The sequence below is a fragment of the Oncorhynchus kisutch genome, linkage group LG16 (genome assembly GCF_002021735.2).
Source record: "Oncorhynchus kisutch isolate 150728-3 linkage group LG16, Okis_V2, whole genome shotgun sequence".
NCBI lineage: Eukaryota > Metazoa > Chordata > Actinopteri > Salmoniformes > Salmonidae > Oncorhynchus > Oncorhynchus kisutch.
Window position 1 is genome coordinate 39,613,513 of NC_034189.2, and position 59,683 is coordinate 39,673,195.

Sequence of the window (59,683 nt, forward strand, 5' to 3'; positions counted from 1 at the left end):
GTTCTCTCTGATTGAGAACCACACTTAGGTAGCCTTTCCCACCTGAGTTTTGTGGGTAGTTTTCTGTTTAGGGTTTGTATCGCCTTTCAGAACTGTTTCGGTTATTCCTTTTGTTACTTTGTATTTAGTGTTCAGTTCTATGTAATAAATATGAACACGTACCACGCTGCATCTTGGTCCTCACCTTCTTCCTCTGAATGCCTTCTTCCTCTGAACACCGGGAAGGTCTTTGCCTTCCCGGTGTACTTGGACACGGTGGAGCTGCCCATCCGCTAGGCTGGAGACTTTGGGCGTAAAGATCTCTGCTCTCTCCTCTCTGTTCAGACGGTACCAGATCTGCAGACTCCCTACAAAAGTTAAGAAAGTCAGAAAAAGGCTTCTAATCGTACAATGTTGTTAAGAGATGAAGACGGAGAGAATCATGGATGGAGATAGCAAAAGATAGCTACCGTTGTTAGCCAGGATGATAGCCAGGTACTGTTGATGGTAGGTGCTGACACAGAGTAACATGGCAGGGGTGTGAGTCGTCAGATAGCTGAAGGCAACGTTTTCTCTGGACTCGCCGTCGTGGGCATAGATGGCTGAGGACTGGCTGACTGCTAGAGGACTGGCTATTGATTGGCTGACGGCTAGACGACTGGCTACCTCGGTCTCTGTTGTGCATGACTGGGAAAGGCATCTGGAAGGTAAGGGTCACAGAGGAGCCACTCTCGAAGGACATTGACACTTCTGTTACAGGGATACAAACACGGATGTTGTTATTAGTGTTGAAGGTTCCTTATTCAGTAGTGCCGTATTGTGCTGTTGATCTCAGACACTGATTTCGACAGCATTTGCAAGAACCGGCTTATCTGAATGTTGAATGTGTCAGAACAAAAGGGATGCTTGAAAGAGTAAAACTCAAAGAAACATGGCTAGATCATCAATGGATCAAACAGAAGTCACACATTCTCTGAGGTACCAAGTGCCCCCTCCCCTAAAGCACGACCCTGTCCAGAAACATCATTCAAAATGCTGTGAATAGGTGATATCTGAAGTGATAAAACCTGCTTTGATGCCAGTGGATTAATACAGGATTCATCCATAATGGGTGGCGTCGTCTCAGCAGGAGTCCTGTTGTGTGTCAGCCAGGCCAGCATGAACACAGCTTTTGAATGGAAATCAGTTTTAGAATAAAACTAACGTAACAAAATGTGGGGAAAAAGTCAAGGGGTCTGAATACCTTCCAAATGCACTGTTGGCTTTTTTGTTGTTGTATAGAGTCAATTTGAAAGATATACAATTACAGTAGAAATATACATTCTATAGTACACTCACTTTACTGAAGTGGAAACAATAATGTGGCGATAATGTGTAAAAACATAAAGCACTTAACTATAGTTTAGTTTTCCCACATGCGTTACAGCCTGAATATAAAATTGATTCAATTGAGAATTTGTGTCACTGGCTTACACGCAATACTCCATAATGGCAAAGTGGAATTATGTTTTTAGAAATGTGTACAAATGAAAAGCTGAAGTGTCTTGAGTCAATAAGCATTCAACCACTTTGTTTTGGCACGCCTAAATAAGCTCCGGAGTAAATCTGTGCTTAACAAGTCGCATAATAACTTGCATGGACTCAATCTGTGTGCAATAATAGTGTTAAACATTAATTTTGAATGACTACCTCATGTCTGTACCCCACACATACAATTATCTGTAAGGTCCTTCAGTCTAGTAGTGAATATCAAACACAGATTCAATCACAAAGACCAGGGAGGTTTACCAATACCTCGCAAAGAAGGGCAACCTATTGGTAGATGGGTTAAAAAAACAATGACATTGAATATCCCTTTTGAGCATGGTGCAGTTATTAATTACACTTTGGATGGTGTATCAATACACCCAGTCACTACAAAGATACAGATGTCCTTCCTAACTTAGTTGCCGGAGAGGAAGGAAACCGCTTAGGGATTTCATCATGAGGCCAATGGTGATTTTAAAACAGAGTTTAATGGCTGTCATAGGAGAAAACTGAGGATGGATCAACAACATTGTAGTTACTCCACTATACTAATCTAAACGACAGTCAAAAGAAGGAAGCCCATACAGAATAAAAAATATTCTAAAACATGCATAAATATGGCAAATAAATGTAATTAACTTTATGGCCTGAATACAAAGTGTTATGTTTGGGGCAAATCCAACACAACACATCACTGAGTACCGCTGTTCATATTTTTTTGTATGGTGGTGACTGCATCGTGTTATTTTGGACCGTGAGTTATGTCAGTGTTAGCTCCATGGCTACTGAGTAAATAAGGGTAGCTCACAATATTTGAACCATAAGATAAAGTTCCTTGTGTTGTTACCATAATTTTTGTAAATCTTCAAAGGAAAATTGGATGGTGTATAGTGTTGTTGGGTCAAGGTCATTCAGAAAATCATGGCTGAATTTCACTTATAAAGTGTTTTACTATATTACTCTTCGGTGCCTCTTGTGGCGACGCCCATGGCCTCAACAACCGTGCCCATGACCACCATCGCTATCACTTTTCCATACCACTACCATGACCGTGATGGTCTCTACGACCAGGGCTACCGTGATTAACGCCACGATCTCCATGGCAACCGTGGTGATCACCATGGTGACCATCACCTCTGCCACCAGGGCTGTGTCTGCCACCAGGGCTGTGTCTGCCTCCATGGTCATCACTGCCTCTGCGGTCTGGAGGGGTAGCGACCCTCTGGAGGACCATGGTCTCGTCCCCCCAGAGTGGTGGTCCTTATCCCCAGGAGGACAGTCCCCCTGGGCCACCATGAGGCTGTTTCTGCTGATCTAAGTCATACCCTGAAGGGTGACGACCCCCTAGATGAGACAAGCAGTCAAAAAGAAAATGATCATTAAAACACGGCTAGGCAAAATATGTTCATAAAATGTTTTATGTCGAGCAGACAAAACATTGAGGGTATTTTACCTGAGCTGCTGTCAAACATTTCCAGCGATTAAATATGTTACTTTGATAAGAAAATTGCAACAAAGGATTACGTTTTTTTAACCACTGTTTTATCATATTAATATAAGGCTATAAAACACGCCTGTAACTGGTATGTATAAGCAGCTCTCAATTCTGTCCTTTGTCTTGTGTGAAGGATGTTCTCTTACTTAAAGGAACTGGATAAACTACACCCTTTAATTCCCATCATGTCGTCCTGCCTGTTGTACTACACAGGTGGAGCTGAGGTATGGGCGGGGTTCATGTCCCGAGACACACCTTGCATCACTTTGTCATTCAGAAGCAAATAATACTACTCTATCATCATAGCTTCATGTGGAAGAGAGAAGAAGAAAAATTGTGGTACTATTGTATTTAATGTGATTTAGAACACTTTGACTGTGATATCTTGGCTTGGTGTAGGCTGCTGCTATACAGTACATTACGCAAGTGTTTCTTGAATTCCTAACAAAGCAAAGGATTACGATTGAGGAGTAGTTGATCAAGCATTTATTTGAGTGAACCCAGTTTATTTTGTAAAGTGTTATGAGAATTGATGGTTTTGAAAGCCTGGTTTGAGGCTTAGGCAGGCAGTGGGTGGTGCTTTAGTAATGTGGTAACTTCTTCAATTTTTTCTCTCTGCAGCATCCAGGACTGCATTAGCACTCTCCCTGGCCTCAGTAAGCAGAGCTGACGCTCTCTGTTGAGTCTGCAAAACACAAAACATGAGTGTATAAGTGTAACTATGAAATAACTGCATAACAATGTAATAATCCACTGGCTCTCACCAAAAGAGAGCCTTTTTTGTTGTTTTGATTCATTTTCCAGTATTGATAGATTACCTACGATGTAACCTAGGCTACATCATTTTGGAGCGAGAAAGACCTATAGGCTACATTGTAACTTACAGCCACTTTGAAGGACTCATCTGCGATATCCTTGAGGTTAATCGCAACGTTGTAGTAGGCTCCAAACACTGCTGTTTCCAGGGCTTTAGCTGCTACCTGCAACACCACAAATAATAACCATATAAGGAAGATGTTTTGTAGGCTGTCTACAGTACAATGCATGTCATAGCTCTGGGGCATCTGTCAGGAAAACGTTTGCAACCAGACTAAATAGAGACACTTATGGGTGTCCTGGTGTTTTGAGATGCTGTTTTACTGTATGCCAGTAAGATGGTACAGTGCCTTGCGAAAGTATTCGGCCCCCTTGAACTTTGCGACCTTTTGCCACATTTCAGGCTTCAAACATAAAGATATAAAACTTCAACAACAAGTGGGACACAATCATGAAGTGGAACGACATTTATTGGATATTTCAAACTTTTTTAACAAATCAAAAACTGAAAAATTGGGCGTGCAAAATTATTCAGCCCCTTTACTTTCAGTGCAGCAAACTCTCTCCAGAAGTTCAGTGAGGATCTCTGAATGATCCAATGTTGACCTAAATGACTAATGATGATAAATACAATCCACCTGTGTGTAATCAAGTCTCCGTATAAATGCACCTGCACTGTGATAGTCTCAGAGGTCCGTTAAAAGCGCAGGGAGCATCATGAAGAACAAGGCACACACCAGGCAGGTCCGAGATACTGTAGTGAAGAAGTTTAAAGCCGGATTTGGATACAAAAAGATTTACCAAGCTTTAAACATCCCAAGGAGCACTGTGCAAGCGATAATATGGAAGGAGTATCAGACCACTGCAAATCTACCAAGACCTGGCCGTCCCTCTAAACATTCAGCTCATACAAGGAGAAGACTGATCAGAGATGCAGCCAAGAGGCCCATGATCACTCTGGATAAACTGCAGAGATCTACAGCTGAGGTGGGAGACTCTGTCCATAGGACAACAATCAGTCGTATATTGCACAAATCTGGCCTTTATGGAAGAGTGGCAAGAAGAAAGCCATTTCTTAAAGATATCCATAAAAAGTGTCGTTTAAAGTTTGCCACAAGCCACCTGGGAGACACACCAAACATGTGGAAGAAGGTGCTCTGGTCAGATGAAACCAAAATTGAACTTTTTGGCAACAATGCAAAACGTTATGTTTGGCGTAAAAGCAACACAGCTCATCACCCTGAACACACCATCCCCACTGTCAAACATGGTGGCGGCAGCATCATGGTTTGGGCCTGCTTTTCTTCAGCAGGGACAGGGAAGATGGTTCAAATTGATGGGAAGATGGATGGAGCCAAATATAGGACCATTCTGGAAGAAAACCTGATGGAGTCTGCAAAAGACCTGAGACTGGGACGGAGATTTGTCTTCCAACAAGACAATGATCCAAAAGTCCAGACCTGAATCCAATCGAGAATCTGTGGAAAGAACTGAAAACTGCTGTTCACAAATGCTCTCCATCCAACCTCACTGAGCTCGAGCTGTTTTGCAAGGAGGAATGGGAAAAAATTTCAGTCTCTCGATGTGCAAAACTGATAGAGACATACCCCAAGCGACTTACAGCTGTAATTGCAGCAAAAGGTGGCGCTACAAAGTATTAAGTTAAGGGGGCTGAATAATTTTGCACGCCCAATTTTTCAGTTTTTGATTTGTTTAAAAAGTTTGAAATATCCAATAAATGTCGTTCCACTTCATGATTGTGTCCTACTTGTTGTTGATTCTTCACAAAAAAATACAGTTTTATATCTTTATGTTTGAAGCCTGAAATGTGGCAAAAGGTCACAAAGTTCAAGGGGGCCGAATACTTTCGCAAGGCACTGTATGTGTAGATAAGCAGTTGGCAGGAATCAGAATGTTCCACAGTTATGTCATTAAAGCATGTCGGTGTCTGCCCTCAAGCAAATAAACAACTGCACAGAAGCCACTCAGGTGTGCTTGCAAAGCTGCAATGCAAAGTCCATATGCAAGACAGGGACTCTGTTCACGGTTTCAGTCACGATACCTGGAGGTCAGACTTGCAGGCCACGTTTCCGTAGAGCACCATTTCCTTTAGACAAGGCCACAGCAGGTTGACTCGTTCAGCCAGAGACAGTGGGACCGCCACGGCTTGCTTCAGACCCTCCTGCATGGCATCTTCCCTCCTGGGGCAGGAACAGGGATAGGGGTAATGGTAAGGCAGGATTAGGTAGGGATAGGGGAAGAGGCAGGTCAAAAGCAAGACCAGGGTTGGGGTAGAAGCAGGATTATGGGTGGGGATAAGGTATAGGAAAGAGGAAGAGTAGAGAAATTAGATAGATTTGGAGCATGACAAGACGACTACAAGACTACACCAATACATACTATTAGATAAGGTGAGCTGACAGTAAATGAACTACAGTTAACCAGTCGTCTTTGGGAAAGCCTGCTTTACATGGTTACAGGGATAGGCCAGGTTGCTTGCCAGGTAAAATGAGGTGAGGGCGGGATACAGGAGATGGTACAGTAATGAGTTTCCATAGATGTCCATCTCAAGTAAAAATGGTTTGAAACAGTTCCAACATGCTGTGCTGTTTAAAGGTGTGTTTGTGTGTGCTTAATTACACATCTACTTTAATGACATGCTTCTCTGACATCTTGGATTCGACAGAACCGCCATATGTTGGTAGCATGGCAATCACCTTTTGACTTCATCTGATGTGTTTTTTGGCATCTTCAATGCAGCCTGAAAAGGAGAAAGTTCAACGTTATAAAACAGGAGTAAAAGATGTCATTCCACTACATTTTCATAGCAAAGCCACAAGACAGCAAACATCAAGATCTTACTTTGGGTCTAACCTTCAAAGTAAGCATTTACAAGGAACAAAAACATAGTTTTTCACTCGCTCTTCACCTGAACATTTTTTATCTGAAATATTCATCATATTTTGTACGACTCTCTGCTTCGCTAAAAGGCAGGGCAGGGTCGGGTCGCATCGAGCGGCAGGTAGCCCAGCGGTTAGCTCATTGGAGCAGTATCCGAAAGGTCGCTGGTTTGAATGCCCGAGCCGACAAGGTGAAAAATCTGTCTGTGCCCTTGAGCAAGGGCACTTAAACCTAATTTGTTCCAGAGGCTCCGTACTACTATGGCTGACCCTGTAAAACAACACATTTCACTGCACCTATCCGGTGTACGTGACAATAAAACTTTTTTTTTTTTCAAGGCATAAGTTTAGCTAAGTCTTTTTTTTCTCAGCTTGGAATCCAATCTGAATATGTTCTGAAACAGAATAAAGTGAAACAATAGTTAGGATTTCAGTCTAACTGAATATTTTTTTCTTTTTCCTGTATAGTTCCTGCTTTCACTAGCCCGGTTAACCCAGACTGAAGGTTTCCATGATATGTTTTCCTCTCACCATGTAGCGACTGAATGCCTTGGAGTCTGCGTCCACCATGACCAGCAGTTCATTCATGGCCTGATGAAAGGGAGGGATGAGTCTCCGCATGATGCTGTCCAGGCTGTCAAACTGCCTCTTCCCATAGGTCATCTGACCCACCATGGCTCCCAGAGCAGCCCCCTGAAACGCACACACACACACACACACCTTTGACTCCTTGTATTGTACATACTTTATATTGGTTTATTCCTGCTGGGAATAAACCAATATATGTGCTGGGCAAGGTCATAAGGGGAATATAGTCATCTACATGATATTAAAGTTGGTTGTACCATTGCAGCGACGGCAGCAGAGACTGACCCTCCTCCTGGAGCAGCGGTTCTGGCCCCCACGCTGCGGACAAACTGCTGCAGAGACAGAGACACCAGACGCTTGTCCTCCTCAGTCCTCTCCACCATGTACCTAGAGTCACAACCATAGAAATAGATTTGAATGACTAGAATGGGAAAAAGTCCCTTAGACCATGGAAACAGTGCACTCATTGGTACTTACTCTATGATTCTCTCTTTGGGGTCGAAAGGCCCAAGTGAATCGAGCCCAAGTTTACTGATGACCAGACGGACTTTGTGCTCCTCCTCCACAATGAAGAGCCTGTCTCTCTGGATGTAGAAGTCGGCACAGTCCAGCACGGCTCTCAGAGGCATGATGCCTACAATCTGAGAGCCCACCACTGGCAGGTTCAGGTCCTGGGGGGAAGAAGGAAGGAAGGAGAGGTGTCAAACTGGCTGAACGTTTTGACATTATTAGTCACTGGTTCAAACCACCAGATCAGTGCGAGGGTTTTGTACAATAATGCTGTACTGTTTTCAGCTGTGGTTGTTGTTGTGTTGTTGTACCTTGGCAGCGCTGCAGATCTCTTCATAAACAGTGTGGACGGGCGTCAGCTCAAAGTCCAGGATGTTGGTGGACACCTGGGCTATGTTCGCCTCTTCCAGGTACCAGCCCATTCCCTGCACCTTCTTCAGCAGACCCGGCTACAATACAAATCAATCATGTTGCTCTCTTTGGAAGCAGACAAGGCATATGACTCAAAAATAGGCCTTTATTATTTCAGCATCAGTTATAAAGATGAGGAAAACAATGATGTCTCAGAAGAAAGAGTGGAATCTCTTCCGAAGCCAAAGTAGCTGTGTGTCATTCATCTCTGACATTGGGCGATCAAGATGTACAGTAGCGAGCCTACCCTACCTGGTCTTTGCTTCTGCCCTGTTCCCGGATATCTAGTGCAATCCGATGGGCTTGTTCCTTGGTGCTGAGTAGGTTTATGTTGTAGGCAACCAGGAATTTGCGAGCGCCTGCTACTGTAGCTCCCCAGGAGGGCACGAAGGCGGCAGGTCCATAGTCAGGAGCCCACTCTGTCCTCTTCAACTGAGGACAATAGACACATCGGTATAATTTAGTGCTTCCAACCCCTCTTAAACATTGTGTGTTTGAGCTACAGACTTTGTTTTTTTTACATTGGATTTGTCTATTTCTTCTGCATCAGCCGATGCCAACAATTAGCCTGGGAGTTGAACTAGAGCAGTGTTAGTGAGACAAGGGCGGATCCAGAAAATGGTTCTTCTCACAAAAAAACGTCTAAAGTAAAGTACCGCTTTTCATTTTTAGCTTGTTTTTCACAGATTTATGCTCTTTTACAACGAGGGAAATGTTGCCCATAGGGTACGAACACAATGAAGTTAGGTCAAACTCACTTTCTCAGACAAGGCCTCATACTCCCCTGCCCGGACAGAGGGAAGAGATCTCCTGTTCTCCTTCCTCGCTGCTTCTCCATAAAGATACACTGTGGAAGAAACGACAATGTGTCTTATTCACCTTTATGTGGCTTTCTGAGCACAATACCATTATTTTACCAGGTAAGTTAACTGAGAACACATTCTCATTTACAGCAGCGACCTGGGGAATAGTTACGGGAGAGGAGGGGGATGAATGAGCCAATTGTAAGCCAGGGAATGATTACCATATGAGAAAGAATACACAGAGTCAAGGTGCACTGCAATGAAACTGACCCTATGGCTTTGTCCACAGCAAAGTAAATGGTCAATATGTTAACTATAGGTCAGAGAGGAAAACCTACCAGGTACATGCAGCACATCTGTTAAGTGCTGGGAAAATATGTTGGCACAGTTGACACAGTCCTCCATAGTGACATTCTGGACAGGGATGAAGGGACACACGTCCATGGCGCCCATCCGTGGATGCTCCCCTACAACAAGCGTACATATTATTCCAATAAACACACTAAACAACTTATCAACAGTACTTAGCCACCCTTTATTTTTAACTTAAAAGTGAGGTGGGGCAGCAGGTAGCCTAGTGGTTAGAGTGTTGGACTTGTAACCGCAAGGTTGCAAGATCAAATCCCCGAGCTGAAAAGGTGAAAATATATTTTTCTGCCCTTGAGCAAGGCGGATAACCCACTGTTCCTAGGATGTCATTGAAAATAAGAATGTGTTCTTAACTGACTTGTTTAGTTAAATAAAGGTCAAATAAATTAAATAAAAGCTGGAGAGGAGTCGTGTGGGATCTTTGAACATAACTGTTTGACTAAGTCATGTGAGAGTCTCTCTTTTTAGCCCTCTCTCTCTCTCTCTCTCTCTCGATATATATATATATATATCTCCTACCTGAGTGTTTGGTCATATCAATGAGTGGGAAGGCAGTGCGTGCAGCGTTCAGTGCACCCTCCACCACAGCCTGTGGCGAGCCTACAAAGGTGTAGACTGTACGGTTGGTGGAGGATCCAGGGTCCACGTCGAGCAGACTGCATCCCTCCGTGCTGGAGATGGCCTCTGCTATGGCATCAATCACCTGGAATTGGAGCAAGTCACATTGACTCTTTTAACTTGTTTCCGTCCACATACAGTTATTCATTTTGTTGGTATCTCGAGATCATATTCAGGATTGAGATTAGAAAAGTGTTTGTTTGCTTAGGTATTCACAGTCTCCTTGAGCCCCTCTTGATTCCAGACACACTGATCTCGTCAAATATAGAAAAAATGTCAAATAAAAATGATGTCATTGGTAATCAAGATCGATGTTTCCGACAGAAAGTCTTCTTACGTGACCAATATAAAGCTATCATGTGTGTTGTGTTAATCACACCACAGACTATTACTAACAGCTTCCTTCTGCTGTGCAGGTAACCCACTTTCTGGATCTCCCACGCCCACTCACCTTTTTGTTCCGGCCCTCTGAGAAGTTGGGCACACACTCCACCAGCTTAGCCATGATGCGTAATAGTCACAGAGTTGGGTCGTCCAAGACAAGGACTCAGACCAATTTAAGGCAGAAGTTTATTCCCCCTTTCTCTCTGCTCCACGAGCACACACCAACCCATCCAGTCTGTCTCTTCATCCCCCAAAACAGGACATTTAAGCAGTCTGTCCCTCTGTAACACTGGTTGAATCATTAACTTGCTCCACTGTCCTCTTATCCAGGTCAGCTGGCATTGATTCCCAGGCTGCTCTAGTCTAATATTTACCAGGACCTGGCGTGGATGGTGCCAGCCTCACATGAAACATTCGCAGACACTAATCCCTGATTCTCCGTAGGTTAGACTTAAATACTGGAGCACCGGATGCGAATGGTGAAGGAATTAATCCAGTATGATCAAAGGAGGTATCCAGGCTGACAGACAGATAGCTGGTGAACTCTCCACTCTAGCTGTTACCTCTGCTTTCTCACCACAGCCATAGTAAACACTTGGCTAAGTCCTATTCAGAGATGAGAATGAGAATTCCAATAATTATGAGTGAAATGTGAAGTAGTGCACAGATCTAGACCCCCCGCTGCATTATCATATAGCATTCATTGTGTATTCATGTCTTGTGTTTAAGGTACGCAGAGTTTCTGAACATTTTGGTACCAGTAACACCATTTCCTAAGTAGTACACATAATATGCACTATCACCAATAGGATTTCTTAAATCTGAATCAAAGAGCTTCATGTTGGTTATTATTAGCTATGGCAGTAGTGGCTCTGTTATAGCCTCTCTGTTATAGCCCTTTGTCCCAAAGGGTTGAACAGTCTCGAAAGGTCAAACGTCCTCAGAAATCAGCATTGAGCTAGGTGATCAAAGCATTACTCAGCTAAGTAGCAATCAAGTTGGCCGATTCTTATTATGTTTTATTTTTTTTATTTTATTGAACCTTTATTTAACTAGGCAAGTCAGTTAAGAACAAATTCTTATTTACAATGACGGCCTGCCAATTGACAGATCCACATTGACATATCGACCAGTTTATATTTATACAAAGATGTAGCCGACTTCTTTGGTCTTGATACACTGAAGATGCAACCACTGAGGCTGTAGGCTGTGCTATCTAGCCCAGTGTTTCTGAAACTTTTTCTGGCCAAGGGACTGTGTTCTAGCCAACTGTTGAAGGATTAACTAACATCAATTAATGAACACCCATCTATGGTTGCATCACATCATCCCCCCCAAAACAAAACAAACACAGTCGGCTGGGCTGGTTAATGAGTAATGCTACAGAGGAGATCTGGATGGCCTGAGATGCATTTATAGAACTGGGCACTAACAGACAAATCTTTTAGCGCTTATTGGTGCAGTGGAATAATCCTTGTGCTACCTGGTCCTATTGGCATACATTGGTACTATACATGGCGTTAACTTCAATGCCTATGAATAAAAACAGATAATCGTTTAAATAAAATGAAAAAGTCTAACTCCTTGTTTCACTCTGTGCTCAACCCAATATTTAGTTGCTCTGTGTGTGGGATGCAGATCATCAGAAAAGGGTGTTCATGTTATGTACACACATCACAAATGTGAGTATAATAAAATGGACTATTATCAAAGATTACCACTCTGACATTATTGTTATTATTTTGGGGCTCCCAAGTGGCTCAGTGGTCTAAGACACTGTATCTCAGTGCTAGAGGTGTCACTACAGACAACCAGGTTTGAATCCAGACTGTATCACAACCGGCTGTGATTGGAAGTCCATAAGGCAGGGCGCACAATTACCCCAGCGTCGTCTGAGTTTGGCCGGTGTAGGTTGTAATTGCAAATAAGGATTTGTTCTTAACTGACTTGCCTAGATAAATAAGTGTTACATTTAAAAAATATTTTTGTAGCTAAGGTTTATATTGTAACGACCATGGGTTTATATGCACGAAAATCGACTATGCCACACGAGCGTGCTTTTGCGGCACAGTCGATATAGCGCGCCGGACCAAGGGGTAGAAGGTCGAAGGTTCGAGATCTGCTCCCTGCCTGTTTCATTACAATATTTAGGCATGTCGTAATGGGATATTATAGCTCAATTGAGAGCATGTGGATCAACACCCTCGTTTTTTTATGGACCCCAAACTCAAAATTCGCAAAAACGAATGCCTTCATGAAATAAACCAGTAGATGTAAATTAATCCACAAATACCTATATAATTATACATATATAGCATATATCGTTTTTTCATGAACTGGTGATGTTGGCCGTGTTGGAGAGCATCAAATCCATGTCGCATTGTAGATAAATGGTGACTGACTGAATTATCTACAAATAATAATGAGTAGTTATTTATGGTGCTAAATTATTTGTATATCTGTTAGTCGGTCGGCTGCAATGTGCATAATATTGAAGTGGTCATTATGGAAGTTTCCTTTAAAATTATTCATAAATATGAAGAAGTTTAAGGAAAACATCAACTCAAATTGCTCCTTTTGTAATGACCACCCAGAAACAGTTTTGCATCTTTTTTGGCATTGTATGCATGTAAGAAAACTGTGGCAAGACATAAGTAGGTTTATAATTGAACACATTTATGAAGATTTTACACTATTGTGGAGAGATGTACTGTTTGGATTCTTTACATACAATAGAAATAAGCGGAAACATTTTTATGTAATTAATTTCATTATTCTTTTGGCCAAATTTCATATACACAAATGTAAATTTACAAACAGAAAACCAAATTTTCGTACCCTACAAAAAGAAATTGAACTTTATTTTAAGACGGTTAAATGCTCTACTAACAAAAAAGCTGTTAGAATTGTAAGTATATGCATGTCCCTTAAGGTCCTTGTGTAATTGTAATGTGATATTGTACCCCCTAGCTCGATTGTCTATTGTTTGTCATCTATGTATGCTTGTGTTCCCTCATGTGCTTTATGTATTGATTTGTTGTTAATAAATAAAAAAAATTTAAAAATAAAAACAAAATATTGAAGTGGTCAAAAACTGAAAAATACGGAAATAGTCACGTCACTTTCCCGGCATGTCACACGAGGCAGGTCTGAGTTCAAAGGTGGAACGCAGTTGCGCTCTCGCGAGCTTCGTTCTCTGTTTTCACAACATAACACATTTTTAGATTTTACTAGACGTTTTTCGAGAATATCCAAGCACTGCATAGAATGCTGGCTACAGGAGCAGTAAGTACACGAAATCGTTGCTAGCTAGGTTAACAATAGCTAGTAGCTTTTGTTTTTGCTAGCACAAGGCCAATCCCTGGCCTGTATTTGGCCAGCAGTACAGTTGCTAGCTAACTGTAATGCTGAACTTGTTACAGAGCTGTTTTGAACCCCTCATGTGGCAAACTGTTTGGATAATATTCACATTTAAATGAGCCAGCTACTAGCTATGGTAGCTAACTACTATTTGTGAGAAAGTTACCGTATCCATGAAAGTAACGTTAATTTACATATTGTTGTTGACCGTTAGCTACCGTTTCGGTAGCCAGCTAGCACTAGCTACCTAGCTAACTCATTCATTAAGGTGGCAAGAAACACGTTGTTAACCCTTTTGTAAACGGAATAATTCCAACACAATGTCAGTTTAGCTCACGGTGTCCACCTCTCCTGTAAAACAGGCTGTAACCACGGCTCTGGCCCAAGTGGATAGGGAAAAGATATACCAGTGGATCAACGAGCTGTCCAGCCCAGAGACCCGCGAGAATGCCCTGCTTGAGCTCAGTAAAAAACGGGAGTCCGTGCCAGATTTGGCTCCAATGCTATGGCACTCCTGTGGAACTATAGCTGCTCTCCTGCAGGTAAGATTGTGGATATCACTCACTGGCTAGTCTCTAGCCGGATGTAGTATGGTTTTCCTCTCTGTGAGTGTGGCTGTAAACTTGACGATGACCCTCTTCTTATTCTTTCACAAATAGGAAATTGTCAACATCTACCCCTCAATAAACCCCCCAACCCTCACCGCTCACCAGTCCAACAGAGTATGCAACGCATTAGCACTTCTGCAGTGTGTAGCCTCTCATCCAGAGACAAGGTGGGTCACTTGATCTTCAATCATCATGATTGAATTGTGCAGTGAAATTAACAAAACAGTCTGTTTTCTTCTATATGATACGAAATGTCTAACTTATTTACTGTTGTCTTTCACAGATCGGCATTTCTGGCAGCACACATTCCTCTATTCCTGTACCCCTTCTTACACACTGTCAGCAAAACACGACCATTTGAGTACCTCCGACTCACCAGCCTAGGAGTCATTGGTAAATATCCTTTATATAATTTGTGGTTCTATTGTTATGATGCCTTCTCTGTATTTTCTTCTCTCTCTCTCACTCTCTGATGTTGACATTGCCTAAGTAATGAAATGACCCAATTACTTTGACTATACAATATGTCATGTATGTTTCTCTATAACTTGATCCTGTTTGATTGGCAGGTGCCTTGGTCAAAACAGATGAGCAGGAAGTGATCAACTTCCTGTTGACAACAGAAATCATTCCCCTGTGCCTTCGCATAATGGAGTCTGGCAGTGAGCTTTCCAAAACGGTACATATCTCTCGCTCTCTGCATCTCTCTCGCTCTCTGCATCTCTCTCTCGCTCTCTGCATCTCTCTCTCGCTCTCTGCATCTCGCTCTCTGCATCTCGCTCCCTGAAACTCGCTCTCTCGCTCTCTGCATCTCGCTCTTTGCATCTCGCTCTCTCGCTCTTTGCATCTCTCTCTCGCTCTCTGCATCTCGCTCTCTGCATCTCTCTCTCGCTCTCTGAATCTCTCTCTCGCTCTCTGCATCTCGCTCTCTGCATCTCGCTCTCTGCATCTCGCTCTCTCGCTCTTTGCATCTCTCTCTCGCTCTCTGCATCGCTCTCTGCATCTCGCTCTCTGCATCTCGCTCTCTGCATCTCGCTCTCTGCCTCTCGCTCTCTGCCTCTCGCTCTCTGCCTCTCGCTCTCTGCCTCTCGCTCTCTGCCTCTCGCTCTCTGCCTCTCGCTCTCTGCCTCTCGCTCTGTCTCTCTAAAGATACATGTATTTCAACCCTCATTTTTTGTTCCACAGGTAGCAACTTTTATACTACAGAAAATCCTCCTTGATGACACAGGGCTGGCATACATTTGCCAAACGTATGAACGCTTCTCCCATGTGGCCATGATACTTGTAAGATCAAGGTTAACCAATATTCAAAATATTATACTTTTCTAGACATTGGTTGCCCCCTAAATTATTTTTTATACAAACGGTCTTTTTCAGGGCAAAATGGTTCTTCAGCTCTCCAAAGAGCCCTCTGCTCGTCTTTTGAAACATGTTGTCCGCTGTTACCTACGCCTGTCAGACAACTCCAGGTATTGAAATCAACTCTTCGACCTGCTGTTGCTAGTCTGTGTTAAATCCTTCAGTGTTTTGAAGCAATTTTTCAGGAATTACTAAACAAAAACATATTGGGGAAGTGATGTTGGGAACTCTGAAAACAGTGAATGTGGTCATGGTCTTATCTTGATAGATAATTGATTCTGCTGAAAGTGGCTTACTCACTATCATAACTAACATGACTTTGTTTTTCTCACCTCTGCCCCCACACCAGAGCCCGAGAGGCCCTCCGTCAGTGTCTACCAGACCAGCTTAAAGACACCACGTTTGCCCAAGTCCTGAAGGACGATACCACCACCAAACGCTGGTTGGCACAGCTGGTGAAGAACCTACAGGAAGGCCAAGTCACAGACCCCAGAGGCATCCCTCTGCCCACACAGTAGCTCCCCTTACCTTTTCAGCAGGGTTGTACAATTATGGTAACTTTCCCATGATTCCCACGTTTACCTAGACTTTCCTGGGAATTTTCCAAATTAGATTTATTTAAAACCTGGGAATTTTGCCAAAGTTACTGGAATTTTGCAACCCTACGTACCATGCAGCTGCACTGAGTGACACCCACCAGCAAAGACCCAGCTTCCAGAAACAGGAAAAAGCCACCAGTTTGAATGACGAACGGACTCATAAAGGGGCACTTATTTTGTGAAGAAAGACTGTATTGAATGAAAGCTCTTTACTCAGCCGTTTTCTTACAGTATCTTTCATTCAGATCAAACTGCCTGCCCGATCTCCAGAAGTGTATGAATGCGTTTTCACTTGGTCTCAAACTATTAGTTATATATTTTTTTTTTCTCAAGGGCATTTGGAGTCTTCACTTCACTAAGTGTTCTGAAATTGAAGTAGACGGCACAATAAAATGTTACACCTTGACATATGTGATATGTGGCATACTTTCTCTTGTGTAATAATTAATTGTAATAACATATTACAAAGTAACTGCTTTCAAGTTACATGGATGTGTTATTGATATACACATCTCAAATAGGCTAGTGTATGGAAATCAAGCTGCTTCTGTATTGTGTACATTAGAGGTTCCAAGTAAACGTGTTGGTGTGCTTCAGTGTTGACAGATTAAGGGACCCCCCCCCCCCCCCCCCCCATTTGAGCCTTGTCCCTGTCTATGTGAAACCTGAGCTGCTGCAGTGCATTATTGATGCTCTGGATCCTGAGTGGCGATTCGGTCAGAAAGATAAGTTCATGTTCTCAGTGCTCAACTGTAGAGGTAACTCCGGCCTCAATACAACCTTGTTCTCTGTCAGTGGCAAAGCATGTGAACTTGGGGTGGCAGGTAGCCTCGTGGTTAGAGCGTTGGGCCAGTAACCAAAAGGTTGCTGGAACGAATCCCCGAGCTGACATGGTAAAAATCTGTCGTTCTGCCCCTGAACAGTTCCCGGTAGGTCGTCGTTGTAAATAAGATTTTGTTCTTAACTGACTTGCCAAGTTAAATAAAGTTTAAAAAAAACATTGAGTAATGTGTCTTTGTTCTTTCAACTCTCCTCTGACCCATTGGTTTATGCATTGTTCTAAAAACACTGACCTGATGTATGAGCATCTTTGAGGATGTACTTGGCCCCTCTGTAGGCTTGAAGCTTCTTCGTGTGGGTTCACTTGGGCTCATTGCAGCAGGTTTAGTTGTCTTTGTCTTGAACAAATCTCCAATCATTTCAAAGCGTTAACATGGTTAAGTTCTGTTTTAAAAGTCTTTAATCAGTGTGTATACAAAATGTATACTGTAATGGTATACTGTAATGTTGGTAACATGGGGTTAGTCATTTATGGAAAAGTATGACCCCAGTTTGGGGCACCTACATAAACTTTCACCTCATTTCTGAATGAATAGTGCCTTAATTTATCAAAAGAAGACCTAAAATGTGTAGCCGAAGCTTAAAGTAATAACATCTTGGCTGTTGGCTCAGGTACTTGATCTTTGTACATCTCATTACATTTCAAACTGACTGGCCATTTAACACTAAAGAGGACCCTTTGAATGGGGAAGATGAGGTTGGATGAATGGAGGGAGGGAGGGATAGAGGGTGTGTCAATGTTGTTGGCGACTGTGTTGACTCAGTAAGGATTAGCTATCCCTGCCTGCCTCTCTCTCAGCGCTCTACAGCGGCATGCAGAGTCAGAGCTGGCCCAGCCAGACAGACAGGGCCAACTCCCCTCCCTGTCTGAAGCTCCAGAACCACAACAGGCACAACACCCACCTGGACCCAGGTGAGATGCCCCTCCATCGGGCGAGTCAGTAGCTATCCTTGCTCTACCTGCTGTCCCTTCATTTTATGTCTGTAAATACATTCATTCCTCCATGTTTGCTAGCCTACTTACTGTTGTATGTACTTGACTGTAATATAAGCCTCAATTTGTAACATGATTTAAATGTGTTGCGGGGTTCTTGGTGAGGATGATTTCAATTATTTGTGAAAAATTGTTTCGTTTTAGTTTTTCTGAACCCAGTGAAATGATGTGGTCAGACGGTTTGACAGAGAGATTTAGAAGATGAAGAAGAAATGGAATCAGTGGAGAGGATAGTTTGGACTACAAAATGTATGTGTGTGTGTGTGTGTGTGTATACTGTACATTGAATTTGAAAAATGTCATCTAATTTCAACCAGCTTTGTAAACATAGAAATTAGGCTAAAACTTAAACTGAAATACACCTACTTAACCTGACTAACACATTTCATAATCATCAGAACTATGTATATGTTGAAATTGGGTTGAAAATTCCACATAGAAACACCAATTTTTTTTTTTGATTTTATATTCAATTGGGTGATTGAAATTCTGTTGAATTTTAGATTTGATTAGTCATATTTTATTTCACCTTGTTTCAATGTTGTAGTAAAATGGAATGTTTGAATCAACGTCATTGTTTCAACCTAAATGAACAGGTATATTGAAATAACATGTGAAGACGAAGTCCAACGATTTCTGCCTGAACTGGTATGTGAGGGGTAATGCATTTCAGTGAGAACAAGTCCACCATCCAGATGACCTATGTACCCTGTTTAGCTTTGGAAACAGGCTGTGTTCGTTTTAGCTGAGCTTTCATCTCAACACATTTTGACATTGATCAACTTTCATACTCATTTGTGTTGACTACCTAAACAACGTTAAATAGTTTTTAAAGTAACTCCTCTAACTTTTCTAACACGAGCTGTATGTGAAAGTCAATTCGGAGTGAGGCTGAGTTTATGTAGGCAACATTGACACCTGATTTGCCCAACAAAGGACACTTTGGCTGCATTTACACAGGCAGACCAATTCTGATATTTTATTCTCACTAATTGGTCTTTTTACCAATTAGATTAGCTCTGAAAAAGAGCTGATGTGATTGGTAAAAATACCAGTTAGTGGAAACAATATCAGAATTGGGCTGCCTGTGTAAATGCAGCCCAAAATGTCAACATGTAGCTAGGTATACTATCATTCATCCACGGTTGATTGGATCTTTGGAAGTAGTTACCATTAGCCCTATAAATAGGATGCCAAATTCATTATATTGATAATACATTTTTACCTTTGGATATTGTCTTTTATATGAAGGATGGTTGATGGATTTCTAATTTATCTACAAATTATTAATATGTTGAATTAATGTCGCCATCTCAACCAAACATCTAAGTTGAAGAATAGGACCAAATCAAACTTGACGTGAAGTTCATTTAAAGTTTGATTTGATGTAGTGCTATTCTTCAACTTAGATTTTTGGTTGAGATGGAGACGTGAATCCAACATATCAATTGCGTTCACAATTCAACATCCAATTTCTCTACAAATGAATGACTGAGATGTTAGGGCCAGGGTTATGTAGATAGTCTACGTAAACGAGTATGGAAGCTGATCAGTGTCAATCTGTGTTGACATAATAGCTCAGCTGAAACGAACACTGCTTGTTTCCTAAGCTAAGTACAGCACATAAACACAGCAACAAAAAAAACGTCCTCTCACTGTCAACTGCGTTTATTTTCAGCAAACTTAACATGCTTAAATATTTGTATGAACATAACAAGATTCAACAACTGAGACATAAACTGAACAAGATCCACAGACATGTGACTAACAGAAACGGAATAATGTGGCCCTGAACAAAGGGGGGCTCAAAATCAAAAGTAACAGTCAGGCGTGGCCACCAGCTGCATTAAGTACTGCAGTGCATCTCCTCCTCATGGACTGCACCAGATTTGCCCGTTTTTGCTGTGAGATGTTACCTCACTCTTCCACCAAGGCACCTGCAAGTTCCCGGACATTTCTGGGGGAATGGCCCTAGCCCTCACCCTCCAATCCAACAGGTCCCAGACGTGCTCAATGAGATTGAGATCTGGGCTCTTCGCTGGCCATGGCAGAACACTGACATTCCTGTCTTACAGGAAATCACGCACAGAACGAGCAGTGTGGCTGGTGGCATTGTCATGCTGGAGGGTCATGTCAGGATGAGCCTGTAGGAAGGGTACCACATGAGGGAGGAGGATGTCTTCCCTGTAACGCACAGCGTTGAGATTGCCTGCAATGACAACAAGCTGAGTCCAATGATGCTGTGACACACCGCACCAGACCATGACGGACCCTCCACCTCCAAATCAATCCCGCTCCAGAGTACAGGCCTCGGTGTATCGCTCATTCCTTTGACGATAAACGCGAATCCGACCATCACCTCTGGTGAGACAAAACTGCGACTTGTCAGAGAAGAGCACTTTTTGCCTGTCCTGTCTGGTCCAGCAACGGGGGGTTTGTGCCCATAGGCGACGTTGTTGCAGGTGAGGTCTGGTGAGGACCTGCCTTACAACAGGCCAACAAGCCCTCAGTCCAGCCTCTCTCAGCCTATTGCGGACAGTCTGAGCACTGATGGAGGGATTGTGCGTTCCTGGTGTAACTCGGGCAGTTGTTGTTGCCATCCTGTACCTATCCCGCAGGTGTGATGTTTGGATGTACTGATCCTGTGCAGGTGTTGTTTCACGTGGTCTGCCACTGCGAGGACGATCAGCTGTCTCCCTGTAGCGCTGTCTTAGGCGTCTCACAATACGGACATTTCAATTTATTGCCCTGGCCACATCTGCAGTCCTCATGCCTCCTTGCAGCATCCTAAGGCATGTTCATGCAGATGAGCAGAGACCCTGGGCATCTTTCTTTTTGTGTTTTTCAGGGTCAGTAGAAAGGCCTCTTTAGTGTCCTATGTTTTCAGAACTGTGACCTTAATTGCCTACCATATGTAAGCTGTTAGTGTCTTAACGCCCGTCCAACAGTTGCATGTTCGTTCATTGTATATGGTTCATTGAACAAGCATGGGAAACAGTGGGAAACTTACAAACCCTTTACAATGAAGATCTATGAAGTTATTTGGATTTTTACAAATTATCTTTGAAAGACAGGGTCCTGAAAAAGGGACATTTCTTTTTTTGCTGAGTTTAGATGTAGCCATCTGGATTGTTGACTTGTTCTCACTGGAGTGTGTTTCCCCCTCATATACCAGTAGGAGTCACTGTTTAGGAAGGAATTGTTGGACTGTGCCTTCACATTTTATTTCGATATACCTCGTTATTTAGGTTGATGGCATGATGCTGAAAAGATTGAGGTTGATTCAAAAATACAAGTTTACTATCAACATTGAAACAAGGTCAAATAATATACCGTCTATCAAATATGAAATTCAACATAATTTCAACCACCCCAATATACAGTATATTGAATATAGGATGAAAATTATTTTGTAATGTTTCTACGTTTTCCACGTTGATTCCACATCACAATATGTTGACAAATGACATTCCAACAACGTTGATTGAACCAGTGTATGCCCGGTGGGCCGTGTGTATGAATCTCTGGGTCTGTGTGAGACTGAGATGGATGTCCCGTTCACTTAGACTGATCCCAGATCTGTACGAGTTGACAAGACGGCACAAACAGATCTGGGACCAGGCTACTGTTGACTGATATTGAGCGGTTGCCATAATGTATGTCAGGACAGGACAGTTATCTGGGCCTTGACTCCTACTCGACTTCCGCCCCTGACTCCTACTTTCCCTAATGTGTCTGATCAGGTATCCAGGGCGATGACAACCTCCAGTCCATGATCGTTGGCACGGTGATGAGGAAGATTAAGTCTCGCACATGGAAGAAGCAGCGCTTCTTCAAGCTGCAGAAGGACTGCATGACCATCTGGTACAAGTCCAAGAAGGCCGGGAACACCCACTCCACATGTGAGTAGTGACATTTACAGTACATGCTTAGACCATGTTTAGACAACATTTAGACAACGTTTAGACGTTATCACCTACTGACAGACGCACATTTTCTTACATTTGATACATATTATATCATTGTCCACATCAAGATTATGTTCGGCAGCAGGCTATATACTGACTGTACAAAACATTAGGAACACCTTCCTTATGTTGAGTTGCACCCTTTTGCCCTCAGAACAGCCTCAATTCGTCGGAGCATGGACTCTACAAGGCGTCAAAATCGTTCCACAGGGATGCTGCCCTATGCTGACTCCAGTGCTTCCCACAGTTGTGTCACGTTGGCTGGATGTCCTTTGGTTCGTGGACCATTCTTGATACACACAGGAAACTGTTGAGCGTGAAAAACCCAGCAATGTTGCAGTTCTTGACACACTCAAGCCAGTTCATTCACCCTCTGAATGGCACACACACAATCCATGTCTCAATTATCTCAAGGCTTAAAAATCCTTCTTTAACCTGTCTCGACCCTTCATCTCTACTGATTGAAGTGGATTTAACAAGTGATACCTGGTCAGTGACACCTGGATTCACCTGGTCAGTCTATGTCATGGAAAGAGCATGTGTTCCTAATGTTTTGTACACTGCTTTGAGTAATTTTGTCGTTGCAGTGCTCTAGTTCTATCATCACTGAAGTGAGTGATGATATTGGGCTATAGGGTTCACCGTGTACCTAAAGACTTGACTTATTCCCTTTAGCCACGAGTGGAGCAAAGGGCCTAAAGAAAACCTAAGGAGATCGCTGAATACCTAAAGAGATACCTAAGTAGATAGTATTCAGCTTCTCTTCTCCCTTTCAACAGTCTTTGTGAGTGACGTGGAGACGGTGCATGAGGGCCACCAGTCAGAGGTTCTGCTAAGCATCGCAGACGAGTTTCCCTCAGGCCGCTGCTTCACCCTGGTGTTCCGTGGTCGCCGTGGCAACCTGGACCTGGTGGCAGGCTCAGCGGATGAGGCCCAGTCCTGGATCAAAGGTATGAGGAAGCTGATAGAGAACCTGGAGAACATGGGCGAGAGTGAGAAGCTTGACCAGTATCCTTTCTGACAAGCTAAACCAATCAATCAAATGTATTTACAAAGCCCTGATGAATTTGTTCTGTTCCATAAGATGCTGACCCAGAGAGAGGACTTTCTCAGGGTGTTCCAGGACTACTCTGGCGACGTACAGAAGCTGTCTCTGCGGGACCTGGAGGAGTTCCTGAGAGATGAACAACTGGAGGAGGTGGACGGGGTTCAGCAGCTGGCCATGGAGCTCATCGAGCGCTACGAACCCTCTGACACAGGTAGTACTGACCTCTGACCCTGGCATAATTTGTGGCTATAGCTGAACAATCACACCCTACGAATTATCAGGTCAATAACCATGTCATCAGGTCAACATCATGGTCAAGCAGTTCTTGTTATTTCAACCAAGAACAAGTAAATTTGAATGAATATCATGATGGATGTAATGAAAAATAAAAATATATGGTTTGAAATGATTGCAGTTTTAGTTTTTTGGGTTTTTGTGTTCCATAGCCAAGACCCTGAAGGCTATGTCTATCGACAGTTTCCTGATGTACCTGGCATCGGCTGAGGGCTCCATCTTCCACCCCAGACAATAGAGCTTGTGCCAGGACATGACCCAGCCCCTCAACGACTACTTCATCTCCTCTTCACACAACACATACCTGATGGAGGACCAGCTTCGAGGACACAGCAGTGTCGAGGGATACATATGTACTCTACACCAGTGGTGGCTGATGGGAAGGCTTAGTAGGCCGTTCTTGAGAGACGATCTTGATCTCTGTCTTGAGGTGAATTACGACACAACTTTTGGAAGACATAATCTGAGGGATTGATCGTTGTCCATTCAAATTAATATACTCTGGGTCAAAGTCCAAAAATGCTAACTTGTTTCTTCCTTGTTAGGGCTTTGAAGCGAGGCTGTCGGTGTGTAGAAGTAGACTGCTGGGACAGTCCCAATGGAGAGCCTATCGTCTATCACCTCCAAGATCCTCTTCAAAGATGTTGTGAACGCACTGAGAAACTATGCCTTCAGGGTATTTATTTAATACGAAGAAATTGTAATGACAAGATTAAACCTCTTTGCATGGTATGCTTCACAGGTATTCTCTGCACTATCATGACATAATGTTTACATATCAGTACAGAATACAGGGGTGTTTTTAGCATTTTCATGGTCCATTTACCAGTGCAGTACTTTACACACAGGAATCCAAGAACACTCCTCACTCAACACCTCATTATATGTGTATGAATCAGGAGGGGGATCATTCCGTCATGATATCCCAAAGCCACGGCCCTTCCAGAAAGCAGAGCTCTCACACAGTAAACCAGCACATGACCGGCCTGTCAAAGACTTATCCTGTTCTATGCCAAAACGGTCCTCCGTGCCGCCAGGTTCATGTTGTGGGTCAGGGTTTCAGGGCCCTGGTCAAAAGTAGTGCACTGCATAGGGAATAAGGTGCCATTTGGGATGCAGACACTCATACAGGACAGCCCAGAATGTAGTGGATGGACTACATAGAGGGTGCCGTTTGGGACACACTCTCTGTCTGTCTGCAACTTGATGGTGGCCTGGGCTGCTCCATGCGACCCCTGTCCTGTCTGCCTGAGTGGAGAAGCTGCTGGTGTATAGAGACTGGTAGCAGGTACAGCCTTTCTCCTCACACTGAGAATGCTGCAGTCCAGTGTTGAATTATTCACTCCCCCCTTCCTCCCAGGTATCAGAATACCCGGTCATCCTGTCCACCGAGAACCACTGCGGTGTTGAAAAGCAGCAAGTCAGGACCGAGTTTGGGAACCCTGCTGTAGAGTGAGTAGAGACTGTCTTGCTACCTACCTTTCTGTCAGTACTGCCCGGGCCATATGATCTGTGCTGTAAGGTGCAACACTGGCACCGTGAACTATTAAAAAGCCACAGTGTTGTTCCCTCAGCACCGAATAGAATACGATTGATTGTTCTCTCAGCCTGGTCTTTCGACATTGTATTGGGCGTGACCTGCAGGTCCATGTAGGACAATGAATGCAAAGACATTATATGCCCTGTATCTCAATGTAAAGACTATGAACTGTCTGTGCATGGTGTATATTTGTTCTGCCTCAGTGATTGTAGAATACTGTGCCCACAATCACCAAGTATGCAGGTGACTCTAAATATCTATTATGTTCCATTATCAATATCCAATAGAGAGATGGGTTGAGAGAGAGGTGCAGTCGAGAGGCTTTCTGAAGCATGCCCTGGTACAGAAGCATGATATCTATTCCCTGGTGATGAAACGATCTAGGTCCATTGTTCTGACTAACAGGAGCTGAAGGGGAAGATTCTTCTCAAGGGGAAGCGACGAGGACGACGCGGCTGACATCGATGAGGACAGCCTCCATAGCAACAGCCCCGACGCATGGCCAAAGTAGGCTACTGGTGTGTCTGTGTGGGTGGGTGGGTGTGTGTGTGTGTGTGTGTGTGTGTGTGTGTGTGTGTGTGTGTGTGTGTGTGTGTGTGTGTGTGTGTGTGTCATCTGCTGATGTGTTGACTTAACCAAGTTATAACACTGTTATAGGACTGATATTGTCCAAGAGTTGCATTCAACTCTGACATCGCTCATGAAAGATATAGGGCTAAAGCCAGCGACTAGACCAAGTGAGCCTCCTAATGGTGCCATACGAACACCAGAGATAGCCATAGACAGAGAGAGGACGAGAGAGCCGACGGCACCAACACTCTTTCAAGACTGTACTACTGTCTTGAGAGAGAAGACTGACTGACTGACTGACTGACTGACTGACTGACTGGCTGACTGACTGTTTGTTTGTTGGGTGGGTGGAAGGTTGAGGTAGAGGTAGAGAGCCCTCTAAAATGAGACACTTAAATTGAAGTCAGGGATCACCTATGTAGGTAAACACTGAAGCACCTCTGACTTTATTCTTGGTTCTTTCATGATATCGGTCAATAACAAGTAGTGCCCATTAACAGATTAGATGGGTGTCCATGGGTCTAAGACATCATTTAACATTGGCACTCTATGTTTAATGAACGGCATAAATTAGAATGGGGATGACATGGTTTGATCAATATGGCAATCAGGGTTAAAGCCAATAGTCTACAGGAGCAGTGAGCTCTGGGAGGACCTTGACTCTGATGATGGCTGTCCTGTCCTAAACACAGACTGTAGCTCAGAGTCTCTGTTTGTGTTCGGCCCCGGATCTGCTTTCATACAGAGGCAGCCCAGGTGTGCACTAGGACTGGGACACCTGGTTGCATTGCTAATTAGTCTGGCCGTGTGCCCGCCTGCATACCTCAACCTTACGGTCATCGAAGCCTGATTGGCACTGGCAGACCTACTGTGGTTGGCTTCATAGTGAAGTATCACTTATTCCATATTGGGGTTGTCCCGGGTCCACTTGCAGCTTTCACCCATGGCTAGCTGCACTCCACTCCTTCTCTCAAACTTTACGAGTGCCACGTTGCTCTTATCGCACAGCCTTGTCTATTGTCAAAACTAGGGTTTTACTGTATATATCCAATCCTCCTAGTGCAGTTGCCCCAAGCCATTGCTCAATTTATATGTAGTTGAATTGAAGGTAGCTTAGTAAGGTCAACACTCCAATTTCCCCGCTGTGGATCAAACAAGCTTATTCAATTCAACTCTCCTTCTTTTCTTCAGAAAAAATGAAGCAGCGTCTGTCAAGGGAGCTGTCGGACTGCGTAGTTTACTGCAAGAGTGTCCACTTCAGCAGCTTCAAGCACTCCTGCATTCACTCCAAGTTCTACGAGATATACTCCTTCACAGAGTCCAAAGCCCGCAAACACTTGAGAGAGGCAAGTGGGGCTTGAATCCCTACAGTAACTCATGACATTCATCATTCAGGGTCAACCAGTCACTAACTCACTCAGGACAGTTTGTGTCGTTCTGTTTGGACCCCAAAACAGAAGCCAAAAGTTGTTGATTTACTAAAAGGAAATGTTGTCTGATTCGTGAGATTTAGTCAGTTATTCATTCAGTGGCACGGGCCGAAACAGAGGCAGAACGACTAGAAGACACAGTGCTTTGTCTGTGTACTGTTCAATTGCATGGTTCCCCAAGCTCATCTCATGTATGATTAACTGCCTGTCTCTCCCAGGGGAAGAGTTTGTGCATCACAATGCCAGGCAGCTGACCAGGGTTTATCCCAGTGGCTTCAGAACAGACTCCTCCAACTTAAACCCACAGGTGATGTGGAACACAGGGACTCAAATAGGTAGGTGAGGGCCATTTTAGATTGTTCTAAGGCACGACACAATGATTAAACAAAATATAAATGTCCAATTTCCCAACATGACTTTGTGAATCTAGTTAAGCTCATATTTCTGTTCATTCGGATCAGTTGGTTAATTTCTCTGTTTTCCTTGCTACCTCAGTTGCGTTGAATTTCCAGACGGCAGGGGTTGAGATGAACCTCAACGATGGACTGTTCAGTCAAAATGGCCGCTGTGGCTATGTCCTCAAACCTGACTTCATGAGGATGTCAGAGAGGAGGTTCGATCCTGAGGTTCCACAGAACCGGGAAGGCTACCAACCCAGCAGTCTCTGCTTTCAGGTACAAATAAAAAACGGAGACCTACCTAAGACACAACCTGAGCTACAACAGAAAAACGACAGCAACCAAGTGGAATGCTAACCTACCCATCTGACCTCAAGCTCTCTCATTGTGTGTATGTTTTTAAGGTGATCAGTGCACAGCAGCTTCCCAAAGTGAATATCAAGGAGAGCTCCGTTGTGGACCCGTTTGTGAGAGTGGAGATCCATGGACTTCCTCTAGACCAGGCCAAGCAGGAGACCAGATACATAGACAACAATGGTAATATATACACCCATTAAATCCCAACCACATAAATGGTTATAATGTAATTTTTCACAGATATGCTGAAACAAAAAGCAGTATATTACAGTATTATATTCTATTATTTGATATATTAATGAATTGTGTTTGCTCAGGGTTCAATCCAGTGTGGTATGACACTTTGCGGTTCACCATCCATGTGCCTGAACTGGCCCTGGTACGCTTTGTCGTGGAGGACTACGACAAGGCGTCAAGGAATGATTTTGTCGGACAGTATACCTTGCCTTTATCATGTATTCAGCAAGGTAAGACTCATCCATGTATTTAAGCGTTTTGTACAAACTCAAAATATAACCTCCTAATATGACAGTCATACACTACCGTTCAAAAGTTTGGGGTCACTGAGAAATGTCCTTGTTTTTGAAAGAAAAGTTGTTGTTTTTTGTCCATTAAAATATAATCAAATTAGTCAGAAATACAGTGTAGACATTGTTAATGTTGTAAATGACTATTGTAGCTGGAAATTGCAGATTTTTTTATGGAATATCTACATAGGATTACAGAGGCCCATTATCAGCAACCAACACTCCTGTGTTCCAATGGCACGGTGTGTTAGTTAATCCAAGTTTATCATTTAACAGTTGTATATTTTTGTACACACACTGTGTGTGTTTGTGATGTATAGCAGGGGTCTCCAACCCTGTTCCTGGAGAGCTACCCTACTGTAGATTTGATCTCCAATCCCAGTTGTAACTAACAACCAGCTTTATCAACCAGCTAATTATTAGAATTTGGTGTGCTCGATTAGGGTTGGAGTGAAAACCTACAGGACGGTAGCTCTCCAGGAAAAGGGTTGGAGAGCCTTGATGTATAGCCAATTGTATTGTGTTATAGCATATCTATTAAATCTTTTTTGTACTATTGTCCAGTTCAGACTTCATAGACCTGTATTATTTGTATATGCATTTAGCTATGTATGCATGTACTACAGTAGTTAGTTATTTGCCATGTTATTTGCCATATCCATTTGCAAATAAAGATGATTTTCATTTATCTAAGGAGTGCAGAGGCTGGTGAGATTAGATCATGGATCTATATTACAAAGATAAAGTACATATGACATTTTATCTTAATAATTTAGATATACGGTCTTGATTTACTTCACCCATTTTGTTTTCTTGTAGGCCTATTTTTTGGGGGTCACTCCATCAGTCACTGCGGGATTTTGTGAGGATGAGGCAGAACTATAGTTTGAACAAAATTGTTTCCCCCGGTCACATATCAGAGGGACGCACATTTTGTTGTTGTCAAAATATTTTCCACGTTGTTAGCTAGCTAGAGCATGAGTGTGGTTTCGGAGACAGATTGTATCTTTATTTAACTCAGTAACTAAAAGGCAGTATGGTTGGAAAGATAAAGCGGGTCCGTGAAAAGCTTCATCAGGCTGCGGTTAAACTTGACAGTCCTCCGTCCGGTGGCGCAAGATCCACAGATTTAGAAAAGGCACCGATTCCTGTGATCACAAGTGGTTCATTCATCTTCGATGTAAACAAGACAAACAATGCACAGCTGCACATAAAGAAGGATGAAAACGCGAAGGTATTTTATCAACACATAATTGAACGTTCGCTTGCCAACTCCGTCTCTTTTAGATGGTTTAGCTAACGATATAGCTAAAGCTGTTAGAACAGTTAACGTTAGCTAGCTAACAGTTAGCTATTTCACTAGCTAGCTAACGTTAGTTGTCAGCTAGTTAGGATCATAATGTATACATTTAGCTGGCTATAGAGAAATTAGTATGAAGCGTGTATTTTTTTGCATTATATTTATGTTGGGTGTCAATGTGGATGTTCTCTTCCAACAGAAACCACTGAGTTCCTTTCCAAGTGGAATCTTTGCTGGCACACAAATCAGCCCTGAAGCCCTCGTGCAAACTCTGAAGTGTGAAGAACCATCCAATGACACTGGTACACCTGCACAGAAAGGTAAATACACTTTGATTGTCAACCAAATATTTAGCTCGTTAATCCGTGGAAATCTGCACGAGAGTACTTGTCTGTGTGTCTCAATAACGAATCATATTCTACCTTCAAGTACCTGCATTTAATTTTCGTGACGTTTTAGCTCCCCAAAACGCCCTGGAGACAATGTTTATTTCCAGCCAAATCAACCAGGCACATAGTATTTTTCTGTACACATTATGTCATTCTCTCCTACCACAAGAGGGCAGAAAATACAAAGGGATCACTCGACAGAAAGTGACTTGTGATGTGAGGATGGCAACAGCTCAAGTCTATGCAGTATATTGCTTACCATTGGTATAAAAGGTGTAATGAAGAAATCTAAGTATGATGGTAAACTATAGATAAGAAACTAACCATCCAAATGATCGCTTATATGGAGGCATATTAGAACCCTATTTCGTTTAGTCAATCTTATTCAATCGGACATGTTTTTAACAGTGTATATTTTTCCGTTGATGTTTCCATGCTACATGCACCTGCCAACCTCTCCCCGCTTGAATCCTAGGCTCTTTCGAGTAAGTTTAAGCCCAATGTTAGTCAGTCAGAGTGGCTACTCCAGCTGCAGTGGCAGAGCTACAGCAAAGAAGCCCATCTTCCTTATTCGACAACAGAGGACCGGTTCTATTTATAGCCTCTCTGCAGCATAAATAGTTCATGCATGAAATCAAGGTTCAGTTCAGCCGCCAAGCTCCCCTGAATCAGTGTTTCTCCCTGACTAGATGAGTCGTGGCACCGCTGACGCACAGAGGAGGCTGGTGCTGCAGGGTGTAGTTCTCTTGGTACGGTACCTCGCTGCGGCCCCATGGGAAAGCATCAGGTGGTCCTGTCCCTTGTGAATTACAGTGTAACAGTGATGATGTTGCTCCAATGTCTTGTTGTCTCTTGCTTGTTTAGGCTTTTGTCTGTAGTGCATGGTGGGAGAGGTGTTCAGGGGTGCCCGGTCCCTGGCTCGCTCACTCAACCTCTGCAGATGGTGTCTGGCTGTTCCCTGTAGCTAGTGAGCAAGTATTTAAATAGCTTCAGTTTCTGCATTCTGCTGTTTCTTTCCTCTTCTTTCTCTCGTCCTCGCTTGCAGGCGCACACACACTGCTAATGAGTCCTCACTCTTCAGCCTTTTCTTGCATTGAAGCTAAAAGCGTGTTTAATACGTTGGATGTGTGTGATCTATTAACGACGGGTATATTTAGCTGTGTCTATTGATTAGGCTAACTAATTAAAGCAAGTGCTTTCCTGGCTGCTGACAAATTTATGAAATAAAAAAAGGACAGGGCAATGAGATGCAGTATTCCATCTGTTGCCATGGTGAAATGCTTGTCAGTGTGCTCTTGTTTTCCCAAAACAGTGTCTGTAGACAATTATATTGACCTCTTTGTGAAATGGTTGGTAGGTTCTGGAGAGCAAAATCTAATTTGACAGTACGTTAGTGGGAAAATAAAATTGAAGCGATATAAGTAAGGGTTTAATAAGAAGGCTGTTTTTAAATCCTGTCCACGGAAATGGTATGAATTGGATTTTTACCATCTCATCTAAGCAGACAGACATTGAGAACTGTAGGCTCTTCTAGCTGTGAAAGCTGCTGTGATTAAAGCACTGCCTCCTTCTACACATTAACAATAGAGAGCAGTTATTTTAGCCTACAGCTTATCATTTCAGCTAAATGCTGTCAATTTGTCGTGTTAATAGGGGTATTTCACCTGAATTATCCCAAATTCACTTTCACTGATTCTACTACATTAATATTACATTTCTTTTGGTTCATCTTCGCGAGCACCCCGTCCTTGGCGCTGTCTTGTCTCTGCCCACAGGGATTAAAGCCCTCTGGTTTCTGTTCAGGCATCTATTCAGCTAGCCACTCTACTATGCTGTTAATTATAAAATACTCTGTTCTCTCAGCCAGAGCAGAAAGAAGCAAGCAAATGCTGTGAGTGTGTCATGTCTTTTCATCCATTGACTCTTGTATAAGGCCCCCCTGGGGGCTTGTATCCGAGCAGATATAAACTCTTATCTGCCACTTTTAATTCGATTGATTTAAATTACTATTATTATGCACACTTACTGTTGGTGCTTGGTATGTTCATTGGCAGCAAATGCACACTTTGTGTGTGCATGTTTGTGCTTGCCTTTTGCCTAGTTAAATCAAAATAAATCATTCCCCATCCCGCTGACTGAATATCAGTCTCTGCAGTTGATTTTTTTTATTAGGCCTATTCAATTGCCTTAGTTCATAGTCTTCACCATGGCTCTACGCTGACCTTTAAAAAAAAAATGTTTACAAGGAGCCCGTGTGCACCTAAGTTAAACAATTTAGGAGCACAATTAAAAATATTTAAAGCAACAAGCTGTTTTCTTTGTAGTAGTGGTGCAAGCACTCAGTGTATTCTCCAAAGCTGCGGTACAGTGAAGTAATCATTGGTGGTGCGCCTAAATTAAAATTCCAGGTCGCACAGCAAAATATTTAAGCTCATTATGCGAGAAAAACGGTCGCGCTGCAGAGCCCTGTTCACTTCCACGTGTTCTGTGCTACATTAGTCTTGACCAGAAAACTCTGTTTCAAAGAGCATAACTCCTTGCTGCCATTCCACGGCGTGATGTTCAAAGTGATGTCTGCGGCAATCGATCATTCAGTGACCACCTCTGTTTTGACAAAGAGCCCTCTCTGCATTTTTTAAATAGGGGATATCCGTATCTGAGCTGGGACCCTGTGAAACCACCTCTTCATCTTTTTGTCAGCTCCTCCGCCTACCAGAGAGCTGCCTGCCAATTATGCCGGAGAAAAGGGGAAAGCGGAGAGGCTAAGCGGGGGCAAACCCAAGCAGGAAAGGAAATATGGAACTTTCCCAACCACTCATAATAAAGCCTAATCAAGTTTCACGTTTTTGTCACGTGCACTAGTACAGTGAAATGCCTTTCTTGCGATCTAATCGGTGCTATCTATTTCACTGTGTGCGGAGAACCCGATCCTCTCTGGGGTACAGGGAGGACCAGGGAGGTGGTAAGTAAGGCTCTCTCCCCACCACAAACAGCCCCAGGCCGGGTTGGGTTTCACCCATCAGCAGTCCAGGACCAGGGCTGTCAGGCACGGGGATGCAGCAGGAGTAGAGATGCCTATCTGGCCCCTGTACCTCTGCTGCTACAGCAGGACAACCCATGTTGTTGACACCGCGGTGGCAGATTAAAGATTGGACCTGGCAGGGAGGAACTAACTGCCCTGTGATGAAAGTTGGTGTGTGTGTTGCTGCTGGAAGAGCTGTATCTGAGCCTGGGCTGAAGATGCACGTAGAAATTAAAAGAGAGCGAGGAAAATACTTTCGCTTGGTTTGATAGTTAATTTTATGCCACCATGTTTTGGCTTGAGATAAACACTGTGATATTGAAGCCGTTTCCGATATAGGGTTAGAGATGACACATTTTCTGCAAGGATTTATTAGTTGCCGTGATACACCCCAGGGGTTAAGAATGACCCTGATTTGTGATGTGGTGGCGGGGTCTTGTCCTGGCCCGTCTATCGCCATGGCAGCAGCAACAGCAGTGTGGGTGGCTGGGAATTGGTGAGGTCATCCTGTCAGTGAGAAGCGAGTCAGTAACATCAGTAGATCTAGGTTGCGGTTCGGTGTGGCTCAGTTGGTAGAGCGTGGTGCTTGGACCGCCAATTATCGTTGGTTCCATTCCCGCTGGGGGCCGCCCAAATGGAAAATATATGCGAACATGACTGTAAGTCATGGGATAAAAGCATCTGCTAAATGGCATATATACAGTATATGAGGTTAGTTGGAGTCAGTGTCACACTTTGTCTTCCGAAGTAGTAGTGATGGGGGGAAAAATCTATACAGTTACATATCACATGTGTATATTATTTTGGATGATATTGAATCAATACTTTGACTCGGAATTTTCGATTTATGAAAACAGCTACTTTGCTACGTAGAGTTACCCACATGAAAAAATACTATAGTATAAATACTGTAGTGTTACTACATTTATATACTGTAGTATTTACTATTGTGTTTTTTTTTTATCTTTGAAAGAGCCACCACTTCTTTCTCACTGACGAAACCTACGAGACAAATACTAAACGAGCACATTTTTCAGAACCTATAAGTAGGTAGGACTGGAGTCTGTATGGATAGTTCAGCGCTTCTGCTCTTCTATAACCTGTACTTATAACATACTTGGCATGTAGGTTTCTCAATCATGGGTGCCACAAATTGGGGGAGGGGAATAGGTGGGGTATATGCAAATTAAATCCTGTTTTAGTATTACTGTAGTTAGTGTAGTGTTTTACTGTCGTATTTACTACGGTGTTTTTTTGTGTGGATAATACTGTAATAGTTACTATAGTATTCTATAGTGTACTACACAATTCTATAGTAAGCATTACAGATTTGACGGATACTACAGTGTATAGTATACTACAAAATAATATAGTAAGTACTACACATGATCAAGGGATACTACAGTGTGGAATATAGGGTGGCAGGTAGCCTAGCGGTTAAGAGCGTTGGCCCGTTAACCAAAATGTTGCTGGTTCGAATTCCCGAGCCGACTAGGTGAAAAATATGCCGGTGTGCCCTTGAGCAAGGCACTTAACCCTAATCCAGAGCGATTTACAGGAGCAATAAGAGCTTTTGTGTGAAAAGTGCTTTGGTGTACTTATGAATGCACGAGTCCCCTTTCCCCCCACTCCTATCGATTTTTAACCTCACAATTTCTATAAAGTCATACGAAGGTTTTACTATGCGTGAAGTTTCGAATTCATCCTCGATTTACTAAACGTGTCATGTATTTGAAAATGAAATGTAAAAAATTTACACACAAGAACATTAGATTAATAAAATATTTAATCAGTCTTTTTAAAAAAAATTTATTTTATTTTATTTAACTAGGCAAGTCAGTTTAAGAACAAATTCTTATTTTCAATGACTGAATTGTTCAGGGGCAGAACGACAGATGTTTACCTTGTCAGCTCAGGGATTCGATCTTGCAACCTTTCGGTTACTAGTCCATCGCTCTAACCACTAGGCTACCTACCGCCCCAGTCTTATGATTGAAAGGGAAAAGGGGATACCTAGTCAGTTGTACAACTGAAGTGTGTCTTTCACATTTAACCTACCCCTCTGAATCAGAGAGGTGTGGGGGGCTGCCTTAATCGACCTCCACGGATTGAAGGGACAATGATGATGCATTCTTTGCAAGAGGGAATCTAATTTCATTGGTCCTCAACTCACGGCTCAAACACTTAATTCAGGGTAAGTGGAGTTAGCCTGCCCCACAACAGGTTAGTTCTGAAGGAGGCTGAAGAAATACGGCTTGTCACCAAAAAGACTCACAAACTTTTACAGATGCACAATCGAGAGCATTCTGTCGGGCTGTATCACCGCCTGGTACGGCAACTGCTCCGCCCACAACCATAAGGCTCTCCAGAGGGTAGTGAGGTCTGCACAACGCATCACCGGGGGCAAACTACCTGCCCTCTAGGACACCTACATTACCCGATGTCACAGGAAGGCCATAAAGATCATCAAGGACAACAACCACCCGAGCCACTGCCTGTTCACCCCGCTATCATCGAGAAGGCGAGATTAGTACAGGTGCATCAAAGCTGGGACCGAGAGACTGAAAAACAGCTTCTATCTCAAGGCCATCACTGTTAAACAGCCACCACTAACATTGAGTGGCTACTGCCAACATACTGACTCAACTCCAGCCACTTTAATAATGTAAGAATTACTCATCTCATATGTATATACTGTACTCGATACCATCAACTGCATCTTACCTATGGCGTTCTGTACCATCACTCATTCATGTTTTTTTATGTACATATTCTTCATCCATTTACACTTGTGTGTATAAGGAACAGTGGGGCAAAAAAGTATTTAGTCAGCCACCAATTGTGCAAGTTCTCCCACTTAAAAAGACGAGAGAGGCCTGTAATTTTCATCATAGGTACACTTCAACTATGACAGACAAAATGAGGGAAAGAAATCCAGAAAATCACATTGTAGGATTTTTAATGAATTTCTTTGCAAATTATGGTAGAAAATAAGTATTTGGTCACCTACACACAAGCGAGATTTATGGCTCTCACAGACCTGTAACTTCTTCTTTAAGAGGCTCCTCTGTCCTCTACTCGTTACCTGTATTAATGGCACCTGTTTGAACTTGTTATCAGTATAAAAGACACCTGTCCACAACCTCAAACAGTCACACTCCAAACTCCACTATGGCCAAGACCAAAGAGCTGTCAAAGGACACCAGAAACAAAATTGTAGACCTGCACCAGGCTGGGAAGACTGAATCTGCAATAGGTAAGCAGCTTGGTTTGAAGAAATCAACTGTGGGATCAATTATTAGGAAATGGAAGACTGCTACCCCTGCTTAAGCCAGTACATGTCCAGGCCCGTCTGAAGTTTGCTAGAGAGCATTTGGATGATCCAGAAGAAGATTGGGAGAATGTTGTATGGTCAGATGAAACCAAAATATAACTTTTTGGTAAAAACTCAACTCGTCGTGTTTGGAGGACAAAGAATGCTGAGTTGCATCCAAAGAACACCATACCTACTGTGAAGCATGGGGGTGGAAACATCATGCTTTGGGGCTGTTTTTCTGCAAAGGGACCAGGAAGACTGATCCGTGTAAAGGAAAGAATGAATGGGGCCATGTATCATGAGATTTTGAGTGAAAACCTCCTTCCATCAGCAAGGGCATTGAAGATGAAACGTGGCTGGGTCTTTCAGCATGACAATGTTCCCAAACACACCGCCCGGGCAACGAAGGAGTGGCTTCGTAAGAAGCATTTCAAGGTCCTGGAGTGGCCTAGCCAGTCTCCAGATCTCAACCCCGTAGAAAATCTTTGGAGGAAGTTGAAAGTCCGTGTTGCCCAGCAACAGCCCCAAAACATCACTGTTCTAGAGGAGATCTGCATGCAGCATTGGGCCAAAATACCAGCAACAGTGTGTGAAAACCTTGTGAAGACTTACAGAAAACGTTTGACCTCTGTCATTGCCAACAAAGGGAATATAACAAGTATTGAGAAACTTTTGTTATTGACCAAATACTTATTTTCCACCATAATTTGCAAATAAATTCATAAAAAATCCTACAATATGATTTTCTGGATTTTTTTCTTTCTCATTTTGTCTGACATAGTTGAAGTGTACCTATGATGAAAATTACAGGCCTCTCTCATATTTTTAAGTGGGAGAACTTGCACAATTGGTGGCTGACTAAATACTTTTTTGCCCCACTGTAGTTGTTGAGAAATTATTAGGTTAGATTACTCGTTGGTTATTACTGCATTGTCGGAACTAGAAGCACAAGCATATCGCTACACTCGCATTAACATCTGCTAACCATGTGTATGTGACAAATAAAATTTGATTTGGATTCGCTGCCATAGAAATTTACCTGGCTAAAAGGTGACCCACTTTCATGTCTCCAGCTAGGCTATCACGAGTTGAACTCGAGAGTGGGCCAAAGTTAGTTCACTATCTAGATTTGTAGTACACAACTCTGATCTCTTTGTGAACCAGTTGCTGCTGTTATCCTAAGGATGAGCTTTGGTCGGGATCCGTCTAGTATTTGCTTCCCGGGTAAAGAAGCAATGAGAGCACAATTGTCACTCTACCGATCAATACCTTACATAACTGCTGCTTGCCAGGCCCAATGGTTTTATCCACATTGCTCATCAACCGTGGTCATTGAAATGACTGTAATTCTATTTGTTGGCAGACTGTTGTTTAACCTTTCAACCTTGTGGCTGGGACAGCAGGAGATCAATAAGGGACAAAGTAGAAAGGAGGCCAATGCAGCAGCGCACTCACCCACCATGAGCACTTTTAACCATGTTAGCTAAAGCATGACTCGGATATGGAGGACATTACCTCAATGTAGATTATTCGTCAAAGTGAATCATTCCCCTGGGCATAATTTACATTTTAAATACTATTGTGAAAGGTATTATTGGACAGTCTATACCAGTGTTTGGGTCCATTCCAATTCAGGAAGTACTCTGACACCGCAATTCCAAATAAATTCCAGTGCGTTTCAATGAATAAAATGTGTAATCTGAATTTGCTTTACCTTCTAAATTGATTGGAATTTAAATGAAATTGACCCCAACCCTAGTCCATACCATAATGTTTGTTTGCATAAAGAGAGAAGCTGTAGGGTGTTTTTAATAGCAGTGAATAGGCGAGGAGGTGGCAGGGGAATGACAAACACTATGAATTCCCTCACGTGTGACTGACTCCCACTGTCCCACACTGACAGTTTCATTGCCGCAGAATGATATTAGCTACCACCACACAACCCGGACATCCCTGCCAGCTCTCCCTGCCAACCACGCTGCCCACTCCTCTCCTTTTAGTTTTTTCCTTCCTGCTATTATTAAAGGAGAGTCATTCCCCCCCCAAAAATCCTTTACAGTGTGGACACTGTATTGTATTATAACTAGATCTTTCCTCCTTCACTTTTCTTGATAAGCCATATCCGTTTTTAACACGTTACGGTACCTATTCAAATACACTCTACAAGGCAGCTAGACTCAGAGATGGACAGGCACAGTACAGATTATTAGTAATAATTAGGTGGGTTCTTATAAATGTCCTATTTCACGCATGTGTGAATTGGACATTTAAAAAAAAAAATGTATATCCGAACTTACGCTGAGGCACCATCTGAGAGTGGGGTCATGGCCAGTAACGTAGTAGCTACACTCAACCAAGTACAGTGATTAGGACCCCAAGGCCAATTCCAGCACACATGCACATTCCCGTGTGTTTCTAATGTCTGTCCTGTTGTGCCAAATGTCTGTTTTCAGAAATGCAACGCGAGGACTGTGTTTTCAAAGCTTACATTTCAACTGGAAGTACCTTTTTTTAAAGCCAGAATCCTCAGTTGCTACATCCATTTTTGGACTTAATATAATGAATGCTGTACCCATTGAAGAATAGAACTTATGAGCTTAGTTCAACTATCATACCCCATCAGAACCCAAAATATAAGCTTGTTTACTCCAATGTTTGTAAAGAATGTAAATATGAACAAACACTGGATTGCCTTGAAACATGGTTAAAACAAACTAAGAAAAATGATAATGAATGGTCAGCCCTTGCATCCCTAGCTCTGTTTATGCGTTTAAGAGTGGTTACATTTCTCCAAGGCCCATCCCTCAGTGTTTTACCAAAACAGAGGCGGGGTGCAGCTTTGTTATTTTTATTCTAGCTTTAACAGAATACTTTGCTGATGCACCCCATGTCAATGCCTCGTACCACCTGTCTGTCGGCCTCCATATAGGCTTTATCCAACATCCGTGTTCTATCCTGCTGCCTGCTCATCTAACCCAAGCTCATCTGCGTCTTTAAATGAGATGCTATTGATCGGGGAGGTGAAGGGAGTGGTGCCCCATTAAACAACATCTCTAGGCTCTCTGTCTCTGCACTGCACAATGCTGTAATCTCAAGTTGCCATTCAATGATTGGAAGTTTCTAATTGAACACTAATGATACAGTTGAAGTCGGAAGTTTACATACACTAAGGGTGGAGTCATTAAAACTCATTTTTTCCACCACTCCACAAATTTCTTGTTAACAAAGTATAGTTTTGGCAAGTTGGTTAGGACATCTACTTTGTGCATGACAAGTAATTTTTCCAACAATTGTTTTCAGACAGATTATTTCACTTATAATTCACTGTATCACAATTCCAGTGGGCCAGAAGTTTACATACACTAAGTTGACTGTGCCTTTAAACAGCTTGGAAAATTCCAGAAAATTATGTCATGGCTTTAGAAGCTTCTGATAGTCTAATTGACATCATTTGAGTCAATTGGAAGTGTACCTGTGGATGTATTTCAAGGCCTTATTTCAAACTCAGTGCCTCTTTGCTTGACATCATGGGAAAATCCAAATAAATCAGTCAAGACCTCAGGAAAACAATTGTAGACCTCCACAAGTTTGGTTCATCCTTGGGAGCAATTTCCAAACGCCTGAAGGTACCACGTTCATTTGTACAAACAATAGTACGCAAGTGTAAACACTATGGGACCACGCAGCCGTCATACCGGCTACAAAAGTATCTATATCTCCAGTAAAACAAGTCCTATATCAACATAACCTGAATGGCCGCTCAGCAAGGAAGAAGCCACTGCTCCAAAACCGCCGTAAAAAATCCAGACTACGGTTTGCAACTGCACACGGGGGCAAAAATCATACTTTTTGGAGAAATGTCCTCTGGTCTGATGAGACAAAAATAGAACTGTTTGGCCATAATGACCATTGTTATGTTTGGAGGAAAAGGGGGGAAGCTTGCAAGCCAAAGATCACCATCCCAACCGTGAAGCACAGGGGTGGCAGCATCATGTTGTGGGGGTGCTATGCTGCAGGAGGGACTGGTGCATGTCACAAAATAGATGGCATCATGAGGAGAAAAATTTTGTGGATATATCGAAGCAACATCTCAAGACATCAGTCAGGAAGTTCAAGCTTGGTCGCAAATGGGTCTTCCAAATAGACAATGACCCCAAGCATTCTTCCACAGTTGTGGCAAATTGGCTTAAGGACAACAAAGTCAAGGTATTGGAGTGGCCATCACAAAGCCCTGACCTCAATCCTGTAGAAAGTTTGTGGGCCGAACTCAGTTACACCAGCTCTGTCAGGAGGAATGGGCCAAAACTCACCCAACTTATTGTGGGAAGCTTGTAGAAGGCAACCCAAAACATTTGACCCAAGTTAAACAATTTACAGGCAATGCTACCAAATACTAATTGAGTGTATGTAAACTTCTGACCCACTGGGAATGTGATGAAATAAATAAATTCTGAAATAAATCATTCTCTCTACTATTATTCTGACATTTCACATTCTTAAAATAAGGTGGTGATCCTAACTGACCTAAGACAGGGAATTGTTACTATGATTAAATGTAAGGAATTGCGAAACTGAGTTTAAATGTATTTGGCTAAGGTGTATGTAAACTTCTGACTTCAACTGTAGATACTACATCTAATGATGATGTAATGTGTTTTATCTTAAAGAGCCTGGATGAATTGGCCTAGTTATTGATCCATCATCATGGTTATTGTCATTTACAGACTAAAACAACATCTATCAAACTAAACACATCCCCTTGTTTAGTTTGACAGGAATAATATATTATCACTGAATAGGCAACCACAAAGTGCTGTAGGATCCTCAGAAAATGTTGTCCCAGGTTACAATGTAGCCTATTCAGAGAAAATCCGTTGTGGCACTGTGTGTTGACATAAGGAACATGAGAGTAAGAAAAGTCCCTACTAGAGATGCTGTAGCGTTTGGTTCCCATTCAGTTCGACTTTATCCTCCTCTCAGACATGCCAGTCAAGGACTGCTGCATTGCTAATTACAAAGCCAATTCCGTCAGTAGGCTCTGCTAGCTATATATAGGGCCAGGCTGCAACACTGACACTTCATTTTCCCAAAGTCATGGAGCAGCGCATCGATCCTGTTTCTCTCAATTTCGTCAACAGAGAGTAAAATCACAGTGGGGGGATTAAAAAATAATTTAAATTAAAAAACGCAATGCAAAATACTGTCACCTGCCCTTTCAGATATCAAGGTTGTGTTTTGTGTTCAAAGCAATTCAACCGTTGTACTGTAGTTTTAAATGAGTGATTTGCTTTTCAATTACCAACTCCATCTCATTTTCGCTCTCTAAAATGTATACATTTTCCACTAGACACTCCAGTGATATGGTCGACAGTGATAATACGCATACTGTCCAGCATCTGTTATTGTCATTGTCCTACAGGAAGCAACGGTCTGTGTGATAACCTCTGCTCTTATCGCCCATTGTCAGTGACAACTCTTTCTTTTTGTCAGGAAGAGATGGGAACAAATGCTCACACACACACACACACACACACACACACACACACACACACACACATCACAAACACACACACACAGACACACCACTGGGGCTACCCTATGCACAGGGGGCCTCAACGTGGTTGTCCCAATCGCTGAAAACATTCCATCCCAGGACAGGATGTTTTTCTAAAGAGGGAGAACTAGATATAGTGGGTAGTGTTTTCTGTTCTCAACCCCCTCCCTCTGTGTCTCTCCCCTTTCTCCATGCCTTTGAACCAGGAAAGACAAGCCACGTGTCCTGATCTTAGCCATATCTTCTTCTGAGGCGCTCACAACACTACTGTGATTACTTTCTCCCTTTGAGCGTAAAGTTTTTATCCATGGTTTGTTTTAAAGATAACACGTTACAGGAAGTCAAGCTCTCGCTGGGAAATTTCCATATATATATTTTTTTACACCCCAAACTCAAATCTATTATTATAATTCTATTCAACTGTGAATTATTTATTTGGCAATCGGAAACATTTTACTGGTTACGATTATCTTCTGGTAAAAGATCTGGCACATTTCAATTTCCAAAACATTATAAACAGTCGTCACTCTTCCTTTATCGTTAATGAATTGAATTGCTTTGAATGTCGATGAATTGAATTGCTTTGAATGTCGATGAATTGAATTGCTTTGAATGTTATTTTCTATTGTTGAGGATGACCTCTTCACATACCCACGAGGAGAAGCCGCAATGCATGTTTTCTCTACTGAATGTGTGAAGTACCAGTGCAACATTGTGGATGCACATCCATCCACTCACTCTCTTGTCTGTCTGTTCCCAGTCCCTGAGGAGAAGAAGCAGCAGACGAAGAAAGAGAAGATGAAGGAGAGGCGAGACAGGTGGCTAAACAGTGAGTATTACCACAACTTAACATAGATCTGACTCGTACTGTTTCTATGAGGGAGACCCTCCTAATTGTCAGCAGGAATAAGGCACCCTCGCAGAGAGTTACACATAATCAGGAACTTTATTTGCAGGAACATATGTGACTAATTTGGTTCTGTACAAAGAGAGATGATGAATGAATATACTGTACATAATAAACACATGATAATGAATGGCTAAGCAGATACACCATCACACATGTCCACTTGGAGAGAGACTGAGGAGGCTCTGAGCAGGCCAGGGGACTGAGTCCGGTTCCATAACAACCACCAGACCCTAGCAACCGATCAGTGGCCTAGTCACAGAGGTCAATAGGAGAGATTGGGGAGCCAGTTCATGACCCCCTGATCTCTGGAACTGTTTGGGGATTGGTGGAGTGAGCTTCATTAAGTGATAGGACTCGCAGGCGGGGGAAATCAATTTTTATTTGTCACATGCTTCGTAAACATCCGGTGTAGACGAACAGTGAAATGCCTACTTAGAAAGAGCGTAAGAAATTGAAATAAAATAATAATTCAAGTAATAAATACACAATGAGTAACAATAACTTGGCTATATACACAGGGTAACAGTACCGAGTCAATGTGCAAGGGTACAAGGTAGATATGTATAAATAGGTAGGGATAAAGTGACGAGGTAACAGGATAGATAATAAACAGTAACAGCAGCGCATGTGATGAGTCAGAAGAGTTTGTGCAAAAAGGGTCAATGCAGATATTCAGGGTAGCTATTGGTTAATTATTTAACTAACTATTTAGCAGTCTTATAGCTTGGGGGGTAGAAGCTGTTCAGGGTCCTGTTGGTTCCAGACTTGGTGCATCGGTTCCGCTTGCCATGCGCTAGCAGAGAGAACAGTCTATAAATTGGGTAGCTGAAGTCTTTTAACAATTTCAACCTTCATGTTTTTGCCTTTCGACACTCCCTAATCCCGACATTGGTGCTCTCTCCCAAAAGCGTTTGAATTGATAAAATGTAGGATTATGCCTATTGTGTTAAAAAATGTTTGAAAGGCAAGACATGGATGCCTTCGGGACATAACAGCATTAGGTTGGTGCAATGAGGAGCTCCATCCCCACTGATCTCTACTGAGAAGCTGAGGTTTCTGCGCTGTGCCAGTCCAGCCCGGGACAGAGCTAGCTGTGTCTATGTAATTAAAACCCCTTTTTAAAGCTACAGTCTGGCATTTGTTATCCAGCAAAACCAGCAGCCCTCTGAAATGACCATTGAACAGATTCTCAGATCCCTTATTGCGCTTTTAACACCACCACCTACTCTTCTAGAATTGTGATCACTTAGTAACCCAATCTGCTGATCCAATCAATTCTCTGTGTAACACAAGATGTCTCCTCTATGCATATCATTAGGCGCTAATGGTCCTTTTGACTCCATCTGAAATTAGAGACAGGCTGTGAGCCTCAGACCTCTGCAGTTTTCGGAAATTAACAAGGAGGAAGAAAGAAAAAAAATCGGATAATTGCTTTTCTGTCGTAGACCAACTGTATTCCAGGAAGAGGCAGGGCTGTCTGTATCTGCAGCGTGGCGTCCTCTGGATCTCTACTGATGAAGATGTGCAAAATATGTGTTGACGGATAAGGGTTATTATTCAGACTGTATATTTTAGAGGTGATATTAATGCCCAATGTGTTCCTTCATTTAGCCCAAATAAGAGACAGAGGTGGCAATTCAATCAAAGCCACATTGCACGAGTATCTATTCTACAGTTCTGCACAATCTGGAAATAGCCTAAGGATTAGCCTAAATGACATGAACAGTGAATAATTTTTCAGCAGACATATATATATTTAAATTTGACCCCCTTTTTTGCCCCAATTTCGTAGTATCCAATTGTTTTTAGTAGTTACTAAAAACTAACTAGAGAGACGGGAGAGACGAAGGTCGAGAGTCATGCGTCCTACGAAACACAACCCAACCAAGCCGCACTGCTTCTTAACACAGCGCGCATCCAACCGGGAAGCCAGCCGCACCAATGTGTCAGAGGAAACACCGTGCCCCTAGCAACCTGGTCAGCGTGCACTGCGCCCGGCCCGTCACAGGCCCGCTAGTGCGCGATGAGACAAGGATATCCCTACCTGCCAAACCCTCCCTAACCCGGACGACGCTAGGCCAATTGTGCGTCGCCCCATGGACCTCCCGGTCGCGGCCGGCTACGACAGAGCCTGGGCTCGAACCCAGAGTCTCTGGTGGCACAGCTAGCACTGCGATGCAGTGCCTTAGACCTTTCAGCAGACATTTTAATACCTTCAACACATCCTGTTTATGATCTGATCGTATCCACTAAAGTCCGAATTTATACTTAAAGCCATAAAGTTTAATGACCCTCAATTTTCAACTGTTCACGAACTGTACGTCTGTACCGATGATATCTGGTTTGAATATTCCTCCCTGGCTCTGATCACAGTATTTATTCAAGTCTGTGGTGATGTAGGGTTTAGTGTTTTGCTGCTGATACTCCAGTTGATACTGTCAATTACATGGGCAAGTCTGCACATAAGAAACCATATGGCTCATAGTCATCATAACTCATGGCTGAAATGGATAGGATCAACACCACTCTATGATGAAAGCCAGGAGGCCCAAACCACCATTGCTTTTAACCATATTCAAGAAAGAGAGATTCTCCTCATACACTATATACTGTATACAAAGTATGTGGACACCCCTTCAAATTAGTGGATTCGAACATTTCTGCCACACCTGTTGCTGACAGGTGTATAAAAATCGAGCACACCGCCATGCAATCTCCATAGACAAACGTTGGCAGTAGAATGGCTTTACTGAAGAGCTCAGTGACTTTCAACGTGGCACCGTCATCGGATGCCACCTTTCCAACAAGTCAGTTCATCAAATTTCTGCCCTGCTAGAACTGCCCTGGTCAACTGTAAATGCTGTTATTGTGAAGTGGCAACGCCTTGGAGCAACAATGGCTAATCCATGACATGGTGGGCCACACAAGCTCACAGAACGGGACCGCCGAGTGCTGTTGCAAGTTCCAAACTGCCTCTGGATCAACGTCCGCTCAATAACTGTTCGTCGGGACCTTCGTGAAGTGGGTTTCCATCTGAGCCTAAGATCACCATGCGCAATGCCAAGCATCGGCTGGAGTGGTGTAACGCTCTCCGCCATTGGACTCTGGAGCAGTATAAAAGCGTTCTCTGTAGTGGTGAATCACGCTTCACCATCTGCCAGTCCGACGGACAAATCTAGGTTTGGCGGAAAACGCTACCTCCGACTACGAGCCAGGCCTAATTGTCCAACCTCAGTGCCCGACCTCACTAATGCCCTTGTGATAAATGGAAGCAAGTCCCTGCAGCAATGTTCCAACACCTAGTGGAAAGCCTTCCCAGAAGAGTAGAGGCTCCATATTAATGCCCAAAGATTTTGGAATGAGATGTTCGTGTTGGTGTCTACATATTTTGCTCATGTAGTGTATCAATGCCATTCTACAAAGGGTTTTAGGTAATCTTGGTAAGGCTACTTATTGTTGTGGAGGCACATCGTTGACATACATTAAGTCTCTGCTGCTTGTGCCATGGTGGAAACATAGTAACCTCCCTGAACCATCAGACAAGCAAAGCGTCAATACAGGATTAAAATTGAATCCTACTACACCTGCTCTGACGCTCGTCAGATGTGTCAGGGCTTGAAAACTTTTACGGACTACAAAGGGTAACCATGGCGCGAGCTTCCCAGTGACACGAGCTGACCAGGTGAGCAAAATGCCTTTTATGCTTGCTTCGAGGAAAGCAACGCTGAAGCATGCACGGGAGCACCAGCTGTTCTGGATGACTGTGTGATAACGCTTTCGGTAACCGATGTGAGCAAAACCTTTAAACAGGTCTGCAATCACAAAGCTGCGGGGCCAGATGGATACCAGGACTTTTGCTCAAAGCATGCGCGGACCAACTAGCAAGTGTCTTCACTATTTTCAAACTCTCCCTGACTGAGTTTGTAATACCTACATGTTTCAGCATGTTTCAGAAGACCACCGTAGTCCTTGTCTCCGAGGAAGCGAAGGTAACCTGCCTAAATGATTACCGCCCCGTAGCACTCACGTCGGTAGCCATGAAGTGCTTTGAAAGGCTGACATCAACAGCATCCTACCGGATACCCTAGACCCACTCCAATTCGCATACCGCCCCAACAGATCCACAGGTTGCACAATTTTAATCACACTCCACACTGCCTTTTCCCACCTGGACAAAAGGAACACCTATGGGAGAATGCTGTTCATTGGCTACAGCTCAGCGTCCAACACCATAGTGCCCACTAAGCTAAGAACCCTGGGACTTAACACCTCCCTCTGCAATTGGACTTCTGGCAGGCCGCCCCAAGGTGGTAAGGGTAGGTAACAACACGTAGGGCACGCTGATCCTCGACATTGGGGCCCCTCAGGGGTGTGTACTTACTCCACTCCTGTACTCTCTGTTCACCCACAACTGCGTGGCCAAACACGACTCCAACACCATTATTGAGTTTGCAGACGACACAACAGGGGTAGGCCTGATCACCGACAGTGATAAGACAGCCTATAGGGAGGAGGTTAGTGAACTGGGGTGCCAGGACAACAACCTCTCCGTCAATGTGAGCAAGACAAAGGAGCTGGTCGTGGACTTCAGGAAAAGGTGGGCCGAGCAGGCCCCCATTAACATCAACGGGGCTGTAGTGGAGCGTGTTGAGAGTTTCAAGTTCCTTGGTGTCCACATCACCAACGAACTATCATGGTCCAAACACACCAAGACAGTCATGAAGAGGGCACGACAAAACATTTTCCTCCTCAGGAGACTGAAAAGATTTGGCATGGGTCCCCAGATCCTCTAAAAGTTCTACAGCTGCACCATCGAGAGCATCCTGACCTGTTGCATCACCGCCTGGTATGCTCGGCATCTGACCATAAGGGGCTACAGAGGGTAGTGCGTACGGCCAAGTACATCACTGGGGCCAAGCTTCCTGCCATCCAGGACCTACAGTTGAAGTCGGAAGTTTACATACACTAAGGGTGGAGTCATTAAAACTCATTTTTCAACCACTCCACAAATTTCTTGTTAACAAAGTATAGTTTTGGCAAGTTGATTTGGACATCTACTTTGTGCATGACACAAGTAATTGTTTACAGACAGATTATTATTTCACTTAAAATTCACTGTTTCACAATTCCAATGGGTCAGAAGTTTACATACACTAAGTTCACTGTGCCTTTAAACCGCTTGGAAAATTCCAGAAAATGATGTCATGTCTTTAGAAGCTTCTGATAGGCTAAATTACATCATTTGAGTCCATTGGAGGTGTACATGTGGATGTATTTCAAGGCCTACTTTTAAACTCTTTGCTCTTGCTTGACAACATGGGAAAATCAAAAGAAATCAGTCAAGACCTCAGATTTTCTTTTGACCTCCAAGTCTGGTTCATCCTTGGGAGCAATTTCCAACCACCTGAAGGTGCCACGTTCATCTGTACAAACAATAGTACGCAAGTATAAACACCATGGGACCACGCAGCTGTTATACCGCTCAGGGAGGAGATGCATTCTGTCTCCTAGAGATGAACGTACTTTGGTGTAAAAAGTGCAAATCAATCCCAGAACAACAGCAAAGGACCTTGTGAAGATGCTGGAGGAAACCGGTACAAAAGTATCTATATCCATGTAAAACGAGTCCTATATCGACGTTCTGACCCACTGGGAATGTGATGAAAGAAATAATAGCTGAAACAAATCATTCTCTCTACTATTATTCTGACATTTCACATTCTTAAAATAAAGTGGTGATCCTGACTGACCTAAGACAGTTAATTGGCGTTGTCAGAGGAAAGCCCATAAAATTGTCAGTCTCCAGTCACCCAAGTCATAGACTCTTTTCTCTGCTACCGCACAGCAAGTGGTACCGGAGTGCCAAGTCTAGGACCAAAATGCTTCGTAATAGCTTCTACCCTCAAGCCATAAAACTGCTGAACAATTAATCAAATGGCCACCTGACTATTACATTGACCCCCCCCACCTCTCCATTTGTTTTGTACACTGCTGCTACTCGCTGTTTATTATCTATGCATAGTCACTTCACCCCTACCGACATGTACAAATGACCTCAACTAACCTGTATCCCCGCACACTGAGTCGGTACCCCCTGTTTATAGCCTCGTTACTGTGTAACTTTCATTTTTTTAAAACTTTAGTTCATTTGGTAAATATTTTGTTAACTCTTCTTGAACTGCACTGTTGATTAAGGGCTTGTAAGTAAGCATTTCACGGTAAGGTCTACACTTGTTGTATTCCGCACATGTGACAATTAGTTCTATTTGATTTATATGCATTTTTTTGTGTGATATTTAGAGATCAGCTCCATCAAGCTGGCCAAGGAGCAACAAGTGGCCCAGGCTAAGAGGGCGGCCATGCCTGTTGTGGGTGACATGAGGCCGCTGGCAGACGCCCTGCCAGAACTCTGCCAGCTCATCCCCGCCACCACCAGGACCTCCAGAAAGGCCTCCAGAAAGAATAGGGTGTAAGTACACATCCCTGTGGAACACCCCAACAATACTATGATTTCACACCATCCTCTTTCTCCTCACACCCACTGACTCTTCTTACAGCTGTTGGTTGTCTAGCAGGCCTTGTTTCATCCATGAAATGGGTCATCGTTTTCTTTAACGTCATAGTTTACGTTTTTGGCACTCTGTCGTCTCCTCACACTGTCCAACCCTTCCTCTGCCTTTGTCAAGTTGAGTTTATCCAAGTGAATTTCAATCCTCTGTTTTTAGGTCTTTCTTAGCATTTTTTTGTCAGAGGAATACGTGAGCTCATAATGTCCCAGTGGTTGGTCTCAGGGGCCCCTGGTAGAAGGGGCCAGCACAGCAGCAGTGCTTCAAGGCGCTGTCACTGGGGTTAATGAGCCATGTTACAGGACAGACCTGGATGTAAATTCCCATATATTTTCCACACAGTACATTATGACAGAATCAGAGTGCCACAGCACACAATACTACCCTACCTCTACAGTATGGCCTTCAGCACAAAATTATTCAGACGTTAGTAAGTCGTTTTGAGGTGTAGAGGACAGATTTAGCTTCTGTGGCAGGGTTGCACATATTAAGGAAGCAATTGACTTCCATTCAAAACAGGAAGAAGGAAGAGAATTGGGGTGTATTCATTAGTTGGATTCCATTGCAAAACATTTGGTCAAAACATTTTGCAACAGAAACCGTTTACTCGAAACGGAAAATGTTTTGCAACAAAAAACTTTCTATTAGACAAATGCAGGTAGGTCCCTCCCTGTTTCATTCCATTTGGTTCCTAGCGTAAACGGTAAACACACCAAACATTTTGCAATGGAATTCGACCAATGAATACACCAATGGGTTAGATTATGCCGTAAAATGCACAAAATAAGAGGGCAATCCTGCAAGTAAATGAAGTCTGGTATTGTTCTGAGGACATTTCAATTGTGCATTAGAACATTCCTCTTTGGTTTCTGGATGCTTCCAGGGTTATTTATTGCAGTCAAATTCAGCTCAGGAAAGCCTCAGTGGAGCTTGTTTATTGTGATGGGCAGTTTTTCACTCAGTCATAAATGTCTGTATGACTTAATGCCTTGCTTTTGTTTTTTAATGCGCTACTGAAGCTCTCTTTCTTTCTCGTCTGTCTGTCTGTCTGTCTGTCTGTCTGTCTGTCTGTCTGTCTGTCTGTCTGTCTGTCTGTCTGTCTGTCTGTCTGTCTGTCTGTCTGTCTGTCTGTCTGTCTGTCTGTCTGTCTGTCTGTCTGTCTGTCTGTCTGTCTGTCTGTCTGTCTGTCTGTCTGTCTGTCTGTCTGTCTGTCTCTCTCTCTCTCTCTCTCTCTGTCTCTCTCTGTCTCTCTCTGTCTCTCTCTGTCTCTCTCTCTCTCTCTCTCTCTCTCTCTCTCTCTGTCTCTCTCTCTCTCTCTCTCTCTCTCTGTCTCTCTCTGTCTCTCTCTGTCTCTCTGTCTCTCTCTGTCTCTCTCTGTTTCTCTCTCTCTCTCTCCAGCTTAAAGATAAAGTAAACCAAGATGGCGAGCTCAGCTGAGCACACATTATTGTTACAGTTAGGAGGTAGCCCTATCAGACTGAGAAAAGCAATGCACCTTATAGGTCGTATAAAAGGGCCCTTTAGACTGTTCCAATACATGCAATTACCTTTTTGGTTCTTACAAAGCCTTCCGTCAGAGTCCACAGAGACATGGTTGCTAGGCAGTGGCGAGGTTAGCTCACTTCTCACAAGTTCCTTCTTCCAGGAGTCCGAAGTAGCAGGCACTATAGAGAAGGTCAAGAACAAGTCTCGGAGAAAGGTTATTGGTTGATGAAAGGCAGTCTTTTGATGAAGACCAGGAGCTGGATGTAGAGTATTGCTTTTGTACCCGTTTTTGATATGCCTGTTGTATATTCATACAAGGAAATCATGTTAGGCTTAATACTCGTCTCTCAGGCTGACATATGGATGTATTTGAAGTGTGAAAACAGGGATCCTAACATAAGCCAAGGCCAGAGATGTCAGAAATGACTAGAAGTGTGTGTGAAGTGTGAACAAGACAGACTTATGACCACCGGCTGTGTGACACTGGAAATCCTCCCTGACTGAAGTTAGAATTTTGGAATTCTCCAGAGTGGATAAAAACAGTACCAGGCAGATCATGTTAATGGAATGGAACATTTGTTCTTTTTCCATTCCAATGATTTGTTTGACTTAATGTCAGATTAATATTCCTTCAATTCCACCTTTTTATAAAAATCCTAAAACGTCTTTGTTATGTAAAAAAAATAAAAATGGAATTAAAGGGGACATGTACCTGAACTTTCACCCCCAGAGGAAGGTTGTTCTTCTTGACACTGACAGACACCTCCTAGAAGAAGATGGGGGTTGTGTGGTTCAGAGTGCAGATGGCGCCGATACATGCTGGCCTACCCATGACAACTTGGACCCTCTTGCCGTGTATGTGGTAGATAGAATGTTTGTTGGGCAAAAGATGTGTATGTATACTGGGGTCTGAAGTTGTTGACACCCTTGATAAAGATGAGCAAAAATGACTGTGTAAAACAAATAATCAAAGAGATTTTGTTTAATATGTAAGGTGTCGCCCGAGTGGCGCAGCGGTCTAAGGCACTGCGTCGCATTGCTTGAGGCGTCACTACAGGCCCGGGTTCGATCCCAAGCTGTGTCACAGGGGCGGCGCACAATTGGCCCAGCGTCGTCCGGGTTGGGGACAGTTTGGCTGGGGGGTTTACTGTACTTGGCTGGGGGACTTTACTTTACTCATCGTGCTCTAGCAAATCTTTTTGGCGGGCCGGGCGCCTGCAGGCTGATCGTTGGTCGTCAGTTGAACAGCGTTTCCAGTTGGTGCAGCTAGTTTTCTGGGTTAAGAGGGCTTGTGTTAAGAAGTGCGGTTTGGCAAGTAATGTTTCGGAGGATGCATGACTCGACCTGCGCCTCTCCCGAGTCCGTAGGGGAGTTGCAGCGACGAGACAAGATAGTACTTGAAATGAGGAAAAACAGGGGGTAAAATAAAAACAAATGACAAGTAATCATTTTTTTCTCAAGAAGGTAGGGGTCAAAATGATTGACACTCCTTTTTTCAATACCTTTCAATACCCCACATTACGAGGATAACGGCACTGACCCTTTTTATGAAATGTTTTATGAGTTGGAGAACACATTGGGATGGCTCTTAGACCATCTTTTGTTTGCGCTCATGGACGGCCCTCTTCAATTCAAACCACAAGATTTCAATGGGTGTCAAGTCTGGAGACTGAGATGGCCTTTGCAAAATGTTGATTTTGTGGTCAATTAATAATTTCTTTGTGGATCTTGATGTGTGCTTGGGGTTATTGTCTTGCTGGAAGATCCAAGTGTCAGCCTCCTGGCAGAGGCAACCAGGTTTTTGGCTAAAAATGTCCTGGTACTGGGTAAAGGGCATGATGCCTTTGACCTTAACAAAGGCCCCAGGACCAGTGGAACCGAAATAGCCCCATAATATCAAAGATCCACCACCATATTTAACAGTAGGTATGGGGTTATTGTCTGCTCATGCATTCTCATTTCGAAGTCAAACCACCACAGGTGTCCGTGGCCCAAGAGCTATATTTTCATGCCATCCAGAAAATGTAGACCAGAGTTTGCTAAACGGCGGTTAGCCGAGGTTTGAAATGAGACTGTATGAGCAGAAAAGAGCCCCATACCAACTGTATAATATGGAGGTGGATCTTTGATGTCATAGGGATGTTTTCTTCCACTGGTCCTGGGGGTATTACTTGTTAAACAAAATCTATTTCTCTGTGCAATTGTATTAGTATAAAATAATCTAATTTCCCAATTTTTTTAAGCATGCAATATAGATCAATATTTGAATGATTTACCTCACACAAGCCTTGTGAGCATAAAAATTGTGGCCTCCCTCGTGACGGCGAAGATAATTCTTCCCGTTTTAAGTTAACTTCCTGCAATTCTACACATTTTGATATGGGGCGGGAGATAAGATTGTCACGCCCTGGCCTTAGTATTCTATGCTTTCTTTGTTATTGTGGTTAGGCCAGGGTGTGACATGGGTGATTTATGTGTTTGTCTTGTCTAGGGGTTTTTGTAGATTGATGGGGTTGTGTTCAGTATAGTATTCTAGGTAAGTCTATGGTTGCCTAGAGTGGTTCTTAATCAGATGCAGGTGTTTATCGTTGTCTCTGATTGGGAACCATATTTAGGCAGCCATATTCTTTAGGTATCTGGTGGGTGATTGTTTCCTGTCTCTGTGTTTTGCACCAGTTAGGACTGTTTCGGTTTTCCCACGTTTTCTTATTCTGTATATGTATATTGTTCACGTTATCATCTTTATTAAAGATGTTCAATCATAACCACGCTGCATTTTGGTCCTCCTCTCCTTCCCAGGAAGAAAACCGTAACAAAGATTATGCAATTGTACAGCGAATTTCCTGCAATTCTACACATTTTGCCATAGGTTGGGTGCAAATGTTTGCCGTTTTTTTATATCATAACTGATGATGAATGGGTCCCAACCCGGTCGGTAATTCGACCATGCTTGCTACAAGTTTAGATAGCTGGCCGCTAGACTAATTTACCAATCAATTTTTGGGGGGCTGACATGGGCTAATTGAGTGACTGACTGATGCACAACCACATTTTGAAATTGCACCTTGTGTATTCTATTATTCTAACTCTCAAAAATAAGTTGAGACCCCCACTGAGTTGTTTTTGTTTAAATTGGTCCGCAGGCCTACAAAAGGGGTACAGCCCATGGGCCGCCAGTTGCCCATCCCCGCTATAAACCAAAGCCTTCAGGCATTATTGACTAACTAGCTATTCAGCCAACACATTCTCTCTTCAGTTGCCAAAGAGATCAAGTTTTCAGTTGTGTTCCATCTGTGTTATTATGGGCAGAGTTGATATTTATGATAATATTTGATTAATTCCCGAGTTGAACTCTTGTAGCTGTCCTTGATGGACCTTTTATACTAGACCTGTGTTTACTGTAACTCCACAAGGCTGTTTTCACCTTTGACCTTTGGCTTCCCCACTGCCTCCAAGCTAGCTGCAGTTCCCATGACCCCTCTGGTGAAAAACACATTTCTTGGGATTGAAATAGTTTTAATTCGCAAGCAAATCCGTGTCTACCCTTTTCACTCTTGTCTGTCAAACTTGTCACAACTCGCAAGAGCATATGTTTTGTCCCGTTGTGCCCTTGTTATATCTTTGCTGATGTGTTTGGTAAACTCAACATCCATTTTGCCATAGAAAACAAGGTTTTTCTGTACATCACAACTTGGCATGGTTACTTGTTGGACAAGGCCAGAATGGATAATTGGTGGATCAGCTCAGTTGGCCGGCCTCCATCTCTGTCTGTTGTTAATAAATTAAGTACTCGTCTGTCTGGCCCCACTCCTAAATAACTAAACGCATACAGGAAAGTCCTAACTATCGCACTGCCTGGAACGATCGCACATGGGCAGCAAATTGTGGTCCTAACTGCCATTTATTTTTTACCTTTATCTTGTTTTTAATCATAATCATTCCATATGAAATCAGTCACCTTTTGACCATCTTTATCATTTTGTCTTTCCCTCTCAGGCCAGTGAAGAAGAAGCCAGAACCAACAGACTTCAGCCTGATGAAGCCAGCACAAAAACGCAAACTCCTGTAAGACCTCACATTGACCTGTACCCGACCATGGCCAAACCACCACTGATGATCACACATCTAACTTATTATTCTCCATGAGAAAATGACATGAAGCTAAAATGAAAATGTTATCCTGCTGATTATCAGAGCAACCAAGATAATAAACTGCCCATCTGCTATTTACTTTTACCGTTATTATTACTCTTTTTTAATTTTTTTATTACCTTACAACCTACGTGTTTTGTTTTGATCTCAGGGAGAGTGAGACCAGCCGGTTTAGTGAAGCTGTGAAGAACCTGGCACACAGCAAGACTAACCCTCTGGCAGCTATTGGTGAGCATCTCAGGAAGAGACTGAAGCAGGAAGAGGAGCAGGGGCCTAGCTAACCTGTTCGACTGGAGACGCCATTTGGATCTGCAGTTGAGCATTCCCCACCCCCACCCAGAGACAGGGATCGTGTTTGAGATCTACCACGTTGCAGTCGGCAACTGCAGACTAGCTGACTGATCTAGAAATAACCTTGCACCCTAAATAACTACTTATTATAATTGGTAGATCAGTCATAAATTGATGCTTTCGAACACAGTCATGACACAAGAAAGCCCCTGCCTTTTTTATTTAAGGGCAGTCCTGATGCCTGCATCCCTGTTCCCTGTGCCCAATCTACCAAACCTGCCAAAATCATTGAGATCTTTTGATTGAAGTGGTTTTGGTCATTGTGCACTACACCATTAAAACATCAGAGGACTTACAGGTTGTCTGAGTAACGGCGATGTTTACGACACCTAATTAGATCATGCCCCCAGTTCTGGAGAAGTTGAAAATGAATAGTTACTTTTGTGAATGAGGAAAAATAAACTGATGTTGTAAATGTTGAGATTTAGATCATCAAAATGACTCCTTTCAATTTTTGTACAGTATCTCTTCCACATTTCTTTTAGGCGATATTAAAAATGCAGTACGGTACATTAAAACTTGCCTTTCATTTTGTATAACACTATGTATGTGTCACGTCGTTGTGATATTGATGAATATGAATTTAGATCAGATTGGAAGTCATGTTCTGAATTCATTATATTCAAACTGCGATCTGTAATCCCAAGGCCTGAGGCTCAGAACAGCAGCATATCCATGGAAACCAACCCGTCATAAGTAGCAACGGCGGTGTGCTACGCAGGTCCAGAAATAGAAAGGAAACATCTTCAGCCTAGAACTGATGATAAACATGGACGTAGATGGACACTTCAGACTGTTAGAGCCACAGAGGTTACATCCCAAATGGCCCTCTATTCACCATTGCGCTACTTTGGGCCCAGGTCAAGAAGAATAGTGCATTATAGTGAATGTGATGCCATTTGGGATACAGCCAGAGGCTACGGAGAAGATTAAGAGGGAACGAAGAAAGAGATCAGAGATGGGGGGGGTGGGCCTAGATGTTCATTGCCCATTCAGGCACCAATCTGATTACGTTTGAGAGAAGAAGAAATAGCCAATTAATAGAAGGTATGTTTATTGCTGGCACAGGCCATTAGCATCCATTAGTAATGCATGATATGATTGGATGAATATCTATAGACAATAGTGCTGGGTGAGTCCTAATCAGAGTTGTGTAGCCGATACATGCTTAGTACTCTGCATGTAACAGGGACATTCTGTCCTTCATATCAACACAGGTTGAAGACTGATAGCCAGTGGACCTACAGTAGATTGATCCTGTGGTCCTCTGGAGCTCAGTTGGTAGAGCATGGCACTTGCAATGCCAGGAAAGTGGGTTTGGTTCCCGAGACCCACCCGTATGTAAAATGTATGCACGCATGACTCTATCTCTGGATAAAAGCGTGTGATAAATAGCCTCTATCATTATGATCTGTTGATGGAGGGAGTAGGTCTAGGTTACTCCATTATGAATCATGTCAGCCTCTATGGCGTTCAATGAAGCATTAATACAGTTTATAGTGCAAATATCAGTCCGCTATTACCCCCCGGTTACAGGCTAATGTTTTAATCATTACAGTGCAGGCAATTGCACTACTATTCAGCACCACCTATCCATCCTGTTTTCATTTCAAATACTGGGCATGACCTTGTAACAAGAAGCAAAGCTATTCAGTTCCCCACTGCCTATCTCAAAACGATACATAGAATTTGTGCTCTGTATATGTCAGTAGGGTTACACTAGTCTCTTGTAACAGAGGTTCTCGGTGTGAGGTTCGGGTTACTCTGACAGCTTTGTGAGTGATTGCTCTAGTCTTCCATCCAGTATAGGGGCTTTAAATGAGCAGTGCTTCCACTGGTACTCTGGGTAGCAGGCTGTTGTTACTGTGATGGCCAATGTCAGTGGGAGAGCATAGTGTGTGATATGTTTTTCAACTAAACTGCAAATAATCATCTGTTGCTCTCCACTCTACATGAGTGATGTGTTGTCTTGTCTATTCATTTTCGTGAACACATATCCTTGGGTGGTTTGTAGATGTTTTTCTAGAACCGGGGACATTTTAATGTCTGTCTGTTGTATATTCTGTCTGTTTTGTCTGTATCCGTTCCTCAAGCCCAGCTGCCCTATTTCTCATACATGACCCATACTGTAGTTTTATTGTGCGTCTGCAGTACCATCCATGACTGTTTTATTAGGCTCATGTTCTACACAGTCATCTGCTAGTAACCTACTCATTAATGAGGGAATTGTGCTTTATTGAATACAGCACTATGCAGAATGACTCCATCAGCGTTAAAGACACTACAGTATTCCCATATCCCCATGTCTTTAGTGGATCTGATGGTTAACTAACTAGAAGTGACTGTTAGCCTCAAATGCTCTGTTGTCGGCTGCAGTCTTCAGAACATTGGGGAGTGACTCACCATACACCAGAGTGCAGCTATTATGTGATTCATACAGGAAGCCAGCGGTGTTGTGTGTGTGTGTGTGTGTGTGGTTTGAACACATTTTCCCTGCTCATCAGTGTTTTGGCTGGCTGGCTCCTGTGGAACGTCTTCAGGGCTGTTTGCAGACATGACTAGTCGCTAAGTCGTTCTCCCTCCAGGCAGGTGAGGTGAGTCAGTGAATCTTAGACACACACACACTTATTCTGTAGTCTTTATTTATCTGCCCTTTATTTAGTGATTTAATGTAAATATTGAAACATGCAAATCGGCCTACTGCTTTTCGTAACAGGATTCACCGAGTACATTCACTGTTCAGTGCAGTGAAGACCTGTCTATAATGAATGACATAGCAGAGCTAGAAAAGTATCACATTTAAGGTATATTGTGATTGTGGCCTGATCATGTCACGTTTGTCGTATAGAGGAGACCAAGGTGCAGCATGGTAAGCGTACATCTTCTTTAATGAAAGAGAGAACACTGAACAAACTATACAAAACAACAAAACGAACAGTGAAGCTAATATGAAAAGTGCAAAACAAGCAACTAAACATAGAATAAGAACCCACAAACTACCCAAGGAATATGGCTACCTTAATATGGTCCCCAATCAGAGACAACTCTGATTGAGAACCAATCTAGGCAACCATAGACATAAAAACCTAGACTACTAAAACCCCTAGACATACAAAAACCACTAGAAAATACAAAAACTAAACAAACCACCCTCGTCACACCCTGACCTAACCAAAATAATAAAGAAAACAAAGATAACTAGGGTCAGGGCGTGACAGATGAACTCTATGCGAAGGAGATGTTTTGCTTGATGTAAATGGTGGTCACACCAGATACTGACTGGTTTTCTGATCCATGCCCCTACCTTCTTTTTTTTTTTAAAGATACACTACCGTTAAGAAGTTTGGGGTCACTTAGAAATGTCCTATTTTTCCATGAAAACATACATGAAATTAGTTGCAAAATTAATAGGAAATATAGTAAAGATGTTGACAAGGTTATAAATAAAGATTTTTAATTGAAATAATAGTGTCCTTCAAACTTAGCTTTCATCAAAGAATCCTCCATTTGCAGCCTTGCAGACCTTTTGGCATTCTAGTTGTCAATTTGTTGAGGTAATCTGAAGAGATTTCACACCATGCGTCCTGAAGCACCACCCACAAGTTGGATTGGCTTCATGTGCACTCACATGTGCACTCACATAAGGTCAAGCTGCTCCCACAACAGCTCAATAGGGTTGAGATCCGGTGACTGTGCTGGCCACTCCATTATAGACAGAATACCAGCTGACTGCTTCTTCCCTAAATATTTCTGGATAGTTTGGAGCTGTGCTTTGGGTCATTGTCCTGTTGTAGGAGGAAATTGGCTCCAATTAAGCGCCGTTCACATGGCGTTGCAAAATGGCCTTCTTCAAGATCCCTTTTACCCTGTTCAAATCTCCCACTTTACCACCACCAAAGCACCGTCCCAGACCATCACATTGCCTCCACCATGCTTGACAAATGGCATCAAGCCCTTTTCCAGCATCTTTTCATTTTTTCTGCATCTCAAGAATGTTCTTCTTTGTAATCCGAACACCTCAAACTTAGATTTGTATGTCCATAACACTTTTTTTCCAATCTTCCTCTGTCCAGTGTCTGTTCTTTTGCCCATCTTAATCTTTTCTTTTTATTGGCCAGTCTGAGATATGGCTTTTTCTTTACAACTCTGCCTAGAAGGCCAGCATCCCAGAGTCGCCTCTTCACAGTTGATGTTGAGACTGGTGTTTTGCTGGTACTTTTAATTAAGCTGCCAGTTGAGGACTTGTGAGGCATCTGTTTCTCAGACTAGACACTCTACTTGTCCTCTTGTCCTCAGTTGTGCACCAGGGCCTCCCACTCCTCTTTCTACTCTGGTAGAAATAGCTG

At 43.0% G+C, this 59,683-nt stretch overlaps 3 protein-coding genes and 1 pseudogene across 4 annotated transcripts; 3 read left to right on the forward strand and 1 right to left on the reverse strand.

The window, feature by feature from the left end:
- Positions 1 to 3,464: 3,464 nt before the first annotated feature.
- Positions 3,465 to 10,686, reverse strand: ftcd (formimidoyltransferase cyclodeaminase). The gene is made up of 13 exons (XM_020504517.2): positions 10,468 to 10,686; positions 9,918 to 10,101; positions 9,368 to 9,496; positions 8,985 to 9,073; positions 8,479 to 8,658; positions 8,127 to 8,264; positions 7,783 to 7,976; positions 7,563 to 7,692; positions 7,249 to 7,410; positions 6,535 to 6,578; positions 5,880 to 6,018; positions 3,886 to 3,981; positions 3,465 to 3,686 (listed from the first exon to the last, which is right to left on the reverse strand). The coding sequence occupies exons 1-13, from the start codon at positions 10,519 to 10,521 to the stop codon at positions 3,603 to 3,605; spliced, it is 1,623 nt and encodes a 540-aa protein (XP_020360106.1). The 5' UTR covers positions 10,522 to 10,686; the 3' UTR covers positions 3,465 to 3,602.
- Positions 10,687 to 13,527: 2,841 nt separating this feature from the next.
- On the forward strand, positions 13,528 to 16,732 carry LOC109906683 (CCR4-NOT transcription complex subunit 9). Of its 2 annotated transcripts, none has more exons than XM_031792370.1 (8): positions 13,528 to 13,685; positions 14,123 to 14,302; positions 14,420 to 14,535; positions 14,652 to 14,761; positions 14,938 to 15,047; positions 15,554 to 15,652; positions 15,746 to 15,837; positions 16,065 to 16,732. In XM_031792370.1, the coding sequence occupies exons 1-8, from the start codon at positions 13,668 to 13,670 to the stop codon at positions 16,243 to 16,245; spliced, it is 906 nt and encodes a 301-aa protein (XP_031648230.1). In that variant the 5' UTR covers positions 13,528 to 13,667; the 3' UTR covers positions 16,246 to 16,732. The 2 variants fall into 2 exon arrangements, with proteins under 2 accessions (XP_031648230.1, XP_020360107.2); XM_020504518.2 differs by having other exon boundaries at positions 16,077 to 16,732.
- Positions 16,733 to 17,979: 1,247 nt separating this feature from the next.
- On the forward strand, positions 17,980 to 28,324 carry LOC109906780 (1-phosphatidylinositol 4,5-bisphosphate phosphodiesterase delta-4-like; annotated as a pseudogene).
- Positions 28,325 to 29,197: 873 nt separating this feature from the next.
- LOC109906685 (protein FAM207A) lies at positions 29,198 to 55,847 on the forward strand. The gene is made up of 6 exons (XM_020504519.2): positions 29,198 to 29,526; positions 29,792 to 29,912; positions 42,634 to 42,702; positions 49,084 to 49,252; positions 54,831 to 54,899; positions 55,138 to 55,847. Exons 1-6 carry the CDS (start codon positions 29,329 to 29,331, stop codon positions 55,265 to 55,267), a joined length of 756 nt encoding a protein of 251 aa, XP_020360108.1. The 5' UTR covers positions 29,198 to 29,328; the 3' UTR covers positions 55,268 to 55,847.
- The last annotated feature ends 3,836 nt before the right edge of the window (positions 55,848 to 59,683 follow it).

Coding starts and splice junctions, on each gene's coding strand:
- ftcd (XM_020504517.2), bottom strand. CDS start 10,521: ATGGCTAAGCTGGTGGAGTGTGTGCCCAACTTCTCAGAGGGCCGGAAC. Junction 8,265..8,478: donor AGGGCAGAAGCAAAGACCAG/GTAGGGTAGGCT, acceptor TTTGTATTGTAG/CCGGGTCTGCTGAAGAAGGT. Junction 7,977..8,126: donor AGATCTGCAGCGCTGCCAAG/GTACAACAACAC, acceptor TCTTCCCCCCAG/GACCTGAACCTGCCAGTGGT.
- LOC109906683 (XM_031792370.1), top strand. Junction 15,048..15,553: donor GCAGTGAGCTTTCCAAAACG/GTACATATCTCT, acceptor TTTGTTCCACAG/GTAGCAACTTTTATACTACA. Junction 15,838..16,064: donor CGCCTGTCAGACAACTCCAG/GTATTGAAATCA, acceptor TTCTCACCTCTG/CCCCCACACCAGAGCCCGAG.
- LOC109906685 (XM_020504519.2), top strand. CDS start 29,329: ATGGTTGGAAAGATAAAGCGGGTCCGTGAAAAGCTTCATCAGGCTGCG. Junction 49,253..54,830: donor GCCTCCAGAAAGAATAGGGT/GTAAGTACACAT, acceptor TTTCCCTCTCAG/GCCAGTGAAGAAGAAGCCAG. Junction 54,900..55,137: donor GCACAAAAACGCAAACTCCT/GTAAGACCTCAC, acceptor TTTTGATCTCAG/GGAGAGTGAGACCAGCCGGT.